This window comes from Peromyscus eremicus, chromosome 2 (assembly GCF_949786415.1).
Source record: "Peromyscus eremicus chromosome 2, PerEre_H2_v1, whole genome shotgun sequence".
Taxonomy (NCBI): Eukaryota; Metazoa; Chordata; class Mammalia; order Rodentia; family Cricetidae; genus Peromyscus; species Peromyscus eremicus.
In genome coordinates this window covers 145,797,908-145,867,365 of record NC_081417.1, presented here as the reverse complement: position 1 = coordinate 145,867,365, position 69,458 = coordinate 145,797,908, and the positions used below count along the sequence as shown (strand labels likewise).

Genomic DNA, 69,458 nt, shown 5'->3' with positions numbered 1-69,458 from the left:
GAACATAATGCTGTAAATGAAAGCTACTGATAGAGCGCTCCAGTCTCTAAAGACTAGAAAGAGTAAGAAAAAGACAAAGTAATATAGTCAATAATATAGTCAGTGGTTTTACTGTTATGGAAAGGCAAACCAAGTGTCAGAATGAAAGCAAGTTCATCATCTCCCAGTTTCCTAGGGGATGGTCTAGTATTTGTCAGATTAAGGTTAGTTTTGTTCTGGGCAAATGATAGAAGACATCCCAGGAGGGCTGTCTATAGTAAACTGACAGGATAATGAGATCTGCAGGCAGTAGCCTTCTGAAGATACTTACCTCCATCTTTGCGCCACTGCTAGAAACAGCTGCTCCCTGGCTTGTTTCCTTGGCTACAGTTCGAAGACTCGCTGGCAAGTCAAAGTTGGCTGTTCCTAGAGCTTTTGCTGCATTGGCTTTTGCTATTTCTAGCAGCTCCATTCGATCTAAGGGCATTAAGACATTTATTACTCTCAAAGTCTCCTTAAGGCTCAAAATAATGTGCCCCTCCCTTCTGTCGTCCTTCCCCTGCCTCCCAGGGTTTTTTGAGACAGGGTTTCTCTGTTTAACAGTCCTGGCTCTCCTGGAACTCACTCTGTAGACCAGGCTGGCCTCAAACTCCAGAAATCCACCGGCCTCTGCCTCCCAAGTGCTGGGATTAAAACCACTCCCCATTTTTCTGTATAGCCCTGGCTGTCCTCGAACTCACTCTTTAGACCAAGCTGGCCTCGAACTCATTAGAGATCCCCTTAAATCTGGAGTGCTGGGATTAAAGCCGTGCACCACCACTGACAGGCTACAGTTAGTTTTGTTCTAACAGAATTGTTTTTTCTTAACTTTATATAGCCCAATTATCTCAACTACTAAACTAATATCGACACTGTCAGCACTCATGTTCAAACTTCATTATTTTAAAATATTAAGTCACCAAGTCACCTGACAGAAAAAGCAGGCAAAATGCACGGCTTTTTTTCCCAGTAAATCACATTTTTAAAAAATTCTTAAACTGCCGGGCGGTGGTGGCGCACGCCTTTAATCCCGGCACTCGGGAGGCAGAGCCAGGCGGATCTCTGTGAGTTCGAGGCCAGCCTGGGCTACCAAGTGAGTCCCAGGAAAGGCGCAAAGCTACACAGAGAAACCCTGTCTCGAAAAACCAAAAAAAAAAAAAAAAAAAAAAAAAAAATTCTTAAACTAAGTAATTAACACTGTAAAGGTTGTATGTATTAAAACTGCCGGCAAGAAAGATGAGACTCCTTTGGCACCAAAAGTAAACACGCTGGAAGAGTGCCCGAGGGCGGTGCAGTCCACCTAGCATGTTAAGAGGTCCGGGTTTAATCTTATCAAATCTAACTAAACCACACCCTGGCCGACTCAAGACGGCTTGGAAAAGAAATACAGGGAGGGCGGGGAAAGTGGCTCGGCCGACAGTGTCCTGAATTCAAATCCCAGGACCCCAAGGAAGCGACACCAAGACCCACCTTTCTCAGTTAAGCGGAAGGGGGTCCCGCTCCTGCTGCGCGACCTGCTCCTGGACCTCCACCTGGGGCGATCCTCGGGGTACACCGTGCGGCCGAAGCCGTAGTAGCGCCGGCCGCGCGTGATCGCGTAGTACGACCTCCGGTGATACGACCTCCCGCGGGAGCGCGACCTGCTCCGGGAGCGGTAGGGCGACGGGGACTGGTAGTACCTCCGCGGCCGGCCGTAACAGCTGTCCCGGTGGTGGCGGCGGCCGCGGGACCGGGACCGGCTGCGGGAGTACGACCGCGAGTAGCGCCTGTACTTGCGCTGATGGCGCCGGCGGGAGCGCGACCGGGACCGGGACCGCCTGCTCCGCCGCGGCCGGCTGTGGCTGCGCGACGACGAGCGGCTGGAGCTGCGGGAGCCGGGTCCGGAGCTGCGGGACGAAGAGCGGCTGCGGGAGCGCGACGACAGGCGGCTGGAGCGGCCGGAGCCCGAGGTGGACGGCGACGCCTTCTCCTGCGGGGAGCCGGGCCACATATCGTTCACGTACTTGGACACGGCGGCCGAGGAGGACATGACTTCCTTCTCGGAATCGGGCCCCTTCCGCAAACGCGACGACGGCGTCTAGGAACTACGGCAGAGGGCAAGGGTCAGGCCCGGAGGCGGGAGCGCGCAGCGCGCATGCGCGAAGAGACCAGGGCGAGCCCCTCCCCCTCCCCCCACCGCGCCACCCCCGCTCACCTTAAACCGATGACGTGTTCGCAAAGGCGACGAGAGGAAAGCCTAGCGGACACCTTCCTCTCAGACCGGAGACCCAAGGCGGCGGGAGTCTCGTCTCGATCGACCTAAGAGGGCAGCAACCTCCACCTCCGAGGTCCGGACGCGAACTGAACAGAGGGACGACGTCAGCGTCGAAAATACCAGAACCTAGCGCGGAGCCTGCGCACAAACACCAGCGCGGTGGGGCGGGCTCTCCTCTCGTCCAATCGCCACTCGACATTCGCGCTCCGCCGGTTGCTCCGGGCTACGCCCTCGAGACGCGCATGCGCGTCGTCGAGGCCGTCTCGCCACCCCACCCCCACCCCGCTTCCTCCCGGCCTTCTACATCCGGGTATTTTGAGGATTTGTTTTTCAGGGATTTTTGTTTGTAGGGTGGATAATTGGTTGATTTGGGGTTTTGATTTTTTTGAGACAGGAGCTACCCTATGTAGCTCAGTCAGGCCTCGAACTCGCTGCAATCCTCCTGTCTCTGCTGCCCTAGTACTAGGATTACGGGCCTGTGCCGCCCCGCCCAGCTTTGTTTTCCTTTGTTATTTTGGGTTTTTTTTTTTACTTTCTTTTTTTTTTTTTTTTTTTTTTTTTTTTTTGGTTTTTCGAGACAGGGTTTCTCTGTGTAGCTTTGCGCCTTTCCTGGAACTCACTTGGTAGCCCAGGCTGGCCTCGAACTCACAGAGATCCGCCTGGCTCTGCCTCCCGAGTGCTGGGATTAAAGGCGTGCGCCACCACCGCCCGGCTTTACTTTCTTTTTAACTTCCTCTTTTCGATCTTGAAATTGGGAGAAAGGCGGGGTCGCAGACAGGCTCAACAGGCGGATCAAGGACACGGAAGACCACGGCGACCCGCCCAAGGCCCTTCCCCGAGCAGCTGCGACCTAGCTGTCCGGGAGCTTGGGAGGGGACATCACACGGCCGGAAAGTGCAGTTTTAATATGGAAAGGTGCTTTAACTTCTTTATTTGAGCTAGTAAAGGTAATTGGAGTCGAGACAGAAATTCCAAGACGACCACTTTTTTTTTTTTTTTTTCTCCTCGAAACAGGGTTTCTCTGTGTAGCTTTGCGCCTTTCCTGGAACTCGCTTCGGAGACCAGGCTGGACTCGAACTCACAGAGATCCGCCTGCCTCTGCCTCCGAGTGCTGGGATTGAAGGCGTGCGCCACCACCGCCCGGCAACGACCACATTCTTACTTTGAGGAGTAAGAATGATGATTGATAGATCTGTTTTTTATACATACATATGTATAATTGTGTGTTCCTGGTGCATGTCTAACGTGTTGGGTGCTGGAGCCCACAGAGGTGAGAAGAGAAGTCAGATCACTTGGAACCAGAGTTACAGGCGGTTGTGGGCGACAAGCATGCGGGTTCTGGGACCTCAGCCCCTGGGCTCTGTAACGCAGCAAAAGCCTTCTTAATAATGAGCTGTTTCTGCAGCCTAATACGTCTGTCCTAAGAAAAATATGATTAGCGCAGGACCTTTATACTTATTTCCAGGACAGATTCCAAACACTCATCGTCATAAAGCATAACAGTGACCTTGAAAATTGTGGGTAGCCGGGTGGTGGTGGCACACTCCTTTAATCCCAGCACCGGAGAGGCAGAGCCAGGCGGATCTCTGTGAGTTCGAGGCCACCTGGTCTACAGAGTGAGTTCCAAGACAGCCAGGACTGTTTCACAGAGAAACCCTGTCTCAGAAAAAAAAAAAAAAAAAAAAAAAAAAAAAAGTCCATAGTTCAGGGGAAGTCTCTAAAAATGTACTAAACTTGCCTTTTTTTTTTTTTTTTTTTTTTGCTGCTGTAGTACTGTTTCTGGCTAACTGTACTTGTTAACTGAAGTATGTCAACCCATGATACGTTTTTTTGTACTTAAAAGCTCATCCTGAGAAAGAAAGGCTTGGAGCTACCCTTGGATCCCAAACACCCAGTGTAATCAGTCACTGGATGGTTAATAAATACTTTCTATTGGCTTAAGCCCATGTCTGAGCAGTCTTCTCTGGTGGGTACCCCACAACACGAAACACTCATAACTCATAAATTAAAACCCCTACAAAGGCTGCGAAGTAGTGATGTATTCCTCTAATGCCAGTACCCAAGTTCTTAGGAAATTTTTTTTCTCATCTTATGGTAGTGGCCCTCACTTGTAATCCCCACTGAGGCAGAGGCAGGAGGATTCTCATATGCTCCATAGACTCCTGCCCACCAGGGACTTTTGCTGACTGTTCTCAGGAAGCTATGTGGCAGACAGAAACCTAGTTCCCCATTTCCAAACGGGGAACTGGGGTAAAGGGGTGAACCAGCTTAGGATGCAGTCCCAGGCCTCTGCTTATGAGTTGGAAAGAGGCTGCAGGGGTCTTGGCAGGAAATTCAGAGTATCTATCAAGTGTTCGCCTGAAAAAATGGTGACCAGAAGTCCCAGACACAGTGGCATACACCTGTAATCCCTTGGAAGGTGGAAATAGGAGAATCAGGAGTTCAAGGTCATAGCTTTGGGTGTCATTAGACTGTTTCTCAAAAGAAATAATTACTATTAGAATTCTGAGTGTCAACAGAATCTTGAAACAGTGGTAAGCAGAACCCCCCTACACACACACATCCTCATATCCCTGCTACACCCCACACACAGAATGCTGGTGTCTGTGTTCAGGATAATCAACCTGGGTTAAAGCTGCAGGTGTTACTGTTGCTATCCATCCCCAGGGCATCAAGAGCCAGAGCCAGAGATGAAGCAGACTGATTAGATGATTCAGAGACCTTCACAGGTGAAGCTGGATCCTTGACTTTGCTGCAGGAAAGAGCTTCAGGAGGAGCCAATTTGATGGGGAGGCTGAGCTTATTAAAGGGATTTTAACATAGATTTAAGTGTGAGAGTTGCTAGGTACTCAGGAAAAGGATGAGCCACACCCAAGAGGAATGGTGAACTACACTGTCTTTACCAAAGCCAAGTGGGGGGTATAGGGTCTGGGGAAATGCTGAAGAAAGACCCCAGACTCAAATAGCATGTAAGAACAAAGAGCGTTTATTATACCACATGCAAGTGGGGTCGTTCACCTGTGCAAAATGGCGATGACCCCGAGAGGGACATGTAAGCTCCCTTTTATGTACAGCTAAGGGGAGTTTCAGGGACAGCTACATAATTGGTTAAGTAAGCAGCAGTTACATTAGTATATCTTTAATTGGCTGAGATTTAGTCTTATCGGTTTTTGGACACATCTGCACAAACTTGGACGTGACTCAGAAGAAGGCTGCTGGGTTTGTCCTTGAGACACTGTGCGGCTGACTTAGAACCTCTGTGTTTGTTTTCTCCCTCGTCCCTGAATGTAAGGGCCTTGTGGATAAATGGCCTTTTGATGGGAAGACACCTGTTTGCCCTTCTCAGAGAACCGGAGCCTAAATTCAGTTGTGAGGGTGGGAGAGTTGAACCCTCCAGGGGAGGGAGGTGGTACTGCAGAGACCCAAGTTCAGGTCCCAGCATCCACACGGTGGCTCAGAACCACCCATCACTCCAGTCTTAGGGGATCTGAGGGTTCTTCTGACCTCTGAGGACACCAGACACACATTTTTATTTTATTTTTATCTCATTTTTTGGTTTTTCAAGACTGTTTTTCTGCGTTCCTGGTTGTCCTGGAACTCACTTTGTAGACCAAGCTGGCCTTGAACTCACATAAATCCGGCTGCCTCTGCCTCCTAAGTGCTAGTAGTCCATCGTCATGCCAAGCTCAGACTCTACACACTTTTAATTAGAAAAAGTAAGGAGACAGGATCTCAGGCTGAAGCGTGGGCTGGTCTGAAAGGTATCATGTAGTCCAGGCTGGTCTCAAAGTCACAGCAACACACTTGCCATTGTGTTATAAATACACTATTTATATAGAAGCAAACACGGACACATTATGCCTTTCCAGGCTGTCAGAACTCATTGAATAATATTAAATTCACCCGCTGTGTCAGTTTTATTGGCAGCAATTGGCCAAGTACCAACTGAGCTGTCTCCGCAGCCCCAAACACAGCTCCTTTATGCCAATCTTCACTACTAACACTCACTCTCAGTCACACAGCAAACGGCACACAGTAAATCTATATCTGTGTACATTCTGGTTACAGAATGTCCACAGAGGGTTAAAGAGGTCATAGCTGAGCCCAAGGCATGTGAGAGACATCAACTAAGAGGCAAGCAGAAGGCTGATAGGGAGGCAGAGAACATCTCTGTGGGAAGAAGATAATGAAACCCTAGTAGAGGTCTGCTGGAGCTGCAGAGCCCGAGCTGAGCAGAGCTCAGGGCCCAGTGGAGCTCCCTGCTCAAGGTGTAGGACTATTGAGACCACCGAGGCTGTGGAGGTGAAGGGTACGACAGGGTTCAGATGGACAGACAGACAGATAAATGGACAGCAGAACTACACAGATGAATGGCAATTCTAATAGGCTACCTCAACAGCAGGGTGGCCGGGTGGAGCTGAAACTAGTATTTCTATACTCCAAAGAGTATACAAACTGCTAGTTACCAGATTGCTAGTCAAACACAGAGATGGCAGTAAGTGGCCGTTGGGGGGGGCTAAAGATAGCCCAGAATAATCTGGCCCTGGACCTGCCACATTCCAGATCTCCAGTCATGGAAGTCCTCATCAGCCAGTCAGGCCTGTAGGATGTCTGATGTACAGCTCTCTTTCTGAGCACTGCAGACTACAGCTTCCTTCATAGCCTCTTTGGTAGTTTTTTTTTTTTTTTTTTTTTTTTTGTTTTTTTGTTTTTTTCTTTTTTTTTTTTTTTTTATGTAGGGATCTGTAAGACATACTTTTTTTTTTTTTTTTTTTTTTTTTTTTCAGAGCAGAGGACCGAACCCAGGGCCTTGTGCTTGCTAGGCAAGCGCTCTACCACTGAGCTAAATCCCCAGCCCCTCCATAGTCTCATGTAATACCACACACGGGGACTGAAATCTTTCAGTTGTATTGGTCTGCATAACAGAATGAGAAATGTCCCCCATGGTCCTGGGCATCTGAACATTTGGTTCCCAGTCAGTGGCCCTGTTTGGGTAGGTTTAGGTAGGGCAGCCTTGCTGGAGAAAGTATGTGACTGGGGGTGGAGCGTGGGATTACAAAGCCTTGTCCCATTCCGAGTTCTCAAGCTCATGCTTGTGATTGAAGATGTAAGCTCTCCACTTCCTGCTCAAGCCAATATGCCTGCTACTTGCTGTCACCTCCCCCACATGATGGACTCTTCCCTCTATAAACAAAAATAACCTCTATAAGTTGCATTGATCGTGGTATTTTATCACAGCAACAGCCAAGTAGCTAATACAGCCAGTAATGGTCAAAAGGAGTAGAGACAACACAAAGAGAAAGGGGTGCTGATGCTCTTCTGTCTAGTCCTTAGCTTGGTAGAAGTTTTAGTAAGAGCTGGCTTAGTAAGAGACATTTAAAAGGTTTCATTAAGATCTGTCTTTGGGGGCTGGAGAGATGGCTCAGAGGCTTCCAGAGGTCCTGAGTTCAATTCCCAGCAACCACATGGTGGCTCACAACCATCTATAATGAGATCTGGTGCCCTCATCTGACCTGCAGACACATATGCAGGCAGAACACTGTATACATAATAAATAAATCTTAAAAAAAAAAAAAAAAAAGATCTGTCTTTGGCCAGCAGTGGTGGCACACGCCTTTAATCCCAGCATTTGGGAGACAGAGGCAGGCAGATCTCTGTGACTTTGAGGACAGCCTGGTCTACAGAGGGAGTTCCAGCCAGGGCTGCACAGAAAAAACAGAGGTGAAGGGAGACACTGGTAGAGTGCCGACTTAGTATGTGGCACTCTTAGTATCGAGAGAAAGAGAAAGAGAGAGAGAGAGAGAGAGAGAGAGAGAGAGAGAGAGAGAGAGAGAGAAACTGCCTGATCTAGACTCCTCTGCCTTGAGACATTAACCAGCATTAACCAGTAATTAGCCAGTCACAATAAACCTTTATCTTAAGGGTTAAGAAAAACATGTCCATTTTAAAAATAGGTCATGGAGAGGACGGAGAGATGGCTCAGTGGTTAAGAGCACTGGCTGTTCTCTTGGACGACTTGGTTCAGTTCCCAACACGCACATGGCCGTTCACAATGGCGGTAACTCCAGTTCCAGGCAGCCAGCATCAGACACACAAATGGGGCACAAATGTACGTGCAGGCAAAATACTCATCAGATTGAAAAGGTTATGGGGCTAGGACCAGGCCTGAGTACTAGAGCCCTGGGTTCCAGCCTCAGCACTGTGGGGGTGCAGGGAGGAGCAGGACACTGTAGATGTCCCATCCCCAACTAAAGTCACATAGATTCAATGCATCAAAGGAGAAAACGGGCCTGGAGAGTCCCCGCTGTCTAGTACTGCCGGGCAGTGAGCTCCTCCCCAGTTCTGTGCCACGGGGACCTGACTCTACCCGCCACCCACATAGACCTGTGATCAGAGCAGGGCCAATCCCATTAAAGTCACCAGGGCTGGAAAAATGGCTCAGCAGGTAAAAGTACTTGTTGCTAAGTCGGATAACCTGAGTTTGATTCCCCGGACCCACTCCTGCAGGTTGTCCTGTCTGACCTCCACACAAGAACAACAAAAATAAATAAAAGTGTAATAAAAAATTAAAACAAATAGTAAAGGTAAACTGTCGCCTCCCTTCCTCGGTTCCAGAAGACAGACTTAATTAACTCCAGTACTTCCCACGGTGACCAGAGGGACTGGAAAAGGGCGTCCGGACATGCGCAAACTTGTCGTGGTGGGCGTGGTCCACAGACCCCGCCCCAGGAACCGCCTCCCGCTCCCGACCCGCATGCGCACTGGCTCGAGGGCGGGGTCTGTATATTGACATCCGGGAGTCTGGTTGCCTGTGGCTGTTTTGTTTTCTTGGCGAACTGGAGTAAAGTGAGGCCACCGAACGCGCGGCGACTCCGGGCTCCAGATTTGGACGTGAGTGCGGACGGGAGGGCGGAGCAGCGGGCCGGGCCGGGCTCGAACTCGCGGTGGTGCGGGCCGCGCTCCAGCTCTTGGACGCCGTCACCGCGGCTGAGCTCGAGCGACGTACCGCGCCGCTTCCTGTGGCCGGGTCTCGCCCCAGAACTGCGAGCTGGGCATGCAAACCCCACGGCCGAGCAGCGCGGCCGGCCCACGCGTGGCCGCGCCCTGTTCCTCCAGTCTGCAGGGCGGGTCAGCCTTTGAGGTGTCTAGTAATTGTGCAGCGAAACATGGACTCGGGTGGAGCCGTTGGGGTGAACTGACAATTAAACCATAGTGGGTTGCTTTTCTTTTCAAGCATTAGATAAAAACGAGTGTATTTTGAGATCCGAACTCACCCCAAAGATGTGTCAGTTTTTAGCTTGTTAAAGGGAGCTAAAATTGAAATCGCACTCCTTAGGAGTTATGTGGGAATTGGGGTGTTCATTCACTGTGAGCGAGCTATGTATAATTCAGGGTTTCCCATTATTCTGTGAAATAAAGATCACGTGATGTTTCTCGGGCCGGGTCTGCACAGTTGAGCTTGAAGGAGGTTTTTATGTAATTTGTTAGTTTCAGCTGGCTGTGGTAGTTTGACAGCACAGTCTTTTAGTCCGAATTACCTCCAGGTCTGCACTTTCTGTGTGGGATGCTGAAACATCACTAGGAGCAGAGTTAGAGATATTAAAATGAGCGCCCTTTACATAGTGATGACATTCGAAGACAGGCTTGAAGAAATATTGTAAAAGAAATGAGGTAGAAATAAAACCCGTAGTTCATAGTTTCCTTTCTTAATCTGGGCATGAAAAAACACATTCATGATAAAATGCAAATTCCTAGGAGAAGTATTTTTTTATCTAAGTACATGTTTTTAACTTAGAACCAAAGTTTATCAGGTCCTCATTCAGCAAAACCGAATAGTAACCTTAGTTTGGAACTAAAGCTATAGAAAACAGCCCTGGAGGACCAAGTGTGCGTATTTATTTAAAGGACTGCATAAATTAAAATAATAATGGAATTGGAATATTAGAGTGTAACAACTTTGAGGAGCTCAGTACATTTTTGTTAAGGTTTGGGTAATCACCTTCTTTCATATTATGTAAATACAAAAAAAAACATCCTATTTTGTTTTCTTGGTTTTTGGTTTTGATAGTTTTTTTGTTTTTTAGACAAACTGACCTGAAACCCACTGGCTGGCCCCTGCCTGAGTGCAATCCTCCTGCCTCAACCTGCCAAATGCTAGGATCACAGGCACAAGCCACCACACCATTCACAACTGAAAACCATGTTTTAAATTAAATTATGTATATGCTGAGTGAATCAAAATTTTGTTTTCCAGAGTGAGAATTTGGCAGTTTTATCAAAAGCTAAATAAATCCTGGCTTGGTCCTAACATATGGGAGGTTGAGGCCAGAAGATTACCTAGTGTTTGAGAGCAGCCTGGGAAAGACCCTGCCTCAGACACACACACACACACACACACACACACACACACACACACACACACACACACACACGCAGGAACAGTCTGGGGACTTATTTGTAAAGTGCTTCTCCAAAATGTATGAAGCCCTAGGTTCAAACCTCACTCTCTCCAAAAGCTACATCAGATATTCTGAAGAAATACGTAGAGCCAGAATAAAAGTAGTTTGTAACGTGTATTAGATTAGAAATGAGCTGTTATTTTGCAGGAACACCGCCAGGTTTGAAGCAAGTAAACGGAAGTACTTTATTTTGCTATGTTGGTTTTGTTTTAGTAATCTGAAAGGATGTCTGGATTTCTAGAAGGGGCAAGGTGTTCGGAATGCATGGACTGGGGGGAGAAGCGGAACACCATTGCCTCCATCGCCGCTGGCATTCTCGTAAGTATCCTTGAGGCTTTGGCCCTCCTTACGTTGATATGTGTCTATAGACCTTTTGGATTGTGTGTGTTGGCTTTAAAATGTATGCTTAAAAAAATTGATCACCAAATTTACTTAGTGATGTTTTATTTGTGAGTTTTGTTAGTAGTAGTGTTAGTAGTTTTGTTAATAGTTGGCAGAATGAAACATACTTTATGCATTTATTTATTGTATGGGTTATGCCTCCTCTCAGTGAGCACAGTAAGTTTAAGACAGGGTTGAAGAGGGCCAAGTGTGGCCAAGTGTGGCGCACACCTTTAACCCCAGCACTCAGGAGGCAGAGGCAGGTGGATCTCTATGAGTTCGGGGCCAGCCTGGTCTACAGAGTGAGAAACCCAGTGCACAGAGAAACCCTGTCTCGAAAACCAAAAAAAAAGGAAAGGAGGAAAAGAAAGGATTAGAGAAACAATCAGGTCTGGACTAGTCAAGACAGATAATCCCATTTCTCAGGTTATCCAGAGTTCACATTCCCCTTAATCTTGTAGGGAAAAGTAGTAGGAAACCCAAGAGCTTTTTCCCCCCTTGGGCAGGGTCTCATGTAGCTCATGTTGGCTTCAAACTTTCTAGTATAGCCAAGGATGACCTTAAGCTCCTCCTTTTCCTGTTTCCCAAGTACTGGTGTGCCCCACCTTGACCTTTAAAATATAATGCTCAGAGGTGATTTACAAAATAAAATTGTTATTTACAAGGCAAATTCCTCATGCAGTCTGATACCATGGTTTAAGATCTTACCCACTTCCTGTTCTAAAGAGAAATACTTTTACTATACACTGAACCCAGAACCTCACAGAGTAGGCAAGTTCTCGGTCACTGAGCTATAGCCCCAGCCTGGAAGGAAAAAATTTTAAGTAAATGAATGACTAGAAACCCAACTTTAAATATTTTCTCTTTACTTAGTCTCTGATTTTTTTATTTTGTCATATATATTTTTTTTTCTATGTGGGTTCTGGGAATTGAACCCGGGTCCTCTGGAAGAACAGTCAGTGCTCTTAACTGCTGAGCCATCTATCCAGCCCCCATTTTTTTTCTTCTAGATATTTTTTAAAGATTTATTTAATGTATATGGGGGCTCTATCTGCATGTATGCCTGCACACCCGAAGAGGGCATCAGATCCCACTATAGATGGCTGTGAGCCACCACGTGGTTGCTGGGAATTGAACTCAGGACCGCTGGAAGATTTGTCATATATTTTTTTTTTTAAATCATCGTATGTTTTCCAAAGTCATGACAACATTGAATACCATTTTAGAAACTCTCGTATTTTGAAAGGCATTAAATTTTAGTCTATGAATAAACTACCTTGAATGCAGGGTTGGAGAGATGGCTCCAGGGTTAAGGACCCTCTTGCAGAGGACCCAAATTTGGTTCCCAACACCCACATGGTAGCTTACAACCCTCTGTAATCCAGCTTCCCAGGTTCCGATGCCCTTTCCTGAGCTCCATGAATACCAGGCACATTCTTTGCGCCTTTCCTGGAACTCACTTTGGAGACCAGGCTGGCCTCGAACTCACAAAGATCCACCTGGCTCTGCCTCCCAAGTGCTGGGATTAAAGGCGTGCGCCACCACCGCCCGGCTCCAGGCACATTCTTTTTTTTTTTTTGGTTTTTCGAGACAGGGTTTCTCTGTGTAGCTTTGCACCTTTCCTGGAACTCACTTGGTAGCCCAGGCTGGCCTCGAACTCACAGAGATCCGCCTGGCTCTGCCTCCCGAGTGCTGGGATTAAAGGCGTGCGCCACCACCGCCCGGCTCCAAGCACATTCTTGATGCACAGATAGACATATATGCAGGCAAAACATTCAGACATATAACATAAATATTCAAAAAATTTTTAAATCTTGAACACACTAAATGGGGGGTGGGGGAGAGAATATAGGCCACTACTTGTACTAGCCAATAAAAGCATCATCAGTAAACATAAGGATCTGTCTTTAATCTGCTAAAGGCAATTTGATAGCTTAAAATAACTTTAAATCAGCAGAGGATGATGATACCCAAGGTTCCTCTGGGTTGGCAGTGAGAGCGGGAAAGGAGGCTCTTTTCAAACCCTTCTAAGCTGTTGGTCGGGATTTGGTTAATAGTACGTGTGGTACTGGGAATAGAGGCCAAGGGAGTTGTGCACACCAGACAGCATTCAACTAGCAAGCTACATCTCAGCATACTTAATGTCATCCTGTAGAGTCCCAGTCAATGTGTTTTTTGTTTGTTTGGGTTTTTTTTTTTTTGTGGGGGGGGGTTGAAACAGATTTTTTGTTTTATAGTATTTTATTATTTTTATTTTATATATTTTCCTTTAATAATAACCAGAAAAAAATTTAGTTAGGCAATATATAATCCCATGTTCAAATGTAATTTAAACATCATATCAGAAGCCACCAAATGACCACATTGTAGTCATCAAAGGAATAAGAAAATTGCAGACCTGTTGTTTCGTGACACCAAGATGTAGCTGAGATTCATCCAGTGATAACTGTTCTCTCTGCAGACCTCCGTTTTTTGGCAGGGAGAGGTGTCTTGCTGTGTAGCGCAGGCTGACTTCACTCTCAGTCCTCCTGCCTCAGCCTCCCTGGAGTGGCTGTGTGCCACCATACCCCACATTATCTGCCTGGAGCCCCATCATAGAACTGCAGCAGGACGTTCCTCTGCCAGTTGGGATCCATTGTGCTGAAGCCCTCTGAACACTGCCGTTTATAGGCATGAACAGTCGCACCCGACTTCACATTCCTCCTCCTCCGTGAGACGTTGTAAGTTACAGGTCACAAAATCAGCTACAGATTTGTCAAGTCTACTAGTGGAAGCGGGTTTAGGGTGCCTGGTATTTAATCAGCTGGCGAGCCACCTACCGATCACAAGCCTGAAGCTGCTGGAATGGTTGAGGAAATATGGAAATTCATCTGAAGGGGTTTCTTGGTTCAAATACCCCGTAGCAACCCATGTAATGTGGCTGTCGGGTCTCGCTGATGTCGCTTATTTTGTCTGTCTTTAGTTTTTCACAGGCTGGTGGATCATCATCGATGCAGCTGTTATGTATCCCACCATGGAGGTGTTCAACCACTCATACCATGCTTGTGGCGTCATAGCAACCATAGCCTTCCTCATGTAAGTGTGGCGTCACTCTGCCCACCGAGGGTATCGCAGACTAAAATGATCCTAGACACAGTTTAAAATTCTGGTAGGTAAGGACTGCTGGGCACAGTGGCACACTCTTGTAACCTGCAATCCCAGAACTCAGGAAACAGAGACAGGAGGATTGCTGCAAGTTTCAGGCCAGCCAAGGCACTGATGTCAGCAAACAAGACACAGGGTCTAGAGAGATGGCTCAGTGTTCAGAACATGTCTTTCTCTGACAGAAGAACTGGGTTTGATTCCCAACACCTCATGGCAGCTCACAGCCCCCTCCAACTCCAGTCCGGGCAATCCAGTGCCCTTTTATGGCCTCTGCTGGTACCAGGCACTCATATATACATGCAGATAAAACACGTGCATAAAATAAACCTAAAAGAAAGAAACACAACAAAAACCCCAGCACTTGTGTAGGTTGAGACAGGAGGATTGCTGTGAGTTCCAAGGCCAGCAAGCGCTGTCCTGAGGAGAAGTGGCAGTTCCTTCTCTCCACTGCCGTAGTGTCTCCCTGCTTTCCTCAGATGTGCTGACTTCTGTCGTAGCAGAGGACAGTTTAAAATTTCCCGGTCACCTCGGAAACTGTGTTTTCCTTACGGGTTTTTCACCTCCCACAGGTATGGGTTTCATGGCCGGCCTCTATTCTCAGTGTGAGAGAAATGGTTGAGACCAAAACAGGAACAGTCCATAGCTGAGTGAGGGGGACAGTCAGTAAGCGAGATTCCATGATAGAGTTAAATGACTCAGGTGCAGATGAGAAAAACAGAACTGATGAGGGGTCGGGACTGGAGGGGGGTCAGGGGCTGGAGGGGGGTCAGGGGCTGGAGGGGGGTCAGGGGCTGGAGGGAGGTCAGGGGCTGGAGGGGGGTCAGGGGCTGGGGAGGGGTCAGGGGCTGGGGAGCGGTCGGGCTGGAGGGGGGTCAGGGGCTGGAGGGGATTGGGGCTGCAGAGGGGTCAGGGGCTGGAGGGGGGTCGGGCTGCAGAGGGGTCAGGGGGCTACTAGAGTTGAGGTTTGAGAAGTCTACATATATAGGCCAGGCTGGCCTTGAACATTATGATCCTCCTGCCTCAGTGCTGGGTATATTTTTATTATATGTACACCTGTGTCAGTCTCCGAGATTAAGTCAAAACACTTTCATCTCTCCAGATGTTGCTCTCTCCAGATGTGCCTCTTGTTCCTTCTTTGTCTGTAGCTCACAGACAGGCTGTGTGCCAGGGGGAGGTGAAAATATACCCACCCCAGGTATAGGGACCTTGCAGAATTTATTTTGTACTATATTTATTTATTTATTTATTTATTTTTGGTTTTTCAAGACAGGGTCTCTCTGGCTCTGGCTATCCTAGAACTCGCTTTGTAGATCAGGCTGGCATCAAACTCCCTGAGATCCATCTGCCTCTGCCTCCCAAGTGCTGAGATCAAAGGCTTGTGCCACCACCACCTGGCTATAGTATATTTTATAATCATTGAGGGAAATATCCCGCGCATGGTGGTAGACACCTATAAATCTTAGCACTGAGAATCATCCCTTCCAGCCTTTCCCTAGTCCAGCTGCCAGATTCCCCACATTTTACCACCTCTCCCACTTATATGTGTATCCTAGCAAATTGAGAGGCTTGTGAGCCACTGAGGGAGGCACAGTGGGACCACCGTGCACAGAGAGCAGGCAGACTTCAGACAGAGGCTGGCAGATCTCTGAGTTCTAGGCCAGCCTAGTCTACAGAGCTAGTTCTAGAACATCCAGGGCTACACAGAGCCTGTCTCAAAAAAACAAAAGCAAACAAAACCAAATAGAAGATACACCAGTGAGGGGAGCCAAAGATGGCAGGCATCCTCAGGTACACAGGCAGGCCCGAGGCAGTGGGGGACATGGGTCCCCATAGGAGGGCGGTCCAGACAAGGTGAAGATCTATGCAGTGAGAACCGAAATGTGGAAGTCTCAGCAGGGTGGGAAGGCTGTTCGTGTTGGAGGAAGAGCACCCAGAGAACAGGTACATTGCAGAGTACAGTTGGTTCCCTGAGCTTGATGTGTCTGAGCAGGGGCCCCTCCAGTCCAGGATGGTCTTGAACTCATGGCAGTTCTCCTACCTCTGTCCATGTTCTGAGACAACCTTTTGAGATTTGTTTGTTTGTTTTTTAAGACAGGGTTTCTCTGTATAACAGCCCTGGCTGTCCTGGAACTCACTCTGTAGACCAGGCTGGCCTCGAACTCAGAGATCTGCCAGCCTCTCCCTTCTCAGTGCTAGGATTAAAGGCTGAAGATTTGTTTATTTATTTGTTTATTTTTTTTAAGATTTATTTATTTTTATTATGTATACAGTGTTCTGTCTGCAGGCCAGAAGAGGGTGCCAGATCTCATTACAGATGGTTGTGAGCCACCATGTGATTGCTGGGAATTGAACTCAGAACCTCTAGGAGAACAGCCAGTGCTCTTAACCTCTGAGCCATCTCTCCAGCCCGATTTATTTATTTATTATGTATAATGTTCTGCCTGCATGTATGCCTGCACACCAGAAGAGGGCACCAGAACTCATTATAGATGGTTGTGAGCCACCATGTGGTTGCTGAGAATTGAACTCAGGACCTGTGGAAGAGCAGCCAGTGCTCTTAACCTCTGAGCCATCCCTCCAGCCCCTGCTCAATTGTTTTTAAGGTTAATTTTTTTTAATTATGTATATGGGTACGTGCATGTGAGTACAGTTGCCTTTGGAGGCCAGAGGCTTTAGATCCCCAAAGAGCTCCAGTTATAGATGGTTGATGAGGCAGGATCTGAACTCGGGTCCTCTGCTTGTGCAGTAAATGCTCTTCACTGCTAAGCCGTCACTCAGTTTTTCACAAGCATTGGAATCACCCGGAAAATTTGTTAGAACTAGGTTTTGTGGCTCCACATTGTCCATACTGTGTCAATAAGTTTTGGGTGAGGCCAGAAGCTTTCAAACAACGCCATTTCTCCCAGTCTAGACCACAAATGTGGCTCCAGGACATGTCTCACTTGAAGGGACTTCCTTACGTGACTTGAGTCATATGGACCCATGACTCAAGACTCAGGAGGCCTCACCTTGAATATGGGCAAGCCTAGCTTATTGCATTAGTAATTTGATGTTAGAGACGGCTTCTCCCGAGGGAAAGCTCCTGACGTCTTGGTTCTCTCCCTCCCACAGGATTAACGCAGTATCGAACGGACAAGTGCGAGGTGACAGCTATAGTGAAGGCTGTCTGGGCCAGACAGGTAGGCAGACACCTCATCTTCTACCAACCTTCCTTCCTTGAAGCAAGACCAGTACCCCGAAGATTGCTTGTCAGGCTGCTTGGGTTCTGGTCTAGGATGGGGTGGTGCTGGATTCCAAGGCATCGGTCACAGCAGGCTGTGAGTGCAAAAACCACCAGGCTTGAGTATATGACCTCAGCAATAACAGGTAGCCGTAAGTGTCTCCAGGCTGCAGCAGAGAGCAAGAGCTGGCAGTGTTTGCAAAGCAGAATCTGCAGCACGTTAAACTACCTGTGTTTGGTTGAATTAGCATTTTTTGTTTCTCTGTTTATCTAGACAGAGTCTCACTATGCAGCCATGACTGGCCTGAAACTCAATATGTAGATCAGGCTGAGCTTGAACTCAGAGGTTCACCTGCCTCTGCTTCGCAGGGGCTAGGATTATAGGTGTTCATCACTATACCTGGCTTGCATTAGCATCTTGAAATAGTTTATAATCTTAGACCATTTTTTTTTTAATGTGTGCAGATGCTTTGCCTACATGCATGTCTGTGTGCGTGTAACCAAGGATGGCCTTGAAGTTCTGATCCTCCTGCCTCAACCCTGCAAGTGTGTGATCACAGGTGTGTGTCACCTTGCCTGGTCCATTGGTTTTTTACATTTCTTTATTTTTGTTGTTGTTGTTTCAAGACAGGGTTTCTCTGTGTAACCCTGGCTGTCCTGGAACTCACTCTGTAGACCAGGCTGGCCTTGAACTCACAGAGATCCACCTGCCTCTGCCTCTCAAGTGCTGGGATTAAAGGTGTGTGCCACCACCACTAGGCATATATATATATATATATATATATATATATATATATATATATATATTTGTTTATTTCCATTGCGTGTATGTATGTCACATCATATCTATGAGTGTGTGTATGCTATATGTGGATTTTGGTTGGGTTTTGGTTTTTGTTTTTGAGACAGGGTCTCTGTAGCATTTGCTGGACACATCACTGTGTAGTACAGGCTGGCATTTCTTCTACCTCAACCACCATATCTGGTGGGGAGGGAATGAGTGTGGCTGCATACATGCCATATGTATGGAGGTCAGAGGACAGCTTATTGGAGTCAGTTCTCTCTTGTTACCATTTGGAAACCGGGGAGCAAATTGAGGCATCAGGCTTGGCAGCAAGTGCCTTTACCTGAGGGTCCCCCTGTCAGCCCCTTGGTTGTTTTTGAGGCAGGGTCTTAGGTAACACAGGCTAGCCTTGAACTTCAGACCCTCCTTCCTGTAATTGTTGGGATCACACACATTCAGCTTGGACTTTGATTGTCTTTACAAAGTCGACAGCCATCTGCTGAGCAGCTGTGGTACCATGATGTCTTTGCAGGTGCTCGAATCTGGCTCTTCATTGGTTTCATGTTGGCCTTCGGATCCCTGATTGCATCCATGTGGATTCTTTTTGGAGGTTATGTTGCTAAGGGTAAGAAAATGCTGGTTACATTTTAATCCCATGCTGGGATTTTACATCCAAACTGTCTACTTTAGATTAAACTTTTTTTGGGGAAAAAAGGAAAAAAAAAAAATATATATATATATATAATATATATATATATATTATATATATATATATACACACACACACACTTTTTTTTTTTTTTTTTTTTTTTTTTTTTTTTTTTTTTTGGTGTTTTCAAGACAGGGTTTCTCTGTGTGGTTTTGGTGCCTATCCTGGATCTCGCTCTGTAGACCAGGCTGGCCTCAAACTCACAGAGATCCGCCTGGCTCTTCCTCCCGAGTGCTGGGATTAAAGGCGTGCGCCACCACCGCCCGGCTTGAACAATATTTTATGTGTAGATGCGTCAACTATTGCGTTGTCTTTTACCTGGAGACATCTCTCCTCCCATCAGTAGTTAGCTTTGTAAGTTTTTCTTTCAATTTGGTGTTCGGAAGGAATGGGATAAACTCCACGTCCTGCTCTCAACTCTAGATTACAGTCTTCAGCCCTGTGACCCAAGAGGAACAGCTTAAAGAGAGGGTCTGTCGTTCAGGCCGGAGCTTACAGTTGAGGGTCATCCAGCTCCAGGGCTCTGGTGTTGATGCAGCAGGAAGGGATGGCTCTGTGCACCAGAGATGCTTACCGCCAGGAAACAGGACCAACAACAATGAGCCAGGACCAAGATAGGCCTTCACAGCATGTCCCCATGACCCACCTCCTCCAGGGAGGGCCTGCCTCCTCGTCCCTCCACTCCCTGTGTCTCAGAGTCTGAATCCATGGTTGAATTCGCTCATTGATTAGGTCAGAGCACTCATGACCCATCATGGGGGTGGCGTGGCTATGCTCCAGTCAAGTTGTCACGCCATCCCTGCAGAGCGCTAACTTCCCATTGAGGTGCAGAGGAGCCTTTGGAGACAAGCACTCTCCCACTGAGCTCATCGGCAGCCCTCAGTTGTTTGGTTTTGTTTGTTTTGTTTTGGTGAAACCGACTCTTGGTGTGTAGCCCTGGCCTCAGATTCCCATCAGTCCTCTGGCCTCACTCAGACTCCCAAATTCTGGGATTATAGCTATTCACCACCACACCTAAGATAAGTTCCTGCCTAGGGTGGCCTGGAAATAGCGATTCTCCTTCTCCACCTCCCCAGTGCTGAGGTTACATGTGTTTGCCATGTTACCACATTTGACCTTTATTTAGTTATGCCTCCTTGGTAATGCAATGTTATCTCCTTTTACATAGGAAAAATAGTTAACAGTTGCATGTGCTGTTGAGGCCAGAGCTGGAAAAGGCCCTGGGTCCCTTGGCTGAAATTCCACTTGAGGGACACTAGAAAAATAGGAAAAATACTTAGTAATCCAGATAAAATAGACCGTTGCTATAATAGTAAAAACATAGTGCCTGGCCACGCTTGGACCAGCCTAGTCTGATTTGGTTGGTTTGTTTTGTTACTATTGTTGTTATGAGACATGATCTCATTATATAGCCCTGGCTGTCTTAGAACTCACTATGTAGACCAGGCTGGCCTCACAGAGATCTACCTGCCTCTGCCTCCCGAGTGTTGGGACTAAAGATGTGAGCCACTATACCTGGAGGTGGTAACTTTGTTAATGTGGAGTAGTAGAGGCCTAGACAAAACTTGAGGCTATTTTGGGATGAGAAAGCTGACAGTTGTCAGTGCCTCCGGGCCCATCCTGGAGCACTCCATCAGTGAGTGCTCTGACAGCCTGGGGCAGAGATGGTGAGATCCCACTTGGTACTCTGGACCCTGCAGGGCACTGCTGTGTCTTTGTCCTCTCAGTAAGGTTAGTGTGCCCTTCCAGATGTGCAGGCCAGTCACTGCTGCCCCCATCCGAGGCCTGTGAAAGAAGGTGCCTTTCTCTCGCCCTGAGCATCCAGTCTGGGGTGCAGTGCATCCTGACCCTACGCACCTCACAGCCACCTCTCAGCATCTCCATGGCTGTCACCCGCTTCAGCCTACCACAGTCTCTTCCTGCTTTCTGAAAGGACTTGCTGGCAGGTTTCCTGCCTCTCCCTTTGCCTGCAGTGGGATCTTGTTAGGACAGGTTGGCTCACGTCACATTCCCCTGTCATGGTTGCCTGGCCCCCGGGACTGTCCTCTTTCCTCCCCGTTCTCACTTCTCGTATCCGGCAGCCATTCCTCTCCCGTGCTGCCTCTCCTGCCTCAGAGTTTTGCCTCCTGCCCTTGCTCTGGGGTCTGTTCTTCCTGGGGTCTTCCTGGCCTCAGGGTCTAATGTCTCCATGTACCCCACTCCCTCTCCTGGGTTGTTCTGTGTCCTCCCCGGTTGTTCCAGGGGCAGGTGGTGCGGCTCCCTGAGGGCCGGACAGTTATCAGTTCTGTTCCGCAGGGTCCTCAGCATGTTTCACAGTGTCCTTCGTGGGTCGTGTGCCTCAGGAAGTAGTCTTACCTGAGCAGGGGGCTGTCATTTACCAAACCAGCTGCCTGCCGTGCGTTATGCCATTTAATTTACCCAGCACCGCTGCCAGCCATCAGTTATGGTAGGTAGGCAAGAAAGTGATGTTTGCTGGTCTACACCTCTAACTATAGCAATTGTTCTTACAGAAAAGTCCATAGTGTATCCTGGAATTGCTGTTTTTTTCCAGAATGCCTTCATCTTTTTTGGGTAAGTTCTGATTTTCATTCTTTGTCCCGTGTGTGTGTGTGTGTGTGTGTGTGTGTGTGTGTGTGTGTGTGTGTGTGTGTGTGAATGCGCGCGCATTCTTTAAAGGAAGGAATTCCTCTCTGTAACCCAGGCTGGACTTCAACTTCCTAAGTAGCTGGAACTACAAGTGTGTACCACTGGGCCTGGCAGGACTTTCCCCGCCTCACTAGGCACTCTAGGCATTAGCTCTACCATGGAGCTCCACCCCTCAGCCTTTACCCCTTGGCTTCTTGGCATTCGCATTCTGAGGTACTGTGTCTTCACCCAAAAGCACCTTGTTCTTGTTCATGATCCCACCAGCTCTTGTTCCTGCCACTGTGTCCTAGGTAGGGTTGCTGGTGCTGTGATCAGACACCAGAACCCATTAACCCATTAATAAGGCCTTGTTTGGCTTACACTTCCACGTCACTGTCCATCATCAAAGTCAGGACAGGAACCTGGAGGCAGGAGCTGATGCAGAGGCCATGGAAGGGAGCTGCTTACTGGCTTGCTTCCTAGGGCTTGTTCAACGGGCTTTCTTATAGGACCCAGGACCACCAGCCCAGGGATGGCACTACTCACCACGGGCTGGTCTTCTCCCAACAATCACTAATTAAGAAAAAGCCGCCGGGCGGTGGTGGCGCATGCCTTTAATCCCAGCACTTGGGAGGCAGAGCCAGGCGGATCTCTGTGAGTTCGAGGCCAGCCTGGGCTACCATGTGAGTTCCAGGAAAGGTGCAAAGCTACACAGAGAAACCCTGTCTCGAGGGAAAAAAAAAAAAAAAAAAAAAAAAAGCCCTACAGGCTTGCTTACAACCTAGTCTTCTGGAGGCATTTTCCGAATTGAGGCTTCTTCCTCTCTGCTGACTTTAGCTTGTGTCCAGTGACAGAAGACCAGCCAGCACACCCCATCTCATCTGAGCTCCTGGTTATCAATCAAAGCCCATTTCAATACGACCATCCTTTTGGAGCCTTTTTTTTTTTTTTTTAACTTAGTTACTTCTTGGCTGGGCGGTAGTGGCGCACGCCTTTAATCCCAGCACTTGGGAGGCAGAGGCAGGCAGATCTCTGTGAGTTCGAGGCCAGCCTGGTCTACAGAGTGAGATCCAGGACAGGCACCAAAACTACACAGAGAAACCCTGTCTTGAAAAAAAAAAAAAACCAACCAAACAAACAAACAAAACAATTTTAGTGACTTCTTCATTACTGTGTACACGTGTGGAGGTAAGTGTGCATATGCAAACGTGCTACCACACACATGAAGTCACAGGACAACCTGGAACAGTCGCTTCACTCTTGGCTCCTTTACGTAGGTTCCAGGGAACTGGGTTGTCAGGCTTTGTCAGCAAACACTACCCACCGAGCCATCCTGCTTCTGTCTGAATCGTTTTTCAGACAAATTCAGAGACCGACAGACAGCAAGGCAGTGATTTGTGCTTATAATCTTAGCATCAGAAGGCAGAAGCAGGAGGATTGTCGTAAGTTCGAGGACAGTCTTGTTTATATTGTAGGTTCCTTGTCAGCCAAGGCTACACAGTAAGACCCCCATCTCATAAAAACAAAAAAATTGAACTCCTTCAAGGAGAGTGAGTTCTATTTCAGGCCTCCTTGGTGTTTGGTGTGAAGTGTGTGACACGTATTGGCAGATGTGAGTGGGTTGAGGACAAAGACTGTACGCCTCATTTGTCTGGATGGGCCTAGCACACCAACACAGCCCATAAAGGTGTACCTGTGTTCCATCCCTGGCTCACCCCCACAAAGTCCTGTAGGGTCAAGTAGGTAATGGTCACTCCTGAACAGTGGCTGGCTTCTCAGAGCCTCAGCAGTAAGATCTTAGGTCTGGGGACAGGTCAGGAGCAGCAGTCTGGCATTAGGAAGAATCCGTGTCTCTAGGACAATCAGTGTGTGGATCTCAGATGCTTCTCTTCAGCTCCGTGTTTCTCTGTCACATGCTTCCTACCCTTCTAGAAGTTTCCCAGCCCAGACAGTCATGTTGTGCTTCTTGCTCTGTCCACAGAGGGCTGGTTTTTAAGTTCGGCCGCACGGAGGACTTATGGCAGTGAAGACACCCACCTCTGCAGCACAGCCGCCCTGCATGGGATTTTTTTTTTTTTTCACCGCTCACCCAATCTTTTGTAATGCTGTTTTCTAAACTTATTTCTGAGTCTAAATTTCAGCTTAAAATTGTATAATGCTGGAATCATGAACTCCTATGTGAACTGCAACAGTCTAGTGTGGCGTGCCCCTGATCAGCTTGGCAGTGGGAGTGGAAAGTGTTGACATGAGTAACTTTGTCAGCTTCTATCATGGTCTACAGAGTCGATTAGGGAGAAGTGGTGGAGTCTTGGGGGTGAGGGTTTGCTCTGGGATCCAGTGTTTCCTAAGCACGGCCTCTTCTGTGTCCTTTGTTGAATAATGTATAAACATTTTCCTGTTTGTTATTAAAAACTATCCAGTGGTCAGAGTTCTTTCTCATTATACTGTGTATATGGTTTGTGTGGTTCTGCCAGGAAATTGTGCAGCTTCCTTTTCATGTAAATGACCTAACCTGTGAAAATGGTCCTGACTCTTGACCCAGAGACCCTTCAAAGTGTGTTAAGTCAAGAGCTTCAAATCTGTGTTTACACATTAAGAACACCTGTACTGCCCAGACTGTTAAGTATGTGACAGATGGCACTTTAAAGAAGTGATGTGTGGGGTTGGAGAGATGGCCGAGCGGTTAAAGAGCACTGGCTGCTCTTCCAGAGGTCCTGAGTTCAATTCCCAGCAACCACATGGTGGCTTACAACCATCCGTAATGAGATCTGGTGCCCTCTTCTGGCCTGCAGGCAAACACGCAACCAGAACACTGTATACATAATAAACAAACAAATAAATAAGTAAATATTAAAAAAAAAAGTGGGGGCTGGAGAAATGGCTCAGAGGTTAAGAGCACTGGCTGTTCTTCCAAAGGTCCTGAGTTCAGTTCCCGGCAACCACATGGTGGCTCACAACCATCTGTAATGAGATCTGGTGCCCTCTTCTGGTGGGCAGGGGTGCATGCAGATAAAACACTGTATACATAATAAATAAATCTTTAAAAAAAAAAAAGTGATGTGTGCCATACTGGGAGAATTGGTAGGCGTGCCCAGGAGTGTGGAGCTAGACACAATGGCCCAGACTTTTTGCTGTACATACTTAAAAACAGTCCTGCATAACTGGAGTTTTGATGTAGATTTTTCAGTCATTGGAGATTCCCAGGAGAACTGAGCACCTAAGATGCACTGGACTTACCTGATTAGCCTGCACGCCAGCTCCCCAGCCAATGGAGATGCTCCTTTCTGAGAAGGACGAAACTTCTGGAGCCAGCAGAGGAAGCTGCACAGAGACATCCTGAAGAAACAAAAGCTCGCCATGGCCCAGGAAGAAATTCCGCATCAAAGAAAGAGAAACTGGCAACCATTCCATCGGAAGTGGTGCTTCAGGGTCCCCGAGAGAGCGGGTGCGCTAGAGAAGCCAGGCTACCATGTAGCACTAATCTTTTTTTTTTTTTTTTAATATTTTATTTATTTACTTGTGTGTACATTTGTCTGTGTGAGGGTGTCAGATCCCCTGCAAGTGGATTACAGACAGCTGTGTGTGAGCCACCATGTGGGTGCTGGGAATTGAACCCAGGTCCTCTGGAAGAGCAGCCGGTGCTCTTAACCACTGAGCCATCTCTCCAGCCCCAGTAGCACAAATCTTAAAAGGTCTTATTAATAAAAACAAACCCGGAGCCAGGTATTGGGGTGAACACTGAATGATCAGAGAGACAGAACAGGCTACAGCCAGCCTCGCCTCATCAATTCCTCAGCTAGTCTTGTTTCCTCAAACTGGAAACCTCTGTGTCCTCATCCAAATGGATCTCAGCTGAACTGCTACTAAAAGCCTAAAAGCTAAACAAACTTAGTTCCTGGTCCTCACGCCTTATATACCTTTTTGCTCCCTGCCATCACTTCCTGAGATTAAAGGTGTGTGTCACTATGCCTGGCTGTTTCCAGTGTGGCCTCGAACTCACAGAGATCCGCCTTTCTCTCGCTCCCAAGTGCTGGGACTAAAGGCATGTGCCACCAATGCCTGTCTGACAATTTGTTTTGATAGTGACTTGAATTCTGTGTTTCATTTTACCTCTCAACAGATAAATTCAGCACACCCCAGGGTTGGTTAGCGCTGTACAGACCAGCTGTTAGGGACCCTGATAGTCTGTCCCCCACTGGAACTCTTGGCCTCCTCTGCCCCACCCCCCACCTCACACACACACATACACCTCACACAATATGGTACAAAGTCTTCAGAGTAGAGCTTGAAGTCTTGGTCTTCATCAGGCTGCTGCAGTTGCCCAGTGGGAGCCATGATCACTGTCATAGATGGCTTGGATGTGTGGAGTCTTCCACACCCACTGGCCGGGAGTTTGAATAACATTGGCTTGTCAGGACACAAAGGACAGCTTTGCTGTTGTCCTCTATGACGTCACAAATCCAGATGATGGATCTGTGAGTCGACCTCTTACGAACTTGAGAGCGGGGGTTGGGGATTTAGCTCAGTGGTAGAGAGCTTGCCTAGCAAGCACAAGGCCCTGGGTTCAGTCCTCAGCTCCGGAGGAAAAAAAAAAAACAAAACTTGAGAGCGCGCACCCTCACCCCACGACCGGCCACACCCTCTCCCCACAGTACAATCCGGAGGATGCTGAGGACCTTGTCAAACTGCTGGCTCCACAGCCTGTGTGCAGTGACCCGATGTGAGGGCTCTTCATTTCCCTATTGCCCATCACTTCCTGTGCTGCTGTAGCCGGGAGTTAACCACCTGGGTAGTGGTTTTAGTAGGTGAGAAAAGAAGGAAACAGTCATGGACAGATGGGACCGGAACTTTAATGAGGTGTCTGCAGCCAGCAGTATCGATAGCATCTGTCATGAAACCAAGCACACCATTTAAACTTAAATCGCCACTTGAAGACTTTCTCGTAACACGTGTTACAAACACAAATGGAACGCACGGAGAGGGACATCTCCACGCTCAGCCTCATTCTCAGACGTTTTTACTTAAAATCCAACAGCCAAGTGAGGGAACTGTGAAGACAAAGCACAGGTTTGATTTTATTTCATTGGTTTTTGGTTTTTTGAGACAGTTTCTGTGTTAGCTCTGGCTGCCCTGGAACTCACTATGTAGAGTAGGCTGGGATTAAAGGCATGTGCCCCACACCTAGCTGTCACTTTGAAAAATCTTAGGGGAAATCTTAGATCTGTATTTCTCTTCCTCTGTTTTTCATTTGTTTGGTTTTTGGTGTGTGTGTGTGTGTTTAAATTATTTTTAATTTTTAATTCTTTAAAAAAAATTTAATTTAGCCAGGCAGTGGTGGCACACACCTTTTATCCCAGCACTTGGGAGGCAGAGGCAGGAGGATCTCTGTGAGTACAAACCTTTTTTGTTGTTGTTGTTTTCTTCTTTTTTTTTTTAAAAGATTTTATTATTTATCATGTATACAGTGAGTGTTCAGCCTGCAGGCCAGAAGAGGGCACCATATCTCATTGTAGATGGTTGTGAGCCACCATGTGGTTGCTGGGAATTGAACTCAGGACCTCTGGAAGAACAGCTAGTGCTCTTAACCTCTGAGCCATCTCTCCAGCCCCGTTGTTGTTTTTCAAGACAGGGTTTCTCTGTGTAACTGCCCTGGCTGTCCTGGAACTCCGATTAAAGGCGTGCACCACCACCGACTGGCTCAAAAACGTTTTTTTAACTTATGTATTTGGAGGATTCGCTTGCATAGATTCCTGTGTACCATGTGCACACCTGGTCCCACAGAGGCCGTAAGAGGTCATCCAGTCCTTCAAACTGGAGTTACAAAGTTACAGTTGTGAGTTGCTGTGTATTCTGGGAATCAAACCCTCTCCTCTAGAAGAACACCAGTGCTCTTAACCACTGAGCCATCTCTCCAGGCCCTGTTTGTTTTTACTTATGTATACTTGTGTGTGCATGCTTGTCTGTCTGTGCCCTACATGTGAGGTGTGTGGAGAGGTCAGAATTGGCACCAAAACCCCTGGAACTGAAGTTACAGGGTGTGGGTCCCAGGAACCAGTAACCAATGGTAACCCAGAAGCCAGATCCTCTGTAAGAGCAGCAAACACTCTTAACCACTTCCCAACCCCTTTTTGTATTTTGAGTCTGGCTATGTAGTGGGATCTATCCCTGAACCTGTCATCCTTCCTACCGCTGGGATTACAGGCATGGCCCCCACACCCAGCTTCATGCAGTTCGTTCTTTCTTTCTTCCTCTCTCTCTTTCTTTCTATTTATTTATTTATTTATTTAGTTAGTTAGTTAGTTAGTTAGTTTTTCGAGACAGGGTTTCTCTGTGTAGCTTTGCGCCTTTTCCTGAAACTCATTTGGTAGCCCAGGCTGGCCTCGAACTCACAGAGATCCGCCTGGCTCTGCCTCCCGAGTGCTGGGATTAAAGGCGTGCGCCACCACCGCCCGGCTCTTCATGTAGTTCTTTACATAGATCTTGTTTTTTGGTTTTGTTGTTGTTGTTGTTTTTAATACCACCAGTGGCAGGGACTTACTACTACCATAGCTCATTCCATTTTGGATTTTTCCATATGATGCTTATGTGACTTACAGAACCACAGGCAGCTCCTGGTCTGTTTTCCTACATTACAGCCTGGCTCTGCTCAGTGACAGGAAGTAAGTGAGATGGCCACATGGTGGCATCGGGCTCTGGAGACAGTTCTCCAGCAGATACCCACCACACATCTGGAGCCAGACACACATTTGTATCCCTGTGTCCTTGACTGGCTCTGCCATTTCGGACAAGTGACTTCACCAACAGGCCTCCATTTCCTTATCATTAAGCTTGGGGCACCTGAAGAGGACTCCCATGAGTTGTCCCCTGATCTCCTTGCACACACCCACACACCCACTAAATAAAAGTAAATCTATCATGTTAATAACTTAAAAATCTTACCTCCCAGAAAGCCTGATCATCAAAGTACTTGGTTGCGTGGGGAGCCCTCCACACTTTGATATTTAGGAGCCAACCTTAAACAAAAGAATGAAATGTTAAAATATGCAGAGCTCATTTGTTACCTCAAGATCACTGAAATAAGCCGGGTGATGGTGATGCATGCCTTTAATCCCAGCACTCAGGAGGCAGAAGCAGGTGGATCTTGGTGAGTTCAAGGCTAGCCAGGGCTACACAGAGAAACCCTGCCTTGAAAAACAAAACAAAACAAAAAAATCACTAAATCTCCCCTCCCCGTAATCTTGAGACAGACAAATGGAAGCTCAGTGGGTCCTGGTAGCTTCATTCATTCTCTAGACGTCTCCTAAGGAACCATGAGGGCAAGATTTGTCTGCGGGACTGAGGTCACACCCAGCACTATCCAATGGACGTGGACCTGACACCCTTCCCCAAGACAGGCTACAAGGGCCCCGGCACAGCTGAGGGAGGGGGCACACGCCTGTAACCCCAGCACTCGGGAGGCAGAGGCCACCTTAGCTTCATAGTGAAACCCAGAAGAAAGGAAAGGAGGGAGGGAGGAAAGGAGGGAGGGAGGGAGAGAGGGAAGGAGGGATGACAGATCCATTTTAAACACAAGAGCTACCATGGAGAGGACACCCTTGCTGCCCACAGAGTTCAGAAGAGGGCTCTTGGATCCCTGGACCTGGAGTTAGGGATGGTTGTGAGCACCATGTGGGTGCTGGGAACTGAACCTGGGTCCTCTGCAGGAGTAGCCAGTGCTCTTGACTGCTGAGGCGCCTCTCCGACGCTCCAGGTGGTTTTGAATCACCACTTCTCTGGCGTGGTAAGTGACAAAGGAAAGCTAACTGGTCTCCACTCTCACAGCGTGAACTGCTTTCCCTCTGTGCTCTTTTGACTCCAGCAAAACAAAGAAAGCTCCCCAGAAGGCGGGCAGGGTGACACTTGTAATCCCATCGGTCAGGACGCGAGGCAAGAGGGTAGCGAGTTCAAGACCAGCCTGGGCTATTGAAAGAGGCAGTGTCTCAGAAAAAGAAAAGAAAAAAGGGAGGGCAGTGTGCTCACTAACGAGTGTCCACTCTGGGAGCCTGGAGAATTTGTTCTCTCCCCTGCAGTCCAGAGTAACTGGCTCAGAGCAGAGCCTGGATGTGCATCTGTTGAGTGAAGTAGTGTGAGGATGCCCTTGGGGAAGGAGAGGCAGGCTTGAGGGCATAAAATCCCCTTGGTCTTCCATGCAAAGCTGGGCGCCACCACTCTCCCTGGGTTCAAGGACGCCGCCACTTGCCCCACTTAGAACTCCAGGGAGGTCCCCGCCTCCTCAGGCCTCATTGGCAGCAGGTGACCTCTGGAGGCCTTTCTAGTTCTGAAATTATGTTTCTTGGATTTTGTGTTGGGTCTTTTGTTGTGGTCGGGGGTGGCGACAGGGTCTCAGTGTGTAGTAGCTTTGGCTGGCCTTGAACTCAGAGACCTGCCTGCTACCGCCTCCTGAGTGCTGAGACTATTATCGTGCCCCACTACTCTGAACTGATTATTTGATTTTTTAAAAGCAGCATTTGAGGGCCTGAAGGGATCATGGCTCAGTTTTGAGTACTTGTTCTTCCAGAGGACTCGGGTTCAACTCCCAGCACCTGCATGGTGGCTCACAGTTGTTTGTGGCTTCAGTTTCAGAGGATCCATCTGCCTCTTCCGACCTCCACAGGCAGCAGGCACGCAAGCGTTACATAAACAGACATGCAGGCAGAACACTCATACACATAAAAGGAAAAAATAAATCTCTTAAAAATCATCACGTAGGGGGCTGGAGAGATGGCTCAGAGGTTAAGAGCACTGGCTGTTCTTCCAGAGGTCCTGAGTTCAATTCCCAGCAACCACACGGTGGCTCACAACCATCTGTAATGAGATCTGGTGCCCTCTTCTGGCCTGCAGACATACATGCTGTGTACATAATAAATAAATAAATCTTTAAAAAAAATCATCATGTAGCAGGGCAATGGTAGTGCATGCCTTTAGTCCCAGCACTCAGGAGGTAGAGGCAGGTGGATCTCTGTGAGTTCGAGGCCAGCCTGGTCTACAGAGTGAGTTCCAGGACAGCCAGGGATACACAGAGAAAAGCTGGCGTGAGTTCCAGAGGAAGGGGCCGAGCATGCACACGTGTGCCACAGCGCCCTCTAGTGGAGGAAAGCCTGTACTGCACCGACCTGTTAGGAGTCCAGCCGCCATTCCCATCGCCAGAGCGAAGCTCAGAGCCCCGAAGTCAATGATCATCTGGTTTACACTGAAATGGACAAAGCAGAGAGGCCACTCAGGCTGCAGGCACCGGGGACAAACATGACAGGTGGCATTAGTGGTGACATGGCCAAGAAGGGCTGTGAAGAAACCATGTCCCTGTAGAGCTTCGCAGGTGTCGTTGAGACAGGAGGAGTGGCACCACAGCCCTCTTTGGCACAGCAAAGTCCCCACACTCCATGGGTCAGCCCAAGCCTAACCAGCACTGGCTCCTGCGTGCCATCCTACAGTTGGAGGCATTGAACAACCCAGCTTTTCCTGCCTCAGATCTCATGAACCCAGGATGGCCTCCAACAGACAGGCCCTGTGGTAGACTCTCTCTCTACCAGGCAGAGGATGACTTGGAACTCTTGGTCCTCCTGCCTCCACCTTCCAAGTTCTGGGATTCCAGATGTGTGGGCCACAGCCAGGCTTTGTGCTGGAGGATGAAAACACTGCTGGCTGAGCCATGTCCCCTCTCCTAATGGAGCGTCTTTGGGCACTGCTCGCTCCTCTTTCCTGGTTCAACACTCCACAGACAGGTAGGAATACAAGAAAGCAGAAGGCAGACTCAGCCTGCTGGAGCATCGCCCTTGCCTGCGTACTTCCGCTTGTAATAAAACGGCGCTCCTTGCTCAGCCTTTCTCTCTGAACTCTATGACAATTGCCAGAACCTGGGAGCACTGTATATAGTCTTCACTTCTGTGCCCCCCAAAGCCTTCACTATCACCCCCAGGAATGGCTTCAGTGCCACTCTTGACTCCATAGTAAAACTTATCACTTTGACTTCAACTGCCATGGCTGTCAAAAGTGTCCTATCAACCTGCTGCCTCAAAAAACGGGTACACCCGTGCCCTGCTCTTCAGCTGCCCCCTTTTTGAGAAGATGTGGCCTGGAGAGCTGGTAGCTCCTTACAAAGTATAGGTTAGGAACATTTCTGAAGCCGGATGTGTGGCTCACACCTGTAATCCCAGCACCCAGGAGGCTGAGGCATGAGCCAGGCCAATCTGAGTGACATCGTAAGACCCTGTCTGGAATTTTTTTTTTTCCCCCGAGACAGGGTTCCTCTGTCTGGCTGGCCTGGAACTCACTCTGTAGACCAAGCTGGCCTGGAACTCACAGAACTCCACCTGCCTCTGCCTCTGCTGGGACTAAAGGCCTGCACCATCATACCTGGCTTATCCTGTTTAAATTTAATAATAATAATAAGCCGGGCGGTCGTGGCACACGCCTTTAATCCCAGCACTCAGGAGGCAGAGCCAGGCGGATCTCTGTGAGTTCGAGGCCAGCCTGGGCTACCAAGTGAGTTCCAGGAAAAGGCACAAAGCTACACAGAGAAACCCTGTCTCGGAAAAAAAAATTAATAATAATAATAATAATAATAATAATAATAATAATGGTTTTCTGAATTAGTTGGCTCTGGGTACGTTTCCTCCCAAGGTGGACGAAGGTTAAGGGAAGAGGCCAAGGCACTCACTCGAATATGGAGTAGCTGTTCTTCCTAGTTTTCAGCAGAATGTATGTGACTGCTCCTAGCACACCCGGCAAGCCGAAGGTGTAGTGGATCCCACCGGGGTTCTGGATCTGCAGCATGTGGTTCAAACACACCTGGGAACAAAGATGGCGCTGTAAGTAGATCTGTAAGACCCATAGTCCCTCCCAATTCTTCTACAGGTCTTGGACATCAGGGCCACCAAAGGGAGTGGACATAGAAGCTCGCTTAAAGATGCCCTAAAGGTACATTCACACCCCCATCCCAGGAAACATTTAAAATGCCAAGAAGAGGGGCTGGAGAGATGACTCAGCAGTCAGGAGTCCTGGCTGCTCTTCTAGAAAAGGTCCTTCAGAACTTCAGGTTCAGTTCTGAGGACCCACATGGTGGCTTACAACCATCTGTAATTCCAGTTTTAGGGGCTTTGGCCTCAGCATGCTGATGTGGTGCACAAACATATATTCATACAAAACAGTCATATGCATAAAAATAAATAAAATCTTTATTTTAAAATGCTGAGAATGTAGATTGATGAAAGAATGCTTGCCTAGAAGATGCAAGGGCCTGGATTCCATCCCCTGGCATGCATACATGAGCATGCACACACACACACACACACACACACACACACACACACACACACACACACAGAGGATTTAGTGGCTGTGGCTATGGGAATGAAGACTGGGATTCTGCAATTCTGCCAAACTTCCCAGTGATGTTGTCACAATTGGAATGTGACATAGCCCCCACAAGCTCATGATGTCGAACACCTGCACCCCCCATGATGGTCCTGTTCTAGGAGATCGTAGATCCTTTCAGGGGGAGACAGCTGATGGAAGTAAGTTCCGGGGGATGGGGTGGGCCTTACAGGCTACAAGCCAGCTCCATTTCCAAGCTCTCAACCTCGTGTGGCCCACTGAAAAGTGAACATAGAGCCGCCACACACCCCTGCTGCCAGAGAGCTGCTGGCGGCATGCTTTCCCACCGCGATGGACGGTGTCCCTGCAAACCGTGAACCAAAATAAGTCCTTCCCCCTTAAGTTGCCTCTTGGTGGTCTTTGGTCACAGCACCAAGGTAAGCAGCCCACACCGTCGCCATTGCTGACGGTTTCCTGGTCGTCACATTCTGAGAAGAAGGGCCTGCCACAGATTCCATTCCCATTTGAGGCTGGTAATTCTGTGTTGGGACTGGGGACCATCCTCTGTTCTGTAGAGTGTTGAGCAACATCCCTGGCTTCTAACTTCTACAGCCCAGCAGCATGCCAAGCAAGAATGTCTCTAGTCATTGCCAAATGTTTCCTATAAATGCCATCCACAAGACAACAGGAAATAAGAAGTCAGAAAGATGGCATCTATCCATGCACATGGCCCACGCTGTCCCACAGTCCCTCCACTTCTGCCCTTAGTAGGTCTTAGGAGATACATAGGGATTTTCCTCAGGTTCCTTCTCTCCTTACAGTCCCCACTGTCTTCAGCATGAACATCCCAGGTTATCCCAGGAGATACGCCCAGCACTTCCCACCTCTTGGTGTTGGTCTTGCCAAGGTCCTGGCAGACCCAAACCTTCTGCCATGATCATATCTTTCTTGGCTGGGTCACATACTCTTCTCACTGGCCCTGCCTGGGCTGCATTTCCCTCTTTGCCTGGCTAATCCTACTCACAGTCTACTGCTCACCTTAGGCGTCATTCCCTCTGGAAGTATTGGCTTCTACTCTGACCCGACCTAGGCTAGCTTGGGTGTTTATTGGCAAGTTGTATTTATCTGAAGTAGAACAAGGGTTAAAGCATGTTTGATGACTGGAGAGATAGCTCATCGGTTAAGAGCACTGACTGCTCTTTCAGAGGTCCTGGGTTCAATTCCCAGCACCCACATGGCAGCTCACAACTGTCTGCAACTCCAAGATCTGACCCCCTCACACAGACATGCAAGCAAAACACCAATGCAAATAAAATTAAAAACAAAAAACATGTTAGGTGAATGATGGAAAGAATGATTTGATAAACAAATGCCTTATCATCAAAGTGACAGAGAGCCACCTGCCCTGGTGAAAGAGTCAAGGGAGGGGCTGGAGAGATGGTTCAACACTTGGGAGCACTGGCTGCTCTTCCAGAGGACCCAGGTTCAGTTCCTGGCACCCACATGGCAGCTCACAACTGTCTGTACCTCCAGTTCCAGGGGATCCGACGCCCTCACACAGACATACACACAGGCAAAACAAATGCACATAAATAAATGAATCTTTAAAAAAGAGTCAAGGGAACTGAGGCACCAAGACATCAAGGGACTGTGCTGGCTAGCTTCATGTCAACTTGACACAAGCTAGAGTCGTTTTGGAAGAGGGAACCTCAGTTGAGAAATTGTTCCCCCCATCCCCGCCCCAGACTGGCCCATAGGCAAGCCTTTCAGGGTGGTTTTGTGACTGATAATTGATGTGAGAGGGTCTAGCTCACTGTGGGTGGTGCCACCTCTAGGTGGCCCTGGGTTCTATAAGCAAACCATGGGGAGCAAGCCAGTAAGCAGCACCCCTCCATGGCCTCTCCACCAGCTTCTGCCTCGAATTCCTGCCCTGCCTTCTCTGGATGGTGGACTACCAACTGTAAGCTGCAATAAACCCCTTCTCCCCGGGTTGCTTTGGGTCAGTGTTTTATCACAGCGATAGACACAATCACTGAGACAGGACTTGAGCCCAATGGGAACATGTCGCCTTATGACACATTCTTCACTGTGTAACAACTGCTTTTATCTCCGGGTTTCATAGTCAGAAGACACAAGAGACATTTCTTCCCACTGCAGATGAAAAGCAGAGAGCCTTAGCTTTGATCAAATCGAACTGCTGGTAAGTTCTTCTTTGGGTTGAAACTGATAATCAAGGCTGGGAGGTGACTCGGAGGGAAAGGCACTTGCTGCCAAACCTGATGTCCTGAGTTCAATTCCCAGGACCCACATGGCAGAAGTAGAGAACAGACTTGCTCAAATTGTCCTCTGACTTTTACTGGTACTCACAATAAACAAACAAACAAATAAGTGCGATTTTAATTTTCTTAAAGATTAAAATGGTGGATGGAAATGCCTCTGGGCATGCTCTGCTGTGTCATAAAGTTTTATCTGAGAACAGAGGCAGCTTGGAAGCTGCAGCAACAGAGGTGTCTTCCCTGAGTGTGCTCACCTAGCTTAGTCGTTAACATACCGGCTTTGTACCTGACCTAGGAAAGTGTCACTACCTGCTTCGTGCACCTGTGACCCACCGTGACCTAGATACACTGCTCTGAGGCAAAGCAGAGGTTGGTAGCTGTGGTGGTTTGAAGGAAAATGGTCCCCAAGGGGAGTGGCACTATTGGGAGGTGTGGCTTTGTTGGAGTAGATATGGCCCTGTTGGAGGAAGTGTGTCACTGTGGGGGTGGGATTTGAGGTTTCCTATGCTCAGGATACCGCCAGGTGTCTCAGTTTATTTCCTGTTGCCTGGGAGATGTAGGACTCACAGCTACTACTCCAGCACACATCTGCCTGCACGCCTCCATGCTTCCCGTTATGATGATAATGGACTGAACCTCTGTAAGTGAGCCACCCCAATCAAATATTTTCTTTGTAAGAGTTGCCATGGTCAGGGTGTCTTTTCACAGCAATAGAAACCCTAAGACAGTAACTGTCCAGTTCCTTACCGGCAGGCACTTGGCTCCCCCAATGGAGATCAGCCCAGCTGTGAGGCCCAGCACCATGGCAATCCAAGGAGAAGGAATCAGGGAACATGGGGCACCCACAGCCACGCCTCCTGCCAGGACTGCATTGTGGATATGAACCTGCAAAGAAACAGGTTATGGGCGGGTGAAGACAGGCTCAGAGAGGGCAGTCTCTTGTCCACAATCTTCCAGCACATTGGCCAGGAGCAGCCTCCTAATGGCCTTCCTGGCTCACAGGTCCTGAAGCCATCCCTTCCTGTCCATCAACACCAGGTGACCTTCATCCACAGACTCCCTCAAGCTGAGTCGCCCTTCTGACTGGGCGTCCTGGCCACTCCTTACTAACACACCCTTGAGCACTTAATGGAGTTTGAGCTGTGGTGTTACACACCTGTAATCTCAACACTCATGAGGCCAGGCCAGGACTACCTTGAGTTCAAGGCTAGCCTAGGGTAAGCTCCTGTCTTTTTTTTTTTTTAACTTTAAAAAATATTTATTTATTTTTATTTTTATTTTTTGTTTTTGTTTTTTGTTTTGTTTTGTTTTTTTGTTGTTTTTGGTTTTTTGAGACAGGGTTTCTCTGTGTAGCCTTGTGCCTTTCCTGGAACTCACTCTGTAGTCCAGGCTGGCCTTGAACTCACAGACAGCCTATTTTTATTTTTTGTACAGGTGTTTTACTGCACATATGTCTATGCAGTCCATGCATGTCTGGTGCTTGTGGAGGGCCAGAAGAGGGCATCAGATCCTCTGGTAATGGAGTTATAGACAATTGTAAGCCACCATGTGGGTGCTTGGAAACAAACCCAGATCCTCTGGTAAAGGAGCTAGTGTTCCTAACTTCTGAGCCATCTCTCCAGCCCCCAAGATCCTGTCTTTATTTTTTAAATTTTATTTATTTATTGATTGATTTTTGGTTTTCCAAGACAGGGTTTCTCTGTATAGCCTTGGCTGTCCTGGAACTTTCTCTGTAGACTAGTCTGGGCTCAAACTCAGAGATTCGCCTGCCTCTGCCTCTGGTATTAAAAGTGTGTGCCACCACATTGGCTTTTTTTTTTTTAATTAAGTGTATGTGTTGGGGGAGGGAATCGTGCCTGTGGGTGCAGTACCTGAAGACGCCAGAAGAGGGTGCTAGATGGCCTAGAGCTGGAGTTTCAGGCATTTGTGAGCCACCCAGTGGGGACTGATTCCTGGGAGCCAAACTCAGGTCCTCTACAAGAGCAGTGTCTGCTCTTAACCCTGAGCCATCTCTCCAGCCCTGGAGGTTTTCTTGTTTTGTTTTCATTTTATTTAGTGTGGGTGTGGGTGTGAGCCTGCGCTTACCCGGGACAACTTTTGGGAGTCTGTTCCCTCCGCCCACCGTATGGTACCCGGGATCACGTTGGGTTGTCAGGTTGACAGCAAGATCACTTAGCCGCCAGCCTTCCTCCAGAGCTCTTGTAGGCACTGAGTCAGACGTTAGGCCAGGGTCTGGCACGGAAGCCACCGTCACCATGTGGCTGCGTGGGCCCCTGTATGACCACACTCCGCTCCCATAGGCTGTCCCCGGCTCCTGGGTCACACCTCCACTCTGCATCCATCCCACTAGATCCAGAGGAGCCTCGCCTTCTCGGACCCCTCAGTTCCAGCCTTAGAGCTCTGGGCTTTCACCTGACACCTGCCTCTTTGTCTCCTAGGCAACCTTGCCTTGTCTGCTCCTAGACTTCCTGTCGCCACCAAGTTCACTGTGTGCACACCAACCTCCCCTAGTGATTCACTTGTGCTGGGGGCCCGTCATCTGTGACCAGGTTCCCCCTAAACCCACCCGACTCCAGTCCTACCCCATCCTCAGCTCTTCCCAGTGCCTCTGGCTGGCTGAACCTGACTTCTGTCTCTCTCTCACCCATCCCTCTCCACAAAATGTCCCCAGTGTATCAGTACCAGCACCCACACACATAAGTACTGTCCATGTATTACCTATCTTTTCCTCCTTTTTTTTTTTTTTTTTTTTACACAGGGTTTCTCTGTGTAGCTTTGTGCCTTTCCTGGAACTCACTCTGTAGCCCAGGCTGGCCTCAAACTCACAGAGATCCACCTGGCTCTGCCTCCCGAGTGCTGGGATTAAAGGCGTGCGCCACCACCGCCCGGCTTTTTTTTTTTTTTAAGCAGGGTCGTATATAGCCCAGGCTGGCCTCAAACTCAATATGTAGTCAAGGATAGCTTTGAACTCCTGTTCCTCCCAATTCTACCCCGTGAGTACTGGGATCACAGTGAGGCACTACCATGCTCGGCTGACACAGTGCTGGGGTTTGAACTCAAGGCCTCGGGCATGCTAGGCAAGCACTCTACCGACTGAGCTATGTCCCTAGCCCCTGAATTCTCTCTTTCTAAAAAGATATATTTATTTTATGTGTATGAGTGTTTTGCCTGCATGCATGTATGAGCTCCACATGTGTGCCTGGTGCCCAAGGAGATTAGAAGAGGGTATTGGATTCCCTGGAATTGGAATTATGGATGGTTGTGAGCCAACATGTGGATTCTTGGACCTGAACCTGAATCCTCTTAATGGCTGGGCCATCTCTGTAGCTCTCCTGCATTGTCTCTTTTTTTTTTTTTTTAAGATTTATTTATTTATTATGTATACAGTATTCTGCCTGCATGTGTCCCTGCAGGCCAGAAGAGGGCACCAGATCTCATTACAAGTGGTTGTGAGCCACCACGTGGTTGCTAGGAATTGAACTCAGGACCTCTGGAAGAGCAGTTGGTGCTCTTAACCACTGAGCCATCTCTCCAGCCCATCCTGCATTGTCTCTTAATTCCCACTGGGCAGATGCAGCCATCAAGGCTCAAAGTACTGATATGGCTTGAACTAACTAGTGGACTTTAAAAAACAAAACAAAACAGAAAACTTCTGATTATGTTCACTGTATTCTTGAAACTTCTTTCTTTCATTTTCATTTTGAGGGTTTTGTTTTGTTTTGTTTTTTGTTTGTTTGTTTGTTTGTTTGGTTTTTGGTTTTTTTAAGACAGGGTTTCACTGTGCAGTCCTGGAACCCACTCTGTAGACCAGGCTGGCCTCGAACTCACAGAGATCTGCCTGCCTCTGCCTCCCAAATGCTGGCATTAAAGGTGTGTGCCACCACCACTGGTCAAAATTTCTTGAAGGAAGAAGAAAGACTGGCTAATTTTATTTTAGTTTGTTCTGCTGACTCTTCCTCATGGTGTGTTGGTTTCAACAACTAGCAGAAATGGGGTCTGCAGTCGGGTCTTCGTGATAGTAACGTTGATTTAAACACACACACACACACACACACACACACACCAGCCCCCAGACAGGCACAGACACACATGTCACACCCAGGCCCTGTGGGAGAGCCGTCAACATGTGTGTTAGGCACAGACACACATGTCACACCCAGGCCCTGTGGGAGAGCTGTCCATGTGTGTTAGGCACAGAGATACACATGCTGCCCATAGGCAGCCCCTTCCTCACCATGTTGATCTTGCCCTGGGGGTGACTCAGGGCTGACATGGAGGTGGCTGTCACTGTGCTGACCGCAAGGGCGTAGTAGGTGTTGAGCACAGCATTCTTTTTATCTGTCAATTCCACCAGAGCGGAGTTGAAACTTGGCCAGAATATCCACAAGAGGAGGGTACCTGGAGGGCAGAGAAGGCCATTAGCCAGAATACAGTCCTGTTCTGAAATCACTGTCCTCCAGGACAGCGGAGGACCAGCCTGAAGCTAGCACGTGAGCCTGGTCACTTCCCAGTGTCATGACTAAGTGGTCACTTCTGCCCTCTGAAGTCCCAGGTTGGTGGGAAACAGACGACACATTTCCCGGACAAGGAATGTAAGGCCCAGGGCATTGAGATCTACAGACACCAGGCCTCACTCTGCTCTGCCATGGCCAAATGCTTCCTTTTAAAATGCAAGGCAGAGGCTGGACAGATGGCTCAGTGGTTAGGAGCACTGGCTGCTCTTGTAGAGGACCTGGATTTTCTTTCCAGCACCTGTGGTGGCTCACAACCATGTGTGACCCCAGTTCTAGGGGATCCAAAAGGCACACACATAGTACACATCATGCAGGTGAAACAGTCATACACAAATCTAAAAACAAATTTTTTTTCAAGACAAGGTTTCTCTGTGTAGCCCTGGCTGTCCTGGAACTCACTCTGTAGACCAGGCTGGCCTTGAACTCACAGAGATCTGCCTGCCTTTGCCTCCCAAGTACTGGGATTAAAGGTGTGCACAACCACACCCAAGAGAGGTCCCTAAAAGGAAATACTTAATCCAAAGCTATATAAACTCAACAACATTATATATAAACTATATGATGTTTATATATGTCTTATAGTTTATATATAATATATAGCTTATGTATATAATAATGATTCATATATATAACATAACAATATAGTTTATATATAATATGTATTATATAGTTTATATACAATACATATAGTTATATGTACTATATTGTATTATATATACTTTATATATAGTAACATTATATATTTTATATATAAACTATATATAAAGCTACATAAGCTCAACAACATTACTAGAAACAAGTTTATATATAGTAACATTATGTATTTTATATATAAACTATATATAAAGCTATATAAGCTCAACAACATTACTGGAAACAAGTTTATATATAGTAACATTATGTATTATATATAAACTATATATAAAGCTATATAAGCTCAACAACATTACTAGAAACCAAGGGCTTTATGGAAGGGACCAGGATGCTCAGGGCCAAGGAGAGCTCTCTCAGCAGGGTTTGTTCTCAACAACTTGAGACAGGAGACCTCCCCAGCACTCTTACCCTTACCAAGCATGGCAAACAGACTGGAGCCTGTGGCCATCTGAACCTTCTCTGTCTGGACCTTCTCATCCACTCCCCTGGCCAGAGACCTGGAGAGGCACCAGGCCACGAGCAGCCCAAAATAGGCCCCGAACATGTGCCCGTGCATCATGATCGTGTGGTCTTCCACCTACAACAGAACACAGTACTTCCGTGAGTGTCCTAGTCCTGTGTGAAGAGGTCAGCCTTGCTGCCCTCTGAGAAAGTGCTATGCTTCCTGCGGGGGCGTGGTTTGAACTCTGACCTGGTATTCAGAGTCGTTCCAGCCCAGCCCAGTTGGCCTCCCCTTGGGCAGCTAAGTCTGGAGCGATACAGCTTGTCTTGTAACACCGTGCTACAGCTGGCTAGACTCTGGGTTCATGCTAATCGGGCCTCATGCATAGCAAATGTAATAAGTCTTAGCTTCATTCTTAGTGGGTTTAGAGTAAAATCTGTCTTCAGGGTCTTCCAAAAACACTCAGAGTTGATCAGCTCTTTACCCACTCCCCATGCTGCCTTGGCCAAAGCACAGATATCCCGAATGGCTGCAATAACCTCCCAGCTGGACTTCCTGTTCCTTCCCTTGTCCCTGATGAATATTCTCCAAACAGCTGCAGACCCTGCCACTTCCCAGCTCAGAATCCTCCAGTGGCTTCTGTCTCACTCAGAGTGAGCCTCCTTTCCATGACCTGCAGGAAGACCCTGTGAGGTCTGCTCTTTCTCCAGCCTAAACCCTCTCTCCTCCTCGCTCACACCTCCTCACACCCGCAACCCTCTCTCACTTCAGGCTTTTCAACAGTTTACAATGCCGTCATCCCCCCCTCCCGCCACCCCCCAGGCAGAGGGGGATGGGCAGGGAGGAGGAAGTGGTCAGCCCTGGGGAGTAAGCAACAAGCAGTATATGGGCCTCTGGACAGATGCAACCCACCATACACCCTGCCAGAGCTGGCCACTGTCGCCAGACACCCTCCAGGCCTGGCCTCGGAATTTGCTTGGTGATGCTTTCCTCCGGGTCTGTCTGGTCTCTTACCCACCCCCTCACATCTCTGCACCAACCCTCCTTTGTTTCATTTTCACTATAGAATTTGTCACTACCTAACACGACTCATCTTTTCCCCATTTCTTTTTTTATTGGTAATCATTTCTTCCTCAGCAGAAGTTTCCCTGAAGTTGTATTTTCTCACGGTCACGTGAGTGTTTGGTACCTAACAGGTACTTGGTTAAGTACTTCTCAGATGGGTGGATGGTGCTGAAGAGCCCTCACTCATGCATGAAGATGCAAGCCTGCACAGCTCCCGCCTAAGGACCAGATAGAGGACATGCTTTGCTTCCAGCACACTGAAGCAAGAGGATGCTGGGAGTTTAGTGCCAACCTGCGCTACAGGACGAAGGGAGACCCTGTCTCAGGTACACCTAAAACTGGAGTTCATATATAGTTCATTCCATTGAGTGCTTGCCTAGCATGCACAAAGCCCTGGGTTCAATCCCCAGCACCACATAAACTGAGTGTGGGGCACATGTCTGTAATCCTAGCACTCAGAACGTGGAGACAGGCAGAGCAGAAGTTCAACAACAGCCTTGATTACATGTGAGTTCAAGACCAGCCTAGGACCTGAGACCCTATCTCAGACACACACACACACACACACACACACACACACACACACACACCCCAATCAATTGGTCAAATATAAAAAAATTGAGCTGGGCATGGTGGCATACACCTTTAATCACAGCACCTGAGAGGCAGAGGCAGACTGATCTCTGTGAGTCTGAGGCCAGTCTGGTCTACAGAATGAGTTCTAGGACAGCCAGAGCTATATACTGAAATCCTGTCTCAAAAAAAAAAATAAATAAATAAATAAATAAATAAACAAATAAACAAATAAATTAAATAAAACATTGCGGCTGGAGACTGTCCAGCAGTCTCGTTCTTTCAGAGTGAGACCCTGTCTCAGAAAAACAAAAACAAAAAAGTAAAAACCAAAAAGAGGTTGGGTAGTGGTGGCACATACCTTTAATCCCAGCACTCGGGAGGCAGAGCCAGGAGGATCTCTATGAGTTCGAGGCCAGCCTGGTCTACAGAGTGGGATCCAGGATAGGCACCGAAACTATACAGAGAAACCCTGTCTTGAAAAAGAGAGAGAGAGAGAGGGCTGGAGAGATGGCTCAGTGATTAAGAGCACTGACTGCTTTTCCAGAGGACCTGAGTTCAATTCCCAGCACCCACATGGCAGCTAACAACTGTCTGTTAACTCCAAGATCTGACACCCTCACACAGACATACATACAGGCAAAACACTAATGTATATAAAAGAATAATAAATAATTGAAAGAAAAAGAAAAGAGAGAGAGAGAGAGAGAGAGAGAGAGAGAGAGAGAGAGAGAGAGAGAGAAAGAGAAGGTTATAGACATCACACAAGAATAAATCAGGTAGCCAGGTGGTGGGAGCTTTAATCCCAGCACTTGGGAGGCAGAGGCAAGAGGATCTCTGTGAGTTTGAGGCCAGCCTGGACTACAGAGTGAGTTCTAGAACAGCCAAGGCTGAATAGAGAAACTCTGTCTCAAACAATTAAAAAAGAAGGAGGAGGAGGAGGAGGAGGAGGAGATGATGATGATGATGAAGAAGAAGAAGAAGAAGAAGAAGAAGAAGAAGAAGAAGAAGAAGAAGAAGAAGAAAGTGTGTGATTATGAGGCTCTAAATTCAATGTATTCCATCAACAGACAGACACAGCCTGTTCTTGGAGGTCAGAGGATGACAGCTCTTTGGGATTAGGTTCTCCCCTGCTTTGTTTGAGGCAGAGTCTCTCTCATTGTTTTCTCTGCCCTGTGCCCTGGGCTCACTAGCCCAGAAGTTTCCAGCTAATTCCTCCCCACCTCCTTTCTTCCTAAAAGTGCTGGGATTATCGGTAAGTGATGTCATATCTGGCTTTTTCCTTTTTTTTTTAAGATTTTTTTTTTTCTTTTAGGGTGTAGTGGGACACTAAACCCAGCACTGGGGAGGCAAAAACAGGCAGATCTCTGTGAGTTCAAAGCCAGCCTGGTCTACATAGTGAGACCCTGTCTCAAAAAAAAAAAAGTATTATTTTTCTTATTTATGTCTATGTGTGTGTATATCTGTGTTTGTATATGAGCACTCTCAGAGGCCAGAAGAGGGAGTCAGATCCCCTGGAACTGGAGTTACAGGTGGTTGTGAGCTGCCATGTGGGTGCTGGGAATTGAACCTGGAACCTCTGGAAGAACAGCCAGTGTTTGAGAACACTGAGCCATCTCTCCAGCCCTCCAGCATCCTACTTTTTTTTTTTTTTTTTTTTTTTTGGTTTTTCGAGACAGGGTTTTTTCTCTGTGTAGCTTTGTGCCTTTCCTGGAACTCGCTCTGTAGGCCAGGCTGGCCTTGAACTCACAGAGATCCACCTGGCTCTGCCTCCCGAGTGCTGGAATTAAAGGCGTGCGCCACCACCGCCCCGGCTAGCATCCTACTTTTTATGTGGGTTCCAGGGATTAAACTCAGGTCATCAGGCTTGTGGTTTTTTGTTTGTTTGTTTGTTTGTTTTTTGTTTTGTTTTTAACAACAAGCATTTTTATTCACTGAGCTCTCTCTCCCTGTTTTTTGTTTGTTTGTTTTTGTTTTTGTTTTGTTTTGTTTCTCATTTGCTGTGTTTTGAGACAAGGCCCTTGTAGCTCAGGTTAACCTCATACTACTATCTGGTCAAAGATGACCTTGAACTTCTGATCCTTTTGTCCTCACTTTCCCAGTACTGGGATTACAGGTGTGTGCCACATCTGGCCGTACCCTGTCTTGATGACTGCGTTTCACTGTGAGGACTGTTTTGTCAGTAGCAGCTGGCTGGACCCGAGGCCACCACAGCACATGCCCTGTCCCTCTGTCCCTTCTCTAGAACTGACACTGAGGCAGAAGTATGTTTCCCGTACAGGACCTGGGTCCTCGTGACAAAGGAAAGAGTGGAGCAGATGGAACTCTTCTTGAGTAAAGAGAAAGCAGGCTACTGTTCTGGGAGGAATGTGCCCGAAAGACGCAGGCATCTGGGGCCTCAGAGCTTTCTCCTGTCCCTTTCTAGTCACTTTTGGAGTCTAGCTGCACTTTCTGGACTTGGAGATTCTTCTATTAAATTCCCCTGACTCTGAGGGGCGCCCCTTCCTTCTGTGCTCTGGTTCCCTGTTCCACTCTTGGCTCTGCAGGCAGCCCCATCTCCCGATGCTCTTGGACCCTGGCTTCTCCCCTGGCAGTACCCCAATCCTCTCCTTCCTCCACATATGTCCTAGAGCAGCTGCACAGGGCCTAGGCACCAGCACTGTGACCTTTCAGGGCCATGCATGGAAGATGACCTGCCATCTGAACACACCTCTCCAGCCTGCTCTTCAGGCTTGTGGATGGCCGCATCTCACCCTCCTCCCCACCCTCACCCTGCGGCTGACGTGACCTTGTGTCGTCCTGAGGACATCCAAGCAAGTTTTCTCCCTCCAGGAGACTGACTGCCTTGTGGGTGGGCCCCACCACAGAGCTGGCAGACCATCTTGTCCCCCCACACACACCTCCCCGCACGTGAAAGTACTAAACAAACCCTTTCCCTCTCTGCCTCAGAGATGTGACGCTTCCGGTTCCTCTTTCTGTGTTATCAGTTTTCCCACATTATTCTAAGTGATGTGCAAGCATCACCCCTCTTAAGTAAACAGCTCCCCTTGCCCTCATATTGTACCCCAATATCTGTACCCCAATATCTGTTCCATTTCCCTGCTTCTCTTCTCTCTCTAGACAAGGCCTTCTGTAGGATCTTTGTCTGAGGAGACATGAACAGTGAACAAATGTCTTCCACCTCAAAGAGGCCACCAACATTTATTCTCTCTCTCTCTCTCTCTCTCTCTCTCTCTCTCTCTCTCTCTCTCTCTCTCCCTCCCTCCCCCCCCCTTCATCTCTCCCTCCCTCCCTTCCCCTCCCCTTTTGGCTAGTCTTTTGTCAACTTGACACAAGTTAGAGTCATCAGAGAGGAGGGAGCCTCAGTTGAGGAAATGCCCCCACTGGATTGGCCTGTGCATTTCTTGATTAGATACTGAAACAGAATCCTACATTAGTAAGCACACTTCTCTGTCATAACCCTCCTATTAATTCTTCTCAATAGATATTACATCTGATTCCTTGGACTCCACTGTGCCACTAACATGGATGGTTAAAGTGCATAAATATTTTGTGGGGGTTTAAAATGTACATTTCCAATGTCAGCTCTCTTAAAGGAATCACTCAGAATTAATTTTTTATTTGATATATAATTTTTATGTTACTGTATCTTTTCAATAATATGCTACTACCAAGACAAAATCATGCTAATTCAATGAATATAGAATTGTGTGTTTTAGCAACAAATAACAATAATGTCACACCAGTCTTTTTTAAAGTGGGATACCTCAATGCTCTGGGTATTCAACAAAAATTTAAAGGTAGTCAATAGAATTTTGTAGCATTCCCTATCCCCCTTTGCTATATTTTATGTCTTTGAATTATTGGCAAGAACCATGGTATACTATTTTTGATTCCTAGATTCAAAACTTCAGATCTGTGTATACAGCATGAAATAACTGTAGAAACCAAGACAGTATAACGGGACCCTGGTGGGGGCCATTCAAGATGTGAATAGGGAGGTACAGGTGACAGGAAGTGATGTAGAAGGGCCCAACTCACAGTGGGTGGTGCCACATCTGCCACGTGGCCCTGGGTTCTATAAGAAAGCAAGGTGAACAAGCCAGTAAGCAGCACCCCTCCATGACCTCTGCTTCAGTTCCTGCCTTGAGCTCCTGCCTTGACTTTTCTTTATGATGGACTGTAAGCCGTAAACTGGAATAAACCCTTCCTGCCCCAAGTTGCTTTGGTCATGGTGTTTATCACAGCAACAGAGACCAACCAAAGGGGCCTGGAAAGACAGCTCAGGTTAAAGCACTGGCAGCTCTTCCAGAGGTCCTGAGTCCAATTTCCAGCACCCATATTTCATTACTGGTAGCTCACAACCACCTGTAATGAAATCTGGTGCCCTCTTCTGGCATGTGGGCATATGTGCAGGCAGAACACCTGTAATGAAGACCAGCCGAGACATCCAGCCTCATGGACGGAAAAACTACTAAATTCTTGCACTTTCTGTCAGGAGACAGTCACTGTTGGAATAGTCGGACTACAGCCTGTAAGCCACTCTGGCTAATACACTCCGGGAATTCATCTTATGTATGCATCCCATAATAATCTTGTGACTCTCAAGGCCTTCACTTGCTGTGTTTAACGTTCAGTGGAGTCTAACCACATTCAGCTCCATTTGGGGCCTATCTTTATTTTTAAAACTCCAGAACTTCCTCCAGGTGGAGCAGTGTCCCGCCTCCCCACCTTCTCCACAGCCCCCTCGCAGCCCTGGGACTCACCTGGAAGACCTGCTTGTCAGCAAATCTGGTGGCTCCGAAGGCCGCTGTCTCCATCAGCACCATCACGGCCAGCTGCACCAAGTTGGCCTTCCCAAGGACGGCACCGGCTGAGATGAGCACAGGCATCGTGCTCATGGTGGCTTTCCGGATGCTGGGGGATAGGGAGTGGAGGGAGGAGAGAGAGAGACCCTGTGAGGAAGAGTCCCTCTCATTCATCACGTCTCCCCCACAGGAGGGCTGCTGCAACAGAGTGGGGGTCTCCTGCCCTGTCCCTCACTGGGACTGCACCTGTGGTCTGAGTTTTCTTTGCACACATCCATGGTACAGGGAGGCTCCAAGCCTCTTCTACAAATGTCACTGGGATTCAAAGTGGCTGCTTCTTCCCCCAGGGACACCGCTGTCTATATTTCTATATTTCACCCTCAACCCCATGTTTTTGGGGTTTTTTTTTAATGACTTTTAGGTGCATTTGTATTTTGTCAGCAGGTATGTCTGTGTGAGTGGCAGTTGTAAGCTGCCATGGGGGTGCTGGGAATTGAACCCAGATCTCCTGGAAGAATAGCCAGTGCTCTTAACCTCTGAGGCATCTCTCCAGCCCAACCCTACACTTCTTTTCCTCTGTCAGCACCCTCAGATGCTCCATAGAGGGCGCGCTGTGCCTGCCGGCCCGCCACGATCCCATTTCTCTCCTCTGGGTGGAGCCTGGGTTTGGAAGTTTGGAAGTAGAATAAGCCTGGCTTCCCGTCCCAGCTCTACCACCCAAGCAGCTACTTCATCCCACAAAGCATCCACCAGTAAAATTTGGATGACCATATTTGTTTCCCGGGGAGGGTTAGAAGGAAGTCTGTGTAAGTGTATCTACTGAACACAAAGACTGGTAGGCACTTGAAGAGGCAATTCATGAGTAGAGGCTGGCGTCACGAAGACTGTCAAATCCTTCCTCCCCTGGACAAATGTGCAGGCTCAGTGTGGGGATTTGGGTAGAGAAAACCTTTTGTTTTGTTTTGTTTTTTTGTTTTTGTTTTTTTGAGACAGGGTTTCTCCACGTAGTTTGGTGCCTGTCCTGGATCTCCTCTATAGACCAGGCTGGCCTCGAATTCACAGAGATCCGAGTGCTCTGCCTCCCGAGCGCTGGGATCAAAGGTGTGCGCCATCATGCCCAGCTGAGAAAACCATTTCTCTTCAAAGTGCTTCTGGTTTGGCTGGAGAGAGACAGGGTTTCCTGAGACAGCTGTGCCAACTGGACTTATCATGAAGGGCTTCCTGGGGGAGGTGGCACTGAGTTGGGCCTTTTCCTTTCCCCTGAAGCCTCTTCTCCCTAGGATTTAACCAAGCTGAGATCCAGATGCTGATAAGATGCCTGAGGTTAAAGGTCAGTCCTCCAACGGGTAGTGCTAGGTTACCACAATGTCCCTCATCATGTACAAGAGAGCTGGAAGGATGGCCACTACTACCTCCTGGTAGCAAACATGAGGTTCAAGCCCCCGCTGGCCTAGATGGAAGGCCATGTTCTCCAGCTGGACACAACCTCCCCGGTCTTCACTGTTGCTGTTCGTGAGGCGGAAGGATGTGAGGGAACGTTAAGAGAAGGACATGGGGAAGTGGACCAGGAGTGACGATATATGGGGGAACTCGGTGTGTCGTTGCGTCTAGACAGGCTATGCTTGGTAGGTGAGTGCTCAATGCATGGACATGTTCAATTCAAAAATTAGTGGGCCGGCCATGGCATTTCAGACCTGCGCCAAGCGGCAGCGGGAGGCGGCAAGATCCTGAAATAAGGCGGTTAAAAGGCTTGACTCAGCCACATCCTGACAGTGGGACCCGGGATGTGCTCTGTGCCTTGGTGACTTCGAGTGTAGGGTGGAGGCAATGCCTGGGAAGGTCAGTAAGAGCAGAATTCATGAACACAAGTCAGATGCAACAAGGAAGTTGGTCATTGCCAGGACCTTTGATGGAGAATCTTCTAGAACCATTCAGGGTATATTAAAAGTATACGGGGGGGGGGGGGGGGGGGCTGAAGAGATGGCTCAGTGGTTAAGAGCACTGGCTGTTCTTCCAGAGGACCAGGGTTCAGTTTCCAGCACCCACATGGCGACTCACACCTGTCCGTAACTCCAGTTCCAGGGCATCTGACACCCTCACACAGACATACTTGGAGGCAAAATGCCAAATGTACATAAAATACAAGTAAATAAATAATGCTTAAAATAACTACACCCATGGAACCTGGTGTGTGGCCCAGTTGGCACAAAGCCCTGAGTCTGACCCCCAACTACTACATACATAAATTAGGTGTGATAGTGCACCCCTGTAACCTTAGCACTCAGAAGGTTGAGGCAGGAGGATTTGGAAGTTCAAGGCCAGCCTCAGCTACATAGTGAATTTCAGACCTGTCTGTGTTAAGGGAACCTATGTCCCAGGGGGAAAAAAAAAATCACCAATGGTGGGGGATGGGGCTCAGTAGCAGGTTTGTCTAGCATTTGCAAAGTCCTGGTTTGATCCCCAACACCAGGTGTGTGGGGTCGTGGAAATCACTCACTGAAGGGCCCTTTGTTTTCATTTTTATCCCAATGAGCATTTACCAAGTTCTTACTGTGTGAAAGATTCCCAAGGCCTCTGCCCTACAAGGACTCATTTGGAACCCATTTGGTATCAAGCCAAGTAGTCCATGTTTGAATCAGGCCAGGGGGAGAGAGGGGTGTCTGTCCCTAATGCAGGGAGCAGGGCAGGCAAAGCCCACTAGCCCCGCCTGGCCTGACAGGCGGGTGGGTACCACTGTTCAAACCCGCAAAGCCTGTGCCAGCTGAGTCTCAGCGGGGAGGATGGATCCAAACGGCTTTTGGTAGGATGGTAGCTGGGTAGCAGGTCCCTGTGGACATCACAGGGGAGCAGTCCTGAAATGCCCCTGTTCCAGTTTGCTTTTGTGCCAAGGCTAACGTCCACGTGACCTTAAACCAAGGTAGCAGAAACCTCAGCCCAGGGCTGCCACTGTAAGAACCCCCAGGGTGTCCTTTGACACAACCCAGGGGATATCCAGTCCCCACGGGCAGTAGCTGTGTCTTTAGCTAGCCTCACACTCACTGTGTAGCTGAGGGTGACCTTGAACTCCTGATCTTCCTGCCTCCACCTCGGAAGAGCTGGGATCACAGAGTGTGCCGTCAAGTCCGGTTTTTTGCAGTGTTGGTTGGGAATAGAACCCAGGGCTTTATGGCTTTATGCATGTTAGGCAGGCACTCTACTAACTCAGCTGTAGCCTCTCAGCCCTCTAAAACATTTAAAAGGGAATGAACCATTTCACACCATGACTGCTCTCGAGTGCATGGGAAGGCTGGAAGGAAGTTAAAATTCGGTGACCCCAGCCACGTGTCTTACCCTCTCTGAGCCTTTACTTCCTTACCTGTATATGAGCTTGAACCTTGACCCTAGATGTGCTAAACAGAATATTGGTGAAGTGTCTGGCACAGTGTTTGGGGTCACAGAGTTCACTGTCCAAGGACAAGTTCCAGAAGGCTGAGCAAGGGCCTAAGAGGGAAAGCAGGCCTTGACAGGGCCTGAGGAAGTCCCAAGATGTGACTCTGAATCATAGTGATTCAGGGTTGGATAAAACAACAACAAAACTTTCTTTTTGAGGGGGAGTGAGGGGAGTTGAGACAGGGTCTCACCATGTAGTCTTGGCAGGCCTGAAACTCCCTATGTTGAACTCACAGATATCTGCCTGCCTCTGTCCCCCGAGTGCTGGGATCAAAAGTGTGCACCTCCACATCCAGCCAACAAAACATTGTCAAGGAAAATATCACCTAGTTCTTTCTATCAAGTATTTAGTGCCTTTTTAAAGTAGTGTAGAGCCCCACATGAATACTCTATCATCTATCCGTGATGGTTAGTTTAGAATCATCTTGTAAGAGGGGATCCTCAATTGAGGGATTATCTCCATAAGGGGCATTTCTTCTTTCTTCTTTTTCTTTTTCTTTTTTTTTTTTTTTGGTTTTTAGAGACAGTGTTTTTCTGTGTAGTCCTGGCTGGGCTGTCCTGGAACTCGATTTGTAGACCAGGCTGGCCTCGAACTCACTGAGATCCGCCTTCCTATACCTCCCAAGTGCTCAGATTAAAGGCTTGCATTGCCACCACCCGACTAGGGTCATTTTCTTAATTGCTGGTTGATGTGGGGAGACCCACCTCTGAGTGTGGGAGGCACCTACTGGTATTAACCCAGAGACAAGAGACAGGCAGGAGGAAGCTTATTTGCCTCTTGCTCACCCAGCCTTCCCCCCTGCTGCTGCTGATTCCTTTGCTGATAAAAGAACCGGCATTTCCAGGCTTCCACTGTGGACAAAGGACCAGCCACTGTCCAGGACTGAGTAAGTACTGGGTGGTCTGCCACTGGACTGTGACAGCCACTGTGGGACTACACCACTAACTGCTGGGGCACCCAGTCTCAAGGATCAAGTAACTACCATGTTCTCTGCCCTTCAGGTGTGAGAGACCTGTTATTATTGTTGTTGTTTTCAAGACAGGGTTTCTCTTGGCTGTCCTAGAACTCATTCTGTAGACCAGGCTGGCCTTGAACCCAGAGATTCGTCTGCCTCTGCCTCCCTAGTTCTGGAATTAAAGATGTGCAGCACCACCTCCCAGCTCTATTATTATTATTTTAATGTAACCTAACTCAATAAATTCCTATATATGTATATATATGTGTGTGTGTGTGTATATATACATATATTCATCCTATTGGTTCTGTTCTTCTAGAGAACCCTGACTGATCTGTCTCTATTAATCATCTCCTCTCTATTAATCATCTGATTTTCCCCTATATAAGCATCATCCAGGTTAACACTGAGCCCACAGGTTATGCGGTGATCCTTCCTAATGCATACTCCCCTGTTCCCCGGGTAACCACTACTCCGATGTCTAGCATCTCAAGTTAGCTTTGCCAGTTTGTATGATCTCATTTAAATATGTCTACCTGGATCGATGTTAGTTTAAAGAAAATAAAAGTGTGATTATTTCCTGTCTACTGGCATCTCAGGACTGAGTCTTCCTCCTTCCCTCCTCCCTCTTCCTCTTCCTCGTCTGCCCCTCCTCTCTCTTTCTCTCCCCGTCTGCCTCTTCCTCCTCGCAGGCTGGGCATGGAACCCAAGGCGTTGCCCATGCTAGTCCACTGCTTCCCCTGGCAGCCACGCCGCCAGCCCACCCTTCTCTCTCTTTGAGAAACTGCCTCTCCGGACCACAGTGCTGTGTTCTGTTTTGTTTCATGTCTGGTCTTTTCCTCACCTTTTCTACTAACTTGTATTCATTGTATGACTTTATACAATCAGAATCATTAATAACACAATAGGGAGAATCTGGAGAAGGCTGTAGATCAGATGCCTGGGGTACCAGAGTTGGAATGCCCAGTAGAGCCCAGTTAAATTAGATTTTTGTATAAACAATGAAAATCGTCTAGAAAAAAAGTATGTCCTAAGTATTTCATGATGTCAGAGCTAGAAAAAGAGATGCCCTGATCTTCTAGAACCTTCCCTCCCCACATTCTAAGCACCCAAAATAACCCAGTTACCTGAGCAGATTGAGCGCATTCTTTTGGGAGGTCCAGCTCAGGAAGTGGTCCAGCAAGATTGACCCCTGCACCCCGAGGGCCAGCATGAAAAGGTTGAAGGCCACACTGCTCCAGCTGTGTCTCCGAAAAGATGAGGAAAGGAAGCCAAAGCCCAAGGCTGCCATGAGGGTCAAATCCTGGATAACTGAAAGGGAAGGGGGATAGTGAAGACAGAGGGAAGGGTGAGAGATGGACAGAACGGCCACCGGAAGGGACATCTGAGAGCATTTACGGGAACCTGGTCAGATTGCCTCTCTTCTTTGGGGCTCAACTTTCTCTTCTGAGAAATGGAGTCATGACTACTGAGCACACAGGGCGAAGGGAGCGGGTAGCTGGTAAAGTGCTTCAGGCAGATTTGAGAGCAAAGGAAACGGTCAACCGTTATGAGGAACAGACACAATAACATGGACAAGGGCAGCTTCGGGGTTCCTGCTTGGCTCATCATTGGCCTTCCGTGAAGATAATTGCTCTGGGGTTGTGGGCAGGCTTCCACCCTGGTTGTACAGCCTCAGCAGCTGAGCAGTCCAAGTGAGCCAGAAAAGAGAAGGCAGAGGTAGCCTCAGAGTTCCTGATACACAAACCAGCTCATCTTCCTAAGAAGCAGGCAGTGCTGGTGAGATGGATCAGTGGGCAAAGGTACTTGTCCCATAAGCCTGAGGACCTGACTTTGATCTGAGTCCACGGTGGAAGGGGTATATGACCTCCTGAAGGCTGGGCCCTGACCTCCACACCGGCACATGCGCGCACACATTCAACAGGCGCGCGCGCACACACACACACACACACACACACACACACACACACTACAAATAATGAAAGGGTTTTTTTTGTTGTTTGTTTGGTTTGGTTTTTTGAGACAGGGTTTCTCTGTGTTGCCCTGGCTGTCCTGGAACTCACTCTGTAGACCAGGTTGGCCTCAAACTCAGAGATCCACCTGCCTCCCAAGTGCTGGGATTAAAGGCGTGCACCACCACTGCCCGTGATGAAAGTTAAAAAAGAAAGGAAGAAAGAAAAAGAAAGGAAGGAAGGAACGAAGGAAGGAAAAGAAAGAGAGAGAAGTAGTTGGCTCTTTCCTGGTTCTTGTGAGGGACCTGGTGGGCCAGTAGAAAATGCCTTCCCTGCCTCAGGGCCTGAGCAGGAGCTGCTGAGACAGGTTAATGCAACAGTCACTCCTGAGGCCCCTGCAGAAGGACGAGGGGGATACTTTAATGCGATTCTGGTTTTAAAAAAGAATTAGCACATGTATTGCTGAGAGCTTGGGTAGACTGGGCACTTTCTGGATCTGGTCTGATCTAGAATTCAGCCTCTCTGAGCTTTAGAGGAACCTATGCTAAAAGCGCGCCAAAAGCCATGATGCTAATCTTGACCAGCAACGTGACTGGACTTAGAGATGTCCAGGAGATCAGCAAAGTATCTCTGGACAGTTAATAGTGTCTTGGTTCCTGTCCCCCCACCCTGCCCTTCCCCTCCTCTGCTCTGCTCAGCTTCCTAGCTGCTATGAGGTGAACAGCCCTGCTCCATTGTGCCTTCCCCCATGATGTTCTGTCCTACCACAGCCTGGAAAACAACAGAAGCCAGCTGCCCACAAACTCAAAAGTGATCTCTCCCCCTTTAAACTGTTCCTTCTAAGTATTAGGCAGAACAATGGAAGAGTCCAATCGAACCAAAGTGGATTGCTTTACGTAAACATAAACTGTCTCCTAGCCTGGTACATTTGCCCTTTCGGTGGAGTTTCATGAATATGGAACCTACCACAAGGAGGAGCTAAGCAACCAGAGCCATCCCCCAGCTTCCACACCTCCCTCTTCTGGTTCTCCGGTTCTCACCAGTGTTCCACCCCCTCATGAGAGCCCTGCAATGAAATGGGATGATGCATACAGAGAAAGGCTGTTTTACCAGCCGACATTGACCGTTTTCCACATGGATGATGCCTGCACAGATTTTTCCCACCTTGTCAGCTGTGAGGCTTATGAGCAGATACTCCTAACTCTTTGTCTTGATCTCTTCTTTTCATCAGTATGAGTTTATGCCAACACTTTAAAATGGCCTCTAGCTGCAACTCATTTCCCACCATAAAACAGCTCGCGCCCTTTTATTATTTTAAAATAGTTTGCCTGCCGTAGTGGCGCAGACTGGTGGTTGAAGAGCCGGAGGCAGGAGGATCAGAAGTTTAAAGCCAGCCTGGGATACACCTGGGGGGCTGGAAAGATGGCTTAGTGGTTAAGAGCATTTTCGGCTCTTGCAGAAGACCCAGGTTCAGTTCCCAGCATCTGCATGGTGGCTCACAGCATCTCTAACTCCAGTTTCAGTGGATTTGATGTCTACTTCTGGCCTCTGCAGGCACTGCATGCACATGGTACACAGACATACAGTAGGCAAAACACTCACACACATAAAATTAAGAAAACATTTACCCCCCCCCCCCACACACACACACAATTATCACCAAAAACAACTCCAAACCACTCTGAGGCCTTGGCATACTAGGAAATGAGGGGACAGCTTGAGGACAAAAGCCATCAGATGTTGCTCATTTGTCCCTCTGCTTATAATGTGAATATCTCACCAGCCTCTGTGGTGGGCTGGCTCAGAATTCCAAAGTCCCTGGATGGCAGTGTATGTGTGCCTTTACCTTTGACCTCATGCACAGTCTTCAAAATGCCACCCAGGACAGTCACAAAGATCATAGAGAGGCCCTCCCTAATGGCTACACCTAAGAGTCTTCCTAAAGAATATTCTTTGCCACACTGTCTCGTCGCTAGTGCAGTGGGTCAGGCCTTTCTGTCTTCAGGGAGGGAGCAGGATGCCCCCCTTGCTAGTCAGGTGGTTCCCTCACAGTTCCACAGGGAGTCAGCACCTGGCAGTGGGTCTCAGCCAGCTATGGAGAGAGCTTCCCATTCATGGTATGCTAGAACTCATCAGACATCTCCATATTGGGCCCCTGGTGTCTTTGAACTTGGCGGTGGCATCTGCTGTCCAGACCCCAGCAGGAGTGCTCTGAACATTCCCACCTCTTCCTCTGTCTTCTTGGGTAGTGCCGGAGCCAGTCTCCAATCACATTGAGGGCAGTAGCGAAGGAGGCAAGCCTAAAGAAACCCGGACAAATAGCTCACTGAGGTGCCTATTAGCATACCAAAGCATAGGCTGGCTGCCAGGCTCACAGAGTACCTGTAGCTCCTCTCTGCTCTACTCATCCCCTCATCAATACTCTACACCTCTCCAGCCCAGGAGCTTCCCTTCCCTTCCCCCGCTGCCCCCCCTTCCTCTCTCACCTCTTCCTCCCCATCTCTTCCTCCTCTCATGGCCTGGTTCAATCTGGACCCTTGCTGACGCCTCTGTTGGTACCCTCCCTCAGATCTACAGTCAAAACCTTCTCAACTGTACCTTGGATTGGTCATGTTCTCCTTTTCCCTCACAGACCATCTACTATGGAATCACCTCATCTCGTGGTCATACCAATGGTGTGCTGGCCACTCCAGCCTTCTGTCTGCACGACCGACCACGATCACAGGCAGAGTAGAGCCCTAGAGGACTCGGCCACGTGACAACCTGCTTAATTGCACTTTTGGCAGTTTCTTTCCCAAATCCCAGCCAACAGAGTGGCAAAGAATGGGATTTCTGGTGAGACATATTTCCCACCTTCTGTGCACAGTGAGATGTTTCCAAATGATCTCTGGGGTGATTCGGGCCAGTGTGATGGGGAAGGCACTATTGAAGCTGCTTCTGTCCAGGGCCTGGCATGTGGAGAGAGTTATTTACCATCAACCACCACAGGAGGCAATCACCTGCCTCAGCTCTCAGTCCTGGCTCCTCATACAAGGTGGACACTCTCATTACTGCCAAGTTTCTTGGTGTTGGAGGACAATGAAACTCACTTCCATTGGAGAGCAGCCACCCCCAGTGTCTGGCATAGGCCTTCAGTGGGTGATGACACCCTAGGATGCAGGAGGAGGCCAGGGATCAAGGACTGCCCTAGGATCTGGTGCCTGAAGTGTTAGCCTTCAGGAGACTGCAGCCTCTCTCCTGCCGTGGGAGGACAGATGCAGCGGTGGGTTTCCTTCTCCCCGTCCATCTTCTTGGCAATACTGCAGGGTGAGGGGAGGAACATGGCATCCTTTGCACATCCTCTTGGGATGGTTCAAGTTCCTCAGAGCCAGGCAGGAGATATGTGTATGAAGGTAGAGTGCGCATTGGGGAATGAGAGCTGTAGCCAAGTGAAAACCATGTTCCCCTGAAATGTCACAGCTCAGCCTTCTGTTGCACACTGCTCTTAAACACACCTGTCTGTCACTTTGCAGCATGCCCTATGCACAGGAGGCAGAGTCACTGCAGGTTGGGAGGGGACTGATGGAGCACCTTCTCAGGGCCACACAGCACACCTGTGGTGAACTCTGCTCTGAGCTGGTCCAGAGTGCCTTTCTGCCAGGGAGGCTGTCTCTCTGGTTTTCACCTCGTCGTGCTAAAGGATCTCTTTCTGAGCCTCAGTTTCCCTCTCTGGAAACCATAACATTGGGCTTGATAGTCTCTGTGCCCTTATAGCCCTGGGACATGCTGAAGGAGTTAGGGGCCGTTAAAGAGGAAGAGGGTAGAGTTGAGCCTGAAGGTCAGAAAATGAGAGGGGGCTGGAGAGATGGCTCAGAGGTTAAGAGCACTGACTGCTCTTCCAGAGGTCCTGAGTTCAATTCCCAGCAACCACATGGTGGCTCACAACCATCTGTAATGAGATCTGGTGCCCTCTTCTGGCCTGCAGATATACATACAGGCAGAACATTGTATACATAATAAATAAATAAATCTTAAAAAAAAAAAAAAAAAAAAAAAAAAAAAAGAAAATGAGAGGATGGGGCGGGGTGAGGCATTTCCTGGCCCAGCTGCACTAATTCCAGGTATAGGGGCTCGTGGCCTTCCTCCCCTGGGCCTCTTAGGGTCCCTGAGGAAGGAACTGGTGCCTTAGGCTGGAAGAGCCTTAGTGTGGCAGTTTCCAGTTTCGCTGTTTCGGGAACCTGTGCGGTCCAGCTCTTTATCTTCAGCTAGAACATCTGGCTTCCCACCGCCAACCCCCTACTACGCCCTTCTTCCCACTTCCTCTCCAGCATCCTGAGGCTCCAGGCTCACACTCACTCTTCTCAGGGCTCACTCCCCGCCCCTTCCCACCCCCACCCCAGGGCTGAGTCTCAGAGGCTGGGGCACGTCCATGGGCGTCAGCCTTGGCCTCTCAGAGCAACTCTGCACCAGGGCTGATAAACTAGTGGATTGCAAGGTGTTTGGCATGATAAGGAGCTGAGAGGACTGGGCGGCAGGAGGAATTTCACTGCCTGAGGCAGGCCTTCTGGGAGGCAGTCCCCAGCCTCCTCACGACCGGACCCACTTCTCAACCTCAGTCGGTGATAATCTCCATTTGCCTTTTCTGTTTTACAGATGGAAGCCGAGAGGCACAGAGGGCGGCTGTGACTAGCACAGGTCACACAGCTGGGAAGTGGTGACAAAGAGATTCGAATCCACACCCCCTTGCCTCTTCCTACGCATGCAGTGTGGCGTCTGAGTTTGCGCGGCAGGGCTAAGGCCTGCTTCTCTCCGTGGTCACAGCTTCCTAATCTGTAAAATGGGTAGCGGCACCTGCTCGCCGCGGCTTCTACAAGGTTTTGTGCTGTGACCGGAGCACCCATGCCTGCCACACATGACATGCATTACTTTGGATGACAATTGCTTCTCTGTGCCCATGCATTGGATTAACTGCAGGTCGGCCCTTGGATTTGTCCACCCAGAGCCCTCTCCTTTCCCTCTCTGGTCCTGCCCACCCACTCTTGCCTCTCCTGCTAGCCTAAGGGAACTTGACAGACAGCCTCTGTGCCATCCCCTTCCCCAGAGTCTCTGCTCCCTCCCATCCCCCACCGTCACCCCAGCAGGAGGGGAAGAGAAACAGAGCAGCGTCCCTGAGATGCAGGGTGTGGAGGACTCACCACTGGGAAATCCCTCTTGCTTTCCCACAGCCCTTTTCCCTGCCCCCGAGGAGAGCAGGCAGACGAGTGGTTTACAAAGCAAAAGGCCCAAGAGATAGCTTCGGTTTGGCAGCCCTGGGATGGGCTGTCTCTGGAAAACTGTTCCAGTAACGGCCCCCCCGGGAAGCATGCCTCCGGATATAGGCTGCTCCCACATGATTTGACATTGTAATTAGCTTTAGACAATGGGGCCTCAGTAGACATTTGACAAACACCTCCACTCTGTTCTCACTTGCTTCTGGAACTCCTCTGCTGCCATGTGAAGTCTGGGCTGGCCTGATGCTCCCAACTGGTACCAACTGCCTGTCGTGGGGAAATGAGGCCAGGTGGAGCCATCTTGCCCCAGTAAAACTTCCAGATTTTGAATAACTGAGTGACCCTAAGTGGCTGCCGGCTGAACCATACCCACTCGCTGAGCCACAGAATCGTGGTGGTGGGTATAAACGACACGGCTGCTATTTTAAGGCACTAAACTTAGGGATGGTTGTTACAAAGCTGTAGACAACTGATACATTCTGCCTCCCTTAAGCATTTCACAGACATCTCAACCTCGAGCCCAGAATGGACGCATCATTATTCATTTACACCACGTCTGTGTTTGTGTTTCTTATCAAGAACTGGCACGGTGTGGCCATTTGAATGAGAACAGCCTCCACGTGCTTGTCTGTTTGAAAAATTGGTCCTTCATTGGTGGATCTGTCTGAGAAGGATTGGGAGGTGTGGCCTTGTTGGAGAAGGTGTGTTACAGGGTCAGGCTCTGAGGCTTCACACGCTTCCTGCCATCCCCTACCGTACTCTCGGGCCCCTGCTTGAGGTTCGAGAGGTGAGCTCTCAGCTGTTCCTGCTGCCACATCTTCATGCCCCCAATATGGACTCTAACCCTCTGAACCATACGCCTAAGTAAATGCTTTCCTTTAAAAGTGGCCTTCATTGCTGGGCGGTGGTGGTGCACGCCTTTAGTCCCAGCACTTGGGAGGCAGAGCCAGGAAGATCTCTGTGAGTTCGAGGCCAGCCTGGTCTACAGAGTGAGCTCCAGGACAGGCACGAAAGCTACACAGAGAAACCCTGTCTTGAAAAACAAAATAAAACAAAACAAAACAAAAAAGTTGCCTTCGTCATGGTGTCTCATCACAGTAATAGAAAAGTAATAAAAACTAATACACACAGCTATCATCCAATCACGTCTGGAGCATTCCTGCCCCACCCCCTTTTCACCAAGTGTAGGTGATTTCTGTCGCCTAAATGGGTCTTGAATCTGACTCCTTGACTCTGCTCTCTCATCTCTTGCCTATTTGGCTCCATTACAGGTCATACAGACATGGTCATCAGAGCAAGGAGCATGTGCCTTGGAAGATGCCCAAGACAGTCCTTAGAGGTTTCTGGAAGAAAACATTAGCACTTCTGGGTTTATTTTTCATCTAAAACATAAGAAATTGAAGCTGATTAGTAAGAAAAGCTGATGGTATTTATCTATCTACACATGTTATTCTTTCTATATTGTTCTTTGAGACAAGGTTTCTCTGTAGCCCTGGCTGTCCTGGAACTCACTCTGTAGACCAGGCTGGCCTCAAACTCAGAGATCCACCTGCTTTTGCCTCCTGAGTGCTGCTTTCAATCCTTTTTATTTACTCATTTAAAGATTGTGTGTGTGTGTGTGTGTGTGTGTATGTATGTATGCTGTGTATAGGTTAACAAGGAACCCAGAAGTGGGCATCGGATGCCCCAGAGCTGGAGTTACAAATATGCCTGGTGGGAACTGAACTTGGGTCCTCTGGCTTTTAACCACTTCATCATCTCTCCAGTCCTATTTATTTGTTTTTTTTTTTTTTTTTTTTTTTTTAATTTCTGTTTCATTACAGAACTTTTTTTTTTTTTTTTTTTTTGGTTTTTTGAGACAGGGTTTCTCTGTGTAGCTTTGTGCCTTTCCTGGGACTCACTTGGTAGCCCAGGCTGGCCTTGAACTCACAGAGATCCGCCTGGCTCTGCCTCCCGAGTGCTGGGATTAAAGGCGTGCGCCACCACCGCCCGGCTCATTACAGAACTTTTAAGAATTACATTTTTTTTTTTTTAATTTGGGACATATAGAAGTTAGAGGTCAGCTTGAAGGCATCAGTTTGTTTGAGTAGCTCCCACACCTACTGACTGGGGACAAGTGGCTCAGTCCTACTGTGACAAGGATCATGAGATACAATGGTCAGGTGCATGCAACTAAAACCAGCATGCCTGACTGTCAACCTGCTGTGCCAATGCCTGCCAGGTGACCCTGGGCCAACGACTAAACATCGAGTACCTAGTTCTTCAGTGAGAAATGGAAGACACAGTGGCCTGCCTCATTGGGTTGTTGTGAGGGCCAATGGGAAGCTGTTTGAATAGTGCCTGGTAGACAGCAAGTGCTCAGTGAAAACCAGCTGCGTGCTCCATGTGGCCAGACCCCTCGCTGGATGTGACACGAAATTGACTCAGTGGAGAAGCAGGAATGAACAGAATTAAAATAAACATTAGGTTGGATTTTTTTTGTTTTTGTTTTTGTTTGAGACAGGGTTTCTCTGTAGAGCCCTGGCTGTTCTGGATCTCGCTCTGTAGACCAGGCTGGTCTCCAATTTACAGAGATCCACCTGCCCCTGCCTCCGGAGTGCTGGGATGAAAGCACATGCCAGCACCACCTGGCTAACATTGGGTTGGCTTTAAAAGAACTGAATGGAAAGGAATTAGAACTGTACCCGGAACCTTTGGATGTACTCCTCTGCTTTGAGCTAACAGGTCAGTTTCACATCACGGAGGTCCAAGCCCCCACTCTGCCAGGCGTGGGCTGTAGCTCTGTCTCTAGGACACCCTTCAAGAGGCCCATCTGTTTACCGCGAGCAGCCTGGGAGAGGTTTCAACATGTCAGGATGTTTTGTACAAAGGCAAACACACACCACTGTGGACATGTGACTTGTTTTTGGTTGCTCTCACTAGAGCGAAACATAAAACATCCGTCCTCCTTCAGCCATTCTTCCTGGCTCTGGATTCCCACTAAAGCAGGCTTCCCAGCCCTGGAGAGGAGGCAGGGAAAGGGGAAATGGAATATAGAAGAGAGCCAGCAAGGGGGGCGCTGGGAGGCGGTGCCGGGGCTGTTTCTGGTAGAGGATCAGTGTTTAGTTCCCAGCACCCCATACTGGGTGACTCACAACTATTGTAACTCCAGATCCTAGGGGATTCGATGCCTCTGGCTCCCATGAGCATCTACATTCATATGCACATACCCACACACAGACACATACGCCCAATTAAAAATAATAAAAATAATTTTTAAGAGATGAGTAAGGGAGAGACCCCACAACACAACACAACATGACAGTCATTGCCACAAAGGAGAGGAGAGAGAAGAGGGCAGAAAAGTAGAACATTATAAACACCATTTGCACAGGGAATTCAGGACAGTGGACAAACGGGTCCCCTGCTCTGTGCCCACAAATCCAGGTGGGGCTCCTAGAAGAGACGAAGCCTGGACCACTCTTAAAGCCCAGTCCACACTGTTGGCTGGCCTCGGTGCAATCAATGTAAGGGCTGGAACCCCCTTTTGGGGAATGCTGTAAAGAGGAGCACCTGTGCCATTGGGGAGCCCCAGACATCCCCTACCCCTGGCCCATTTGACCATCTCCCCAGGCTCCTCACCTTGATAGGTCACCAGGAGCTTCTGATCCACTCGGAGAGTGTCATAGGAGATGAAAAAACAGAAGAGAAGAGTGAGAGCCACCTGTAGCATGACGGCCCACAGGGGCAGGCAGCATCGGAGGGATGGCGGGTACTTAGAGCCCATCTTGCGCCCGTCGCTGTGCCCGGGTTCTGCCAGCACCAGGCCTCGCTTGTGTCCCCCACACCCACTTGAAGGACTGATAGGAGAGACACCCGCCAAAGGTCTTATCTCAGGAGGCAAAGCTGGCTGGGCTGGCCTAAAGACAGCAGAGGGACTTCATGGGAGGAAAAGGCAATGCATTTATTCAACAGGGTTGTTCATTCAGACAGTCCTGGCTGGATTCCTGTTGGGAGCTCCTACTGTGCTCAGTTTTATTTATTTATTAAAATGACTTCTTTGTTTTCATTTTGTGTACATTGGTGTTTTGCCTGCTTGTATGTCTGTGTGAGAGTGTCTGATGTGCAACTGGAGTTACAGACAGTTGTGAGCTGCCATATGGGTGATGAGAATTGAACCCGGGTTCAGTTGAACCTCTGGAAGAGGTTGGACTCTGGGTAGAGAATTGAACCTCTGGAAGAGCAGTCCGTGCTCTTAACTGCTGAGCCATCTCTCCAGCCCCCTAACTTATTTTATGTTATTGGTGTTTTCTGACACAGGGTATCGCTCTGGAGCCCTGGCTTGGAACTCACTACATAGACTAGACTGACCTGGGACTTGCAGCAATCCTCCTGCTTCGGACTCCTGAGTGCTAGGATTATAGGCAAGCTCCACCACACCGGCTTTGTGTGTAATTTGAAGGAGGGCAGTCTGTTTGCTTGATGTCCACCCATTCTTTATACTTGTTCCTTTGGGCAGAGCCTGTTGGGGGCTAGAGCTGATGTTGATGTTCTGTGGCAGCGCAGGAACCAGGCCCAGGGTTCAGGTCCCAGGAACTGTTTCGACAAAAGGGAAGGTGTCTTGGTTTCTTTTACTGTTGCTGTGGTAAAGACTTCTGCCGAAAGCAACTTAGAGGAGAGAGGGAATTTGGACTCAGAGTTCAAGGTTCGGTCCATCATGATGGGGAAGCCAAGGCAATGGGAGCTTGAAGCAGCTGGTCACGTGATGTCCGCAGTTAGATGAGAGTGATGAATGCTGGCGGGTGTTCCGCTCACTTTCTTCACTTACACAGCCCAGCCCACCCACAATTAAGATGTGTTTTCTCACGTCAAATTCCGTGATGAAGATAAGCCCCGCAGGCGAGATTCGCTCACTCAAGCAATTGTAGATTTTGTCAAGTTGACAACGCCATCATAGGAGGCAATGGATCAACGTCCTGATTTCTCAAAAATGGGAAACTGAGGCATGGAAGGGACTTTAGATTCGAAAAACTTATCTTTAAAATTTACCCCACTGTGGGCTGGGGAGATGGCTCTGTGGGCATGAAGACCAGAGTTCAAATCTCCACCATCCACACGGAAAGTCAGGCATGATAACAGCAGTGCTGAAGGGAATGGAGACAGGAGAATCCCCGGGGTTTGCTGGCTGCTAGCGCGGCCAGTCCCAGGCTCACTGAGAGACCCTGTCTCAAGGGAAGACTGCAAAGAGTGAGAGAGCTGGAGACAGAGCTGGACAACCGACACCCTTCTCTGCCCTCCACACATGTGCACTGGGTATGTGTACTTGCACATATTCACATATTTTATGCATATGCCACACACAAATGAACAGATAAATAAGCCTTACCCCGTAAATCAGAGAGGGCAGCCAGGAGCTTCTTGTGAGGCACACCCTAAATGAACGGAACAAAGCAAAGCAGGATTGCTCAGCCATGCTGGGGGAATCGGATGGGAGCCACACAGCTCCACCTGCTAAATTACAGTGAACCTACCTGCAGTTAAACGCTTGCTTTTATGAGCATTGGTTTGCTTTGTTGTTGTTGTTGTTGTTTGTTTTGTTTTTTGAGACAGGGTTTCTCTGTGTAGCCCTGGCTGTCCTGGAACTCACTCAGTAGACCAGGCTGGCCTCGAACTCAGAAATCCACCTGCCTCTGCCTCTCGTGTGCTGGGATTAAAGGCGTGTGCCACCACTGCCCAACAATTTTTCTAAGCATTCTAGTGCTAGGTAGAGGAAGAGGAAGGAGGCTTGAAGTTGGCTGTAGGGAAAAACTAGAAGGGTCCTCTTCTAGCCAGCCCTAGCCCAGAGTTGTCCCTACCCCTGGTCATCTCCTCACAGAGAAGCACAGGACTCTGGCTGCACTTGAGTACCAATACCTCTAAGGAAGTCCACCTGCCTCAGTATCCCTAATTCACAGTGGAACCCCACGGGACTTGGGAGGCTTTTTATTTTAATTACTCGTCTCGTGGCTGTGACCAAGTTCCTGACCAAAAAAAAAAAAAAAAAGCAACCTAATGGAGGAAAGGTTTGTTTCGGTTCACATGTAGCTGAGGCTATCCTGGAACTGGCTAGCCTTGAATTCACACAGATCCTCCTGCCTCAGCCTCTGGGATTAAAGGCGTGTGTCACCATGCCCAGTAAGAGCCATGCTGTGGGCTGTGAGTATTTTGGGTGCCATCTCCAGCATCAAGCGTCTGTCGTCATGCCTCGGAAAATTGAGGAAATCAAGGACTTTCTGCTTACAGCCCGGCGGAAGGATGCCAAATCTGTCAAGATCAAGAAAAACAAAAATAATGTGAAGTTCAAGGTTCGCTGCAGCAGGTACCTTTACACCCTGCTCATCACAGACAAGGAGAAGGCTGAGAAGCTGAAACAGTCCCTGCCCCCTGGTTTGGCAGTGAAGGATCTGAAATGAACCAGACCTCTCTGTTTTGACCATTAAAACCCCTGAAAAGTTAAAAAAAAAAAAAAAAAAAGCCATGCTGTGTCTTCAGTCCTTAGTGCTCAGTCCCTAGTAGATGCTCAATAAAATGTGTGTTGAATGACTAAAGCTGCCACTTCTACAATGCTACTATGGACAGAGCATTTTACACATTTTCATTTAGTCTCTCCTACAAGCCTCTGAGTACAGACATCATCCCTTCTGCTTTACTGATGAAAAAACTGCTGCTCAGAGAGATGACGTCACTACCAAAGTCGCACAGCTAATACATAACAGGGCTGGGCAACCCCAGGCACCTGACAGCAGACAAGAGCTGTGAACTTCGAATTTCTCTCTCCTAAGTTACTAAATCACTCTCTCCATTCCTTTAGGAGCCAAATAAGGTAGCCTGCTCTGCCCTGCTGCCACGATTCTTAGGAATCTGAAGGCACTCAAGCATGCCTGATGTTGCTTATAGAAGGGAGGGTGGGCATATGTACTGTGTGACTGTGGCATCCTGTTCTAGTAGCCAGGCATTCCCCGGGAATGTGGAAGCAAGAGCCCCAAGTCTTCACATGTAGTCATGTATTTCTGTAAACTCAGGGTTCTGTGAGAACACACAACACATTTTCCATACCACAGCATGGCCGGTGTCCTGGCTTGAATGTGAGATGTCCCCAAAAGGCTCATGTACTGGGGACTTAGATGTTTGCTCGTGAGCCTTTTGGGAAATGGCTGAATCCTAGTGGCTGGGACTTTGTGATGGTCACTCTTGATTGTCAACTGGATAGGATTTAGAATTACCATGGAAACAGGCTTCTGGTGTGTTTGAGGGAGCTTGTAGACCAGGCTAATAGAGCTGGGAAGACCAACCCTAAATGTGAGCCTCACCGTTCTGTGGGCTGAGATTCTCAACTTAATGGAAAGTGAGATGAACACCAGCATCCATCTTCTTCAGGGTTTATTTCTCTCGTGTGTGTGAGTGTTTTGCCTACAGGTATACTTCTGTATCCGGTGCCCAATGAGGTCAGAAGAGGGTATTGGATCCCCTGGAACTGGAGTCAGGGATGTTTGTAAGCCTCCACGTGGGTGCTGGGAACTAAGCCCTAAGTCAGGAAGAACACGGAACCCAGCCCTTTCCTTTCTTGACTGGAAGTGTGAGCAGCAACCTGACTTCCTGCTGCCTTACCTTGTTGGACCCCAAACTGTAAGGCAAAAGCAACCTCTTTCCATAAGTGGCTCTGTTGGGTGTTTTGCCCCAGCAACAGGAACAGAACTGATACAGACCCAGTCAGTGATTCATCCTGTGACAGATCTGTTCTAGAATGGCACTGTAGGGAAGTGGTAAAAGGTAGGAGGAGGTAGGAAGTGGAGACTCCTGGAGAAAGCCCGCCAGTGGGGGTATGGCCTTGGGGGTTTTGTCTTGCAATGGCTCTTTCCTGTGCATAACACAGGGTTTCTCTATGTAGCCTTGGCTGTCCTGGATCTTGCTCTGTGGACCAGACTGGCCTTGAACTCACTGAGATCCACCTGCCTCTGCCTCCCCAGTGCTGGGATTAAAGGTGTGCACCGCTGCCTCTGCTGCTGCCACCACCGCCACCCGGTTCTTTCCTATACTTTCTTTCTCTGCTTCCTGCCTATCACAAGGTGCGCAGCCCTGCCACCTGCTCCCGGTGTGGTGAGGCTCACCATCACCACAGACCCAGAGTCAGCATTCAACAACTGTGGGGTAAAAACTTATAAACCCAGGAACCAAAGTAACAATCCTCCCTTCAAGTTTTTCCCTTGACTGGTAACGGTTGAGGTCATTAACACAAGTAGTGACCGTGAGGTAGGTAGGGCCTCCATTCTTTCTCTGGAAGATTGTCCACACCAAAGAAGTGAGCTTGTTCTAGGCACTAGGCGTAGTCATTCATTCAACACCTAATGAGCTTTGGAGCTGGGAAGTCTGGGTTCAAATGCTGACTCTGCAATTTATTAGTTGTGTGACCTTGGGCAAGATAGTAAGTCTCTCTGTTTTCCTCTTTGTAAAGTATCAATCACATAAAATTGATGTGAAGATCAAATGAGGTGAGGGGTGTGTGTGTGTGTGTGTGTTTGGGTGTGTACACGCATGTGTGTGTGTGTGTCTCATGTTCGCCTAGCATGTGTAAGGTTTGAGACTCAACACCACACAATTAAAAATATAAATGACACAAGTGTTTTGTGTATGTGTCTTTTCAGATGTCTTCCTATTCCCACTCTTCTCCACCCTCCATAAAGACAGAATTATACAGCACACAATTGGGTGCCTTGCTTTTTTTCATGAACAGTTTGTCAAAGCAGTTTCAAGCAGAAAGGTCTTTCTAGAGCATTTTAGCATGGTGACTAAGGGTCCAGGCTGTGGAAGCTTTGCATGGGTTTGAATCTCAACTCTTTCACACACTGTGTGACCTCAGCTAAGTGATTTCACCTCTCTGTGCCACCATCTTCTAATCTACATCACAGTGTAAGTAATGATTTCCCCTCCCCCATGCTGTGGTGAGAATTAAAACAGAATGTGTATGATATACGCTTGAGTAGTAAGCGCTTGGGCCAGCAAGATGGCTCAGCAGGTTAAGTTGTTTGCCACTGAGCGTGATGACCCCAGTTTGACACTCCAGGACCCGTATGGTAGAAGGAGAGAAGCAACTCCTTCAACTTGTCCTCTGACATCCACACACACCTAATTCTAAGTAAATAAGTGTAATTAAAAAAACAACAACAACAACAAAAAAAAAACCTAAGTGCTGTGTATGACCATACTCTATGCTACACAGACTTCCCAGGAGGAATGCGTGGTGGTCCATTCAACCAGCATGCTCTGTGGACGTTGGGGCCGTTTCCAGATGCAGTTCCTTTTCCATTTCCCACCAGACAGGATCTCATCCAACTCAGACTGACCTCAAATTCTCTGTCGTTAAGGATGATCTTGAATTGCTCTTCCTGCCTCCACCTCTCAAGTGCTGGTAATCCAGGCTTGAGCCACCATCCTTCCACACTGTCCTATTCTGAACACCTCAGAGAGTTTCCTTCCTTCATAGGTTCTCTGGGGATTAAGGTAGGCATGGAAGTCAGCCGTCCCAGCCCAGCAGCTGGGCTTCCTTGGGACACAAGGGTCAAGGCAGCTGGGCCAGCGCTCCCAGCGAGGTTGGCAGCTGCAGGGGGAGACGCTGTGCAGGAGGAGGTGGCGAGGCCTCTTCCTAATTTGTGAAACAGGATCATTCCAGCTCTGCTCTGAGCTCAGCTGAAGCCCAAATGCAAATCCCAGCATCTTGTCATCACAGCCAGGAAGGACAGGACAGGCCTGACTTCCCACCTGGCCTTGCACTTCTGTGTCTCCCAACCCCCATCTCCTGACAGCGGTCCTCTGTGGAGCCCTGGCTGTCTTTGGAACTCACTGTGTAGACGAGGCTGGCCTCAAACTCAGAGATCTGCCTGCCTCTGTCTCCCGAGAGCTGGAATTAAAGGCCTGCACCACCACCACCACGTGGGGCACCTCTGTTTTGATTTTAGACAGGTGTGTCACTTCTCTAGTTGCTTGGCAATAAAACACCCAACAAAAGCGGCTGAAGGAAGGATGAAGGCAGGCAGGAGGGAGGAGGGGAGGGAGGGAGGAGGGGAAGGAGGGAGGAGGAGGTAAGAGAAGAGGGAGGAGGGGAGGAAAGAAGGGAGGAGGGGAAAGAGGGAGAAGGGAGGGGAAGAAGGAGGGGAGGGGACCAGGAGAGAGAAGGAAGGAGGGAGGAGGAGGAGGGAAGGAGGGAGGAGGGAGGGCTGGCAGTTTGTGGTATAGTCCATCAAGGTAGAGATGCTGCGGCATCAGGAGTTTGAGGCAGCTGATCACATAGCATCCACAGTCAACAGGCAGAGAGAGATGGATACTGCCCACTCACCTTCTCCTATTATTCTGCCTGGGACTCCACCCATTATGTAGCCCAGGATGCCCTTGAACTTGCGACCCTCCTACTTCCATTCCCATGGCTGCCATAATAAGCATACACCAGAATGCCTGATTAACGAGATGGCAGTGATGGAACCCAGGGCTTGGGACGTGCCAGGCAAACCCTCTACCTGTTGAACCTTCTAACTGAGAGCAAATCATCTCCCTTTTGTTAGTTACCTGTGATCAGCCACTGCTG

At 48.5% G+C, this 69,458-nt stretch overlaps 4 protein-coding genes across 7 annotated transcripts in view; 2 read left to right on the top strand and 2 right to left on the bottom strand.

The window, feature by feature from the left end:
- Rsrp1 (arginine and serine rich protein 1) overlaps positions 1 to 2,451 on the bottom strand; it is a 4,339-nt gene extending 1,888 nt beyond the window's left edge. For 2 of the 3 annotated variants that reach the window (XR_009377690.1, XR_009377691.1), the window contains exons 1-3: positions 2,213 to 2,451; positions 1,489 to 2,102; positions 1 to 456 (exon numbers count right to left, since the gene is read on the bottom strand). The exon at positions 1 to 456 is cut by the window's left edge and continues 100 nt beyond it. Coding sequence is in view for 1 of the 3 variants with exons in the window: in XM_059255171.1 (XP_059111154.1) it covers positions 311 to 456; positions 1,489 to 2,047 (705 nt within the window). In the remaining 2 variants the exon portion in view is untranslated. The remainder of the gene's footprint in view (positions 457 to 1,488; positions 2,103 to 2,212) is intronic. The other variant, XM_059255171.1, reaches the window with a different exon arrangement.
- Positions 2,452 to 9,025: 6,574 nt separating this feature from the next.
- Positions 9,026 to 24,036, top strand: Tmem50a (transmembrane protein 50A). Its single transcript, XM_059256183.1, has 7 exons — positions 9,026 to 9,163; positions 10,945 to 11,049; positions 14,075 to 14,187; positions 17,368 to 17,435; positions 18,793 to 18,885; positions 21,480 to 21,540; positions 23,576 to 24,036. Exons 2-7 carry the CDS (start codon positions 10,957 to 10,959, stop codon positions 23,619 to 23,621), a joined length of 474 nt encoding a protein of 157 aa, XP_059112166.1. The 5' UTR covers positions 9,026 to 9,163; positions 10,945 to 10,956; the 3' UTR covers positions 23,622 to 24,036.
- A 2,579-nt stretch (positions 24,037 to 26,615) lies between these two features.
- Positions 26,616 to 62,630, bottom strand: LOC131905218 (blood group Rh(D) polypeptide-like). Of its 2 annotated transcripts, XM_059256181.1 has the most exons (11): positions 62,486 to 62,630; positions 52,791 to 52,974; positions 50,207 to 50,218; positions 47,237 to 47,387; positions 40,805 to 40,967; positions 39,457 to 39,620; positions 35,970 to 36,107; positions 32,291 to 32,421; positions 30,747 to 30,823; positions 28,534 to 28,607; positions 26,616 to 26,642 (listed from the first exon to the last, which is right to left on the bottom strand). In XM_059256181.1, exons 1-11 carry the CDS (start codon positions 62,628 to 62,630, stop codon positions 26,616 to 26,618), a joined length of 1,266 nt encoding a protein of 421 aa, XP_059112164.1. The 2 variants fall into 2 exon arrangements, with proteins under 2 accessions (XP_059112164.1, XP_059112165.1); XM_059256182.1 differs by lacking the exon at positions 50,207 to 50,218.
- A 2,445-nt stretch (positions 62,631 to 65,075) lies between these two features.
- LOC131905217 (large ribosomal subunit protein eL38-like) lies at positions 65,076 to 65,343 on the top strand. The gene has a single exon (XM_059256180.1). It carries the CDS (start codon positions 65,083 to 65,085, stop codon positions 65,293 to 65,295), a length of 213 nt encoding a protein of 70 aa, XP_059112163.1. The 5' UTR covers positions 65,076 to 65,082; the 3' UTR covers positions 65,296 to 65,343.
- The last annotated feature ends 4,115 nt before the right edge of the window (positions 65,344 to 69,458 follow it).

Excerpts from the sequence above, each read along its gene's own strand:
- Tmem50a (XM_059256183.1), top strand. The coding sequence starts at position 10,957 with ATGTCTGGATTTCTAGAAGGGGCAAGGTGTTCGGAATGCATGGACTGG. Across the intron at positions 14,188-17,367 it reads GCAACCATAGCCTTCCTCAT|GATTAACGCAGTATCGAACG; the intron begins GTAAGTGTGGCG and ends TCCCTCCCACAG. Across the intron at positions 17,436-18,792 it reads AGGCTGTCTGGGCCAGACAG|GTGCTCGAATCTGGCTCTTC; the intron begins GTAGGCAGACAC and ends ATGTCTTTGCAG.
- LOC131905218 (XM_059256181.1), bottom strand. The coding sequence starts at position 62,630 with ATGGGCTCTAAGTACCCGCCATCCCTCCGATGCTGCCTGCCCCTGTGG. Across the intron at positions 32,422-35,969 it reads GGGGAGCCAAGTGCCTGCCG|GTGTGTTTGAACCACATGCT; the intron begins GTAAGGAACTGG and ends CTTTGTTCCCAG. Across the intron at positions 28,608-30,746 it reads GGCGGCTGGACTCCTAACAG|GTTGGCTCCTAAATATCAAA; the intron begins GTCGGTGCAGTA and ends CTTTTGTTTAAG.
- LOC131905217 (XM_059256180.1), top strand. The coding sequence starts at position 65,083 with ATGCCTCGGAAAATTGAGGAAATCAAGGACTTTCTGCTTACAGCCCGG.